The following is a 72089-nucleotide window of genomic DNA, read 5'->3' on the forward strand; positions in this document are numbered from 1 at the left end:
TCAATTTAAGAGTCCTGGACATACAATTAGCAAAAAATACAGCAGATGCCAACAGTGTCTTTGGGTTTTGAAAGAAGCAAACAAATCTTCTTTAGATCTGATAGTTTTCATGTATTTGTGGGTTTGACTCTGACTGTACCAGCCAGCCAACAGTCTGAGCATAGGCAGCAATACACAGGACCAGGTTTTGCTGGTCCAGCTTCAACTCATCCTCTGTAGTCTAGTGGTTAAAACACTGATTCTCCCATATGGGACACCCAGGTTCAAATCCCACAAGGTTTAAGTGGAAATCTCCATTGACCAGTAGCCACTTCTTTAGCTCTGATAGAGTTTGTGGGCATCTTATAGCCTGCAAATTCTATTTTCCCTTCCCAAAGCCAGTAGGCTGTTCATTTTATTACTGTTCCTAAGTCTCCTAAAGCAGTCTTCATAGTTGATGTGGGCTTAAGGTTTCTGCTGGACATTTGAGATCAAATTTAAGATAGAGTACTGGACATAACATTTAGTGTTTTCAAGCAAAATGTATTCATGTAAGTTTCAATTTAAGAGTCCTGGACATACAATTAGCAAAAAATACAGCAGATGCCAACAGTGTCTTTGGGTTTTGAAAGAAGCAAACAAATCTTCTTTAGATCTGATAGTTTTCATGTATTTGTGGGTTTGACTCTGACTGTACCAGCCAGCCAACAGTCTGAGCATAGGCAGCAATACACAGGACCAGGTTTTGCTGGTCCAGCTTCAACTCATCCTCTGTAGTCTAGTGGTTAGAGCACTGATTCTCCCATATGGGAGACCCAGGTTCAAATCCCACAAGGTTTAAGTGGAAATCTCCATTGACCAGTAGCCACTTCTTTAGCTCTGAAAGAGTTTGTGGGCATCTTATAGCCTGCAAATTCTATTTTCCCTTCCCAAAGCCAGTAGGCTGTTCATTTTATTACTGTTCCTAAGTCTCCTAAAGCAGTCTTCATAGTTGATGTGGGCTTAAGGTTTCTGCTGGACATTTGAGATCAAATTTAAGATAGAGTACTGGACATAACATTTAGTGTTTTCAAGCAAAATGTATTCATGTAAGTTTCAATTTAAGAGTCCTGGACATACAATTAGCAAAAAATACAGCAGATGCCAACAGTGTCTTTGGGTTTTGAAAGAAGCAAACAAATCTTCTTTAGATCTGATAGTTTTCATGTATTTGTGGGATTGACTCTGACTGTACCAGCCAGCCAACAATCTGAGCATAGGCAGCAATACAGAGGACCAGATTTTACTGCCCCAGCTTCAACTCATCCTCTGTAGTCTAGTGGTTAAAACACTGATTTTCCCATATGGGAGACCCAGGTTCAAATCCCACAAGGTTTAAGTGGAAATCTCCATTGACCAGTAGCCACTTCTTTAGCTCTGATAGAGTTTGTGGGCATCTTATAGCCTGCAAATTCTATTTTCCCTTCCCAAAGCCAGTAGGTTGTTCATTGTGTTACTGTTCCTAAGTCTCTTAAAGCAATCTTCATAGTTGATGTGGGCTTAAGGTTTCTGCTGGACATTTGAGATCAAATTTAAGATAGAGTACTGGACATAACATTTAGTGTTTTCTAGCAAAATGTATTCATGTAAGTTTCAATTTAAGAAAGAGTCTTGGACATACAATTAGCAAAAAATACAGCAGATGCCAACAGTGTCTTTGGGTTTTGAAAGAAGCAAACAAATCTTCTTTAGATCTGATAGTTTTCATGTATTTGTGGGATTGACTCTGACTGTACCAGCCAGCCAACAATCTGAGCATAGGCAGCAATACAGAGGACCAGATTTTACTGGCCCAGCTTCAACTCATCCTCTGTAGTCTAGTGGTTAAAACACTGATTTTCCCATATGGGAGACCCAGGTTCAAATCCCACAAGGTTTAAGTGGAAATCTCCATTGACCAGTAGCCACTTCTTTAGCTCTGATAGAGTGTTTGGGCATCTTATAGCCTGCAAATTCTATTTTCCCTTCCCAAAGCCAGTAGGTTGTTCATTTTGTTACTGTTCCTAAGTCTCCTAAAGCAATCTTCATAGTTGATGTGGGCTTAAGGTTTCTGCTGGACATTTGAGATCAAATTTAAGATAGAGTACTGGACATAACATTTAGTGTTTTCAAGCAAAATGTATTCATGTAAGTTTCAATTTAAGAGTCCTGGACATACAATTAGCAAAAAATACAGCAGATGCCAACAGTGTCTTTGGGTTTTGAAAGAAGCAAACAAATCTTCTTTAGATCTGATGGTTTTCATGTATTTGTGGGTTTGACTCTGACTGTACCAGCCAGCCAACAGTCTGAGCATAGGCAGCAATACACAGGACCAGGTTTTGCTGGTCCAGCTTCAACTCATCCTCTGTAGTCTAGTGGTTAAAACACTGATTCTCCCATATGGGAGACCCAGGTTCAAATCCCACAAGGTTTAAGTGGAAATCTCCATTGACCAGTAGCCACTTCTTTAGCTCTGATAGAGTTTGTGGGCATCTTATAGCCTGCAAATTCTATTTTCCCTTCCCAAAGCCAGTAGGCTGTTCATTTTATTACTGTTCCTAAGTCTCCTAAAGCAGTCTTCATAGTTGATGTGGGCTTAAGGTTTCTGCTGGACATTTGAGATCAAATTTAAGATAGAGTACTGGACATAACATTTAGTGTTTTCAAGCAAAATGTATTCATGTAAGTTTCAATTTAAGAGTCCTGGACATACAATTAGCAAAAAATACAGCAGATGCCAACAGTGTCTTTGGGTTTTGAAAGAAGCAAACAAATCTTCTTTAGATCTGATAGTTTTCATGTATTTGTGGGTTTGACTCTGACTGTACCAGCCAGCCAACAGTCTGAGCATAGGCAGCAATACACAGGACCAGGTTTTGCTGGTCCAGCTTCAACTCATCCTCTGTAGTCTAGTGGTTAAAACACTGATTCTCCCATATGGGACACCCAGGTTCAAATCCCACAAGGTTTAAGTGGAAATCTCCATTGACCAGTAGCCACTTCTTTAGCTCTGATAGAGTTTGTGGGCATCTTATAGCCTGCAAATTCTATTTTCCCTTCCCAAAGCCAGTAGGCTGTTCATTTTATTACTGTTCCTAAGTCTCCTAAAGCAGTCTTCATAGTTGATGTGGGCTTAAGGTTTCTGCTGGACATTTGAGATCAAATTTAAGATAGAGTACTGGACATAACATTTAGTGTTTTCTAGCAAAATGTATTCATGTAAGTTTCAATTTAAGAAAGAGTCCTGGACATACAATTAGCAAAAAATACAGCAGATGCCAACAGTGTCTTTGGGTTTTGAAAGAAGCAAACAAATCTTCTTTAGATCTGATGGTTTTCATGTATTTGTGGGTTTGACTCTGACTGTACCAGCCAGCCAACAGTCTGAGCATAGGCAGCAATACACAGGACCAGGTTTTGCTGGTCCAGCTTCAACTCATCCTCTGTAGTCTAGTGGTTAAAACACTGATTCACCCATATGGGAGACCCAGGTTCAAATCCCACAAGGTTTAAGTGGAAATCTCCATTGACCAGTAGCCACTTCTTTAGCTCTGATAGAGTTTGTGGGCATCTTATAGCCTGCAAATTCTATTTTCCCTTCCCAAAGCCAGTAGGCTGTTCATTTTATTACTGTTCCTAAGTCTCCTAAAGCAGTCTTCATAGTTGATGTGGGCTTAAGGTTTCTGCTGGACATTTGAGATCAAATTTAAGATAGAGTACTGGACATAACATTTAGTGTTTTCAAGCAAAATGTATTCATGTAAGTTTCAATTTAAGAGTCCTGGACATACAATTAGCAAAAAATACAGCAGATGCCAACAGTGTCTTTGGGTTTTGAAAGAAGCAAACAAATCTTCTTTAGATCTGATGGTTTTCATGTATTTGTGGGTTTGACTCTGACTGTACCAGCCAGCCAACAGTCTGAGCATAGGCAGCAATACACAGGACCAGGTTTTGCTGGTCCAGCTTCAACTCATCCTCTGTAGTCTAGTGGTTAAAACACTGATTTTCCCATATGGGAGACCCAGGTTCAAATCCCACAAGGTTTAAGTGGAAATCTCCATTGACCAGTAGCCACTTCTTTAGCTCTGATAGAGTTTGTGGGCATCTTATAGCCTGCAAATTCTATTTTCCCTTCCCAAAGCCAGTAGGCTGTTCATTTTATTACTGTTCCTAAGTCTCCTAAAGCAATCTTCATAGTTGATGTGGGCTTAAGGTTTCTGCTGGACATTTGAGATCAAATTTAAGATAGAGTACTGGACATAACATTTAGTGTTTTCAAGCAAAATGTATTCATGTAAGTTTCAATTTAAGAGTCCTGGACATACAATTAGCAAAAAATACAGCAGATGCCAACAGTGTCTTTGGGTTTTGAAAGAAGCAAACAAATCTTCTTTAGATCTGATGGTTTTCATGTATTTGTGGGATTGACTCTGACTGTACCAGCCAGCCAACAGTCTGAGCATAGGCAGCAATACAGAGGACCAGATTTTACTGCCCCAGCTTCAACTCATCCTCTGTAGTCTAGTGGTTAAAACACTGATTTTCCCATATGGGAGACCCAGGTTCAAATCCCACAAGGTTTAAGTGGAAATCTCCATTGACCAGTAGCCACTTCTTTAGCTCTGATAGAGTTTGTGGGCATCTTATAGCCTGCAAATTCTATTTTCCCTTCCCAAAGCCAGTAGGCTGTTCATTTTATTACTGTTCCTAAGTCTCCTAAAGCAGTCTTCATAGTTGATGTGGGCTTAAGGTTTCTGCTGGACATTTGAGATCAAATTTAAGATAGAGTACTGGACATAACATTTAGTGTTTTCAAGCAAAATGTATTCATGTAAGTTTCAATTTAAGAGTCCTGGACATACAATTAGCAAAAAATACAGCAGATGCCAACAGTGTCTTTGGGTTTTGAAAGAAGCAAACAAATCTTCTTTAGATCTGATAGTTTTCATGTATTTGTGGGATTGACTCTGACTGTACCAGCCAGCCAACAATCTGAGCATAGGCAGCAATACAGAGGACCAGATTTTACTGGCCCAGCTTCAACTCATCCTCTGTAGTCTAGTGGTTAAAACACTGATTTTCCCATATGGGAGACCCAGGTTCAAATCCCACAAGGTTTAAGTGGAAATCTCCATTGACCAGTAGCCACTTCTTTAGCTCTGATAGAGTTTGTGGGCATCTTATAGCCTGCAAATTCTATTTTCCCTTCCCAAAGCCAGTAGGTTGTTCATTGTGTTACTGTTCCTAAGTCTCCTAAAGCAATCTTCATAGTTGATGTGGGCTTAAGGTTTCTGCTGGACATTTGAGATCAAATTTAAGATAGAGTACTGGACATAACATTTAGTGTTTTCTAGCAAAATGTATTCATGTAAGTTTCAATTTAAGAAAGAGTCTTGGACATACAATTAGCAAAAAATACAGCAGATGCCAACAGTGTCTTTGGGTTTTGAAAGAAGCAAACAAATCTTCTTTAGATCTGATAGTTTTCATGTATTTGTGGGATTGACTCTGACTGTACCAGCCAGCCAACAATCTGAGCATAGGCAGCAATACAGAGGACCAGATTTTACTGGCCCAGCTTCAACTCATCCTCTGTAGTCTAGTGGTTAAAACACTGATTTTCCCATATGGGAGACCCAGGTTCAAATCCCACAAGGTTTAAGTGGAAATCTCCATTGACCAGTAGCCACTTCTTTAGCTCTGATAGAGTTTGTGGGCATCTTATAGCCTGCAAATTCTATTTTCCCTTCCCAAAGCCAGTAGGCTGTTCATTTTATTACTGTTCCTAAGTCTCCTAAAGCAATCTTCATAGTTGATGTGGGCTTAAGGTTTCTGCTGGACATTTGAGATCAAATTTAAGATAGAGTACTGGACATAACATTTAGTGTTTTCAAGCAAAATGTATTCATGTAAGTTTCAATTTAAGAGTCCTGGACATACAATTAGCAAAAAATACAGCAGATGCCAACAGTGTCTTTGGGTTTTGAAAGAAGCAAACAAATCTTCTTTAGATCTGATAGTTTTCATGTATTTGTGGGATTGACTCTGACTGTACCAGCCAGCCAACAGTCTGAGCATAGGCAGCAATACACAGGACCAGGTTTTGCTGGTCCAGCTTCAACTCATCCTCTGTAGTCTAGTGGTTAAAACACTGATTCTCCCATATGGGAGACCCAGGTTCAAATCCCACAAGGTTTAAGTGGAAATCTCCATTGACCAGTAGCCACTTCTTTAGCTCTGAAAGAGTTTGTGGGCATCTTATAGCCTGCAAATTCTATTTTCCCTTCCCAAAGCCAGTAGGCTGTTCATTTTATTACTGTTCCTAAGTCTCCTAAAGCAGTCTTCATAGTTGATGTGGGCTTAAGGTTTCTGCTGGACATTTGAGATCAAATTTAAGATAGAGTACTGGACATAACATTTAGTGTTTTCAAGCAAAATGTATTCATGTAAGTTTCAATTTAAGAGTCCTGGACATACAATTAGCAAAAAATACAGCAGATGCCAACAGTGTCTTTGGGTTTTGAAAGAAGCAAACAAATCTTCTTTAGATCTGATAGTTTTCATGTATTTGTGGGTTTGACTCTGACTGTACCAGCCAGCCAACAGTCTAAGCATAGGCAGCAATACACAGGACCAGGTTTTGCTGGTCCAGCTTCAACTCATCCTCTGTAGTCTAGTGGTTAAAGCACTGATTCTCCCATATGGGACACCCAGGTTCAAATCCCACAAGGTTTAAGTGGAAATCTCCATTGACCAGTAGCCACTTCTTTAGCTCTGATAGAGTTTGTGGGCATCTTATAGCCTGCAAATTCTATTTTCCCTTCCCAAAGCCAGTAGGTTGTTCATTTTGTTACTGTTCCTAAGTCTCCTAAAGCAATCTTCATAGTTGATGTGGGCTTAAGGTTTCTGCTGGACATTTGAGATCAAATTTAAGATAGAGTACTGGACATAACATTTAGTGTTTTCTAGCAAAATGTATTCATGTAAGTTTCAATTTAAGAAAGAGTCCTGGACATACAATTAGCAAAAAATACAGCAGATGCCAACAGTGTCTTTGGGTTTTGAAAGAAGCAAACAAATCTTCTTTAGATCTGATAGTTTTCATGTATTTGTGGGATTGACTCTGACTGTACCAGCCAGCCAACAGTCTGAGCATAGGCAGCAATACACAGGACCAGGTTTTGCTGGTCCAGCTTCAACTCATCCTCTGTAGTCTAGTGGTTAAAACACTGATTCTCCCATATGGGAGACCCAGGTTCAAATCCCACAAGGTTTAAGTGGAAATCTCCATTGACCAGTAGCCACTTCTTTAGCTCTGAAAGAGTTTGTGGGCATCTTATAGCCTGCAAATTCTATTTTCCCTTCCCAAAGCCAGTAGGCTGTTCATTTTATTACTGTTCCTAAGTCTCCTAAAGCAGTCTTCATAGTTGATGTGGGCTTAAGGTTTCTGCTGGACATTTGAGATCAAATTTAAGATAGAGTACTGGACATAACATTTAGTGTTTTCAAGCAAAATGTATTCATGTAAGTTTCAATTTAGTAAAGAGTCCTGGACATACAATTAGCAAAAAATACAGCAGATGCCAACAGTGTCTTTGGGTTTTGAAAGAAGCAAACAAATCTTCTTTAGATCTGATGGTTTTCATGTATTTGTGGGTTTGACTCTGACTGTACCAGCCAGCCAACAGTCTGAGCATAGGCAGCAATACACAGGACCAGGTTTTGCTGGTCCAGCTTCAACTCATCCTCTGTAGTCTAGTGGTTAAAACACTGATTCTCCCATATGGGAGACCCAGGTTCAAATCCCACAAGGTTTAAGTGGAAATCTCCATTGACCAGTAGCCACTTCTTTAGCTCTGATAGAGTTTGTGGGCATCTTATAGCCTGCAAATTCTATTTTCCCTTCCCAAAGCCAGTAGGCTGTTCATTTTATTACTGTTCCTAAGTCTCCTAAAGCAGTCTTCATAGTTGATGTGGGCTTAAGGTTTCTGCTGGACATTTGAGATCAAATTTAAGATAGAGTACTGGACATAACATTTAGTGTTTTCAAGCAAAATGTATTCATGTAAGTTTCAATTTAAGAGTCCTGGACATACAATTAGCAAAAAATACAGCAGATGCCAACAGTGTCTTTGGGTTTTGAAAGAAGCAAACAAATCTTCTTTAGATCTGATAGTTTTCATGTATTTGTGGGTTTGACTCTGACTGTACCAGCCAGCCAACAGTCTGAGCATAGGCAGCAATACACAGGACCAGGTTTTGCTGGTCCAGCTTCAACTCATCCTCTGTAGTCTAGTGGTTAGAGCACTGATTCACCCATATGGGAGACCCAGGTTCAAATCCCACAAGGTTTAAGTGGAAATCTCCATTGACCAGTAGCCACTTCTTTAGCTCTGATAGAGTTTGTGGGCATCTTATAGCCTGCAAATTCTATTTTCCCTTCCCAAAGCCAGTAGGCTGTTCATTTTATTACTGTTCCTAAGTCTCCTAAAGCAGTCTTCATAGTTGATGTGGGCTTAAGGTTTCTGCTGGACATTTGAGATCAAATTTAAGATAGAGTACTGGACATAACATTTAGTGTTTTCAAGCAAAATGTATTCATGTAAGTTTCAATTTAAGAAAGAGTCCTGGACATACAATTAGCAAAAAATACAGCAGATGCCAACAGTGTCTTTGGGTTTTGAAAGAAGCAAACAAATCTTCTTTAGATCTGATAGTTTTCATGTATTTGTGGGATTGACTCTGACTGTACCAGCCAGCCAACAATCTGAGCATAGGCAGCAATACAGAGGACCAGATTTTACTGCCCCAGCTTCAACTCATCCTCTGTAGTCTAGTGGTTAAAACACTGATTTTCCCATATGGGAGACCCAGGTTCAAATCCCACAAGGTTTAAGTGGAAATCTCCATTGACCAGTAGCCACTTCTTTAGCTCTGATAGAGTTTGTGGGCATCTTATAGCCTGCAAATTCTATTTTCCCTTCCCAAAGCCAGTAGGTTGTTCATTGTGTTACTGTTCCTAAGTCTCCTAAAGCAATCTTCATAGTTGATGTGGGCTTAAGGTTTCTGCTGGACATTTGAGATCAAATTTAAGATAGAGTACTGGACATAACATTTAGTGTTTTCTAGCAAAATGTATTCATGTAAGTTTCAATTTAAGAAAGAGTCCTGGACATACAATTAGCAAAAAATACAGCAGATGCCAACAGTGTCTTTGGGTTTTGAAAGAAGCAAACAAATCTTCTTTAGATCTGATAGTTTTCATGTATTTGTGGGATTGACTCTGACTGTACCAGCCAGCCAACAATCTGAGCATAGGCAGCAATACAGAGGACCAGATTTTACTGGCCCAGCTTCAACTCATCCTCTGTAGTCTAGTGGTTAAAACACTGATTTTCCCATATGGGAGACCCAGGTTCAAATCCCACAAGGTTTAAGTGGAAATCTCCATTGACCAGTAGCCACTTCTTTAGCTCTGAAAGAGTTTGTGGGCATCTTATAGCCTGCAAATTCTATTTTCCCTTCCCAAAGCCAGTAGGCTGTTCATTTTATTACTGTTCCTAAGTCTCCTAAAGCAATCTTCATAGTTGATGTGGGCTTAAGGTTTCTGCTGGACATTTGAGATCAAATTTAAGATAGAGTACTGGACATAACATTTAGTGTTTTCAAGCAAAATGTATTCATGTAAGTTTCAATTTAAGAGTCCTGGACATACAATTAGCAAAAAATACAGCAGATGCCAACAGTGTCTTTGGGTTTTGAAAGAAGCAAACAAATCTTCTTTAGATCTGATGGTTTTCATGTATTTGTGGGTTTGACTCTGACTGTACCAGCCAGCCAACAGTCTGAGCATAGGCAGCAATACACAGGACCAGGTTTTGCTGGTCCAGCTTCAACTCATCCTCTGTAGTCTAGTGGTTAAAACACTGATTCTCCCATATGGGACACCCAGGTTCAAATCCCACAAGGTTTAAGTGGAAATCTCCATTGACCAGTAGCCACTTCTTTAGCTCTGATAGAGTTTGTGGGCATCTTATAGCCTGCAAATTCTATTTTCCCTTCCCAAAGCCAGTAGGCTGTTCATTTTATTACTGTTCCTAAGTCTCCTAAAGCAGTCTTCATAGTTGATGTGGGCTTAAGGTTTCTGCTGGACATTTGAGATCAAATTTAAGATAGAGTACTGGACATAACATTTAGTGTTTTCAAGCAAAATGTATTCATGTAAGTTTCAATTTAAGAGTCCTGGACATACAATTAGCAAAAAATACAGCAGATGCCAACAGTGTCTTTGGGTTTTGAAAGAAGCAAACAAATCTTCTTTAGATCTGATGGTTTTCATGTATTTGTGGGTTTGACTCTGACTGTACCAGCCAGCCAACAGTCTGAGCATAGGCAGCAATACACAGGACCAGGTTTTGCTGGTCCAGCTTCAACTCATCCTCTGTAGTCTAGTGGTTAAAACACTGATTCTCCCATATGGGACACCCAGGTTCAAATCCCACAAGGTTTAAGTGGAAATCTCCATTGACCAGTAGCCACTTCTTTAGCTCTGATAGAGTTTGTGGGCATCTTATAGCCTGCAAATTCTATTTTCCCTTCCCAAAGCCAGTAGGCTGTTCATTTTATTACTGTTCCTAAGTCTCCTAAAGCAGTCTTCATAGTTGATGTGGGCTTAAGGTTTCTGCTGGACATTTGAGATCAAATTTAAGATAGAGTACTGGACATAACATTTAGTGTTTTCAAGCAAAATGTATTCATGTAAGTTTCAATTTAAGAGTCCTGGACATACAATTAGCAAAAAATACAGCAGATGCCAACAGTGTCTTTGGGTTTTGAAAGAAGCAAACAAATCTTCTTTAGATCTGATGGTTTTCATGTATTTGTGGGTTTGACTCTGACTGTACCAGCCAGCCAACAGTCTGAGCATAGGCAGCAATACACAGGACCAGGTTTTGCTGGTCCAGCTTCAACTCATCCTCTGTAGTCTAGTGGTTAGAGCACTGATTCACCCATATGGGAGACCCAGGTTCAAATCCCACAAGGTTTAAGTGGAAATCTCCATTGACCAGTAGCCACTTCTTTAGCTCTGATAGAGTTTGTGGGCATCTTATAGCCTGCAAATTCTATTTTCCCTTCCCAAAGCCAGTAGGCTGTTCATTTTATTACTGTTCCTAAGTCTCCTAAAGCAGTCTTCATAGTTGATGTGGGCTTAAGGTTTCTGCTGGACATTTGAGATCAAATTTAAGATAGAGTACTGGACATAACATTTAGTGTTTTCAAGCAAAATGTATTCATGTAAGTTTCAATTTAAGAGTCCTGGACATACAATTAGCAAAAAATACAGCAGATGCCAACAGTGTCTTTGGGTTTTGAAAGAAGCAAACAAATCTTCTTTAGATCTGATAGTTTTCATGTATTTGTGGGTTTGACTCTGACTGTACCAGCCAGCCAACAATCTGAGCATAGGCAGCAATACAGAGGACCAGGTTTTGCTGGTCCAGCTTCAACTCATCCTCTGTAGTCTAGTGGTTAAAACACTGATTTTCCCATATGGGAGACCCAGGTTCAAATCCCACAAGGTTTAAGTGGAAATCTCCATTGACCAGTAGCCACTTCTTTAGCTCTGATAGAGTTTGTGGGCATCTTATAGCCTGCAAATTCTATTTTCCCTTCCCAAAGCCAGTAGGCTGTTCATTTTGTTACTGTTCCTAAGTCTCCTAAAGCAATCTTCATAGTTGATGTGGGCTTAAGGTTTCTGCTGGACATTTGAGATCAAATTTAAGATAGAGTACTGGACATAACATTTAGTGTTTTCTAGCAAAATGTATTCATGTAAGTTTCAATTTAAGAGTCCTGGACATACAATTAGCAAAAAATACAGCAGATGCCAACAGTGTCTTTGGGTTTTGAAAGAAGCAAACAAATCTTCTTTAGATCTGATAGTTTTCATGTATTTGTGGGATTGACTCTGACTGTACCAGCCAGCCAACAGTCTGAGCATAGGCAGCAATACAGAGGACCAGGTTTTGCTGGTCCAGCTTCAACTCATCCTCTGTAGTCTAGTGGTTAAAACACTGATTTTCCCATATGGGAGACCCAGGTTCAAATCCCACAAGGTTTAAGTGGAAATCTCCATTGACCAGTAGCCACTTCTTTAGCTCTGATAGAGTGTTTGGGCATCTTATAGCCTGCAAATTCTATTTTCCCTTCCCAAAGCCAGTAGGCTGTTCATTTTGTTACTGTTCCTAAGTCTCCTAAAGCAATCTTCATAGTTGATGTGGGCTTAAGGTTTCTGCTGGACATTTGAGATCAAATTTAAGATAGAGTACTGGACATAACATTTAGTGTTTTCAAGCAAAATGTATTCATGTAAGTTTCAATTTAAGAGTCCTGGACATACAATTAGCAAAAAATACAGCAGATGCCAACAGTGTCTTTGGGTTTTGAAAGAAGCAAACAAATCTTCTTTAGATCTGATAGTTTTCATGTATTTGTGGGATTGACTCTGACTGTACCAGCCAGCCAACAGTCTGAGCATAGGCAGCAATACACAGGACCAGGTTTTGCTGGTCCAGCTTCAACTCATCCTCTGTAGTCTAGTGGTTAAAACACTGATTCACCCATATGGGAGACCCAGGTTCAAATCCCACAAGGTTTAAGTGGAAATCTCCATTGACCAGTAGCCACTTCTTTAGCTCTGATAGAGTTTGTGGGCATCTTATAGCCTGCAAATTCTATTTTCCCTTCCCAAAGCCAGTAGGCTGTTCATTTTATTACTGTTCCTAAGTCTCCTAAAGCAGTCTTCATAGTTGATGTGGGCTTAAGGTTTCTGCTGGACATTTGAGATCAAATTTAAGATAGAGTACTGGACATAACATTTAGTGTTTTCAAGCAAAATGTATTCATGTAAGTTTCAATTTAAGAGTCCTGGACATACAATTAGCAAAAAATACAGCAGATGCCAACAGTGTCTTTGGGTTTTGAAAGAAGCAAACAAATCTTCTTTAGATCTGATGGTTTTCATGTATTTGTGGGTTTGACTCTGACTGTACCAGCCAGCCAACAGTCTGAGCATAGGCAGCAATACAGAGGACCAGGTTTTGCTGGTCCAGCTTCAACTCATCCTCTGTAGTCTAGTGGTTAAAACACTGATTCACCCATATGGGAGACCCAGGTTCAAATCCCACAAGGTTTAAGTGGAAATCTCCATTGACCAGTAGCCACTTCTTTAGCTCTGATAGAGTTTGTGGGCATCTTATAGCCTGCAAATTCTATTTTCCCTTCCCAAAGCCAGTAGGCTGTTCATTTTATTACTGTTCCTAAGTCTCCTAAAGCAGTCTTCATAGTTGATGTGGGCTTAAGGTTTCTGCTGGACATTTGAGATCAAATTTAAGATAGAGTACTGGACATAACATTTAGTGTTTTCAAGCAAAATGTATTCATGTAAGTTTCAATTTAAGAGTCCTGGACATACAATTAGCAAAAAATACAGCAGATGCCAACAGTGTCTTTGGGTTTTGAAAGAAGCAAACAAATCTTCTTTAGATCTGATAGTTTTCATGTATTTGTGGGTTTGACTCTGACTGTACCAGCCAGCCAACAATCTGAGCATAGGCAGCAATACAGAGGACCAGATTTTACTGCCCCAGCTTCAACTCATCCTCTGTAGTCTAGTGGTTAAAACACTGATTTTCCCATATGGGAGACCCAGGTTCAAATCCCACAAGGTTTAAGTGGAAATCTCCATTGACCAGTAGCCACTTCTTTAGCTCTGATAGAGTTTGTGGGCATCTTATAGCCTGCAAATTCTATTTTCCCTTCCCAAAGCCAGTAGGTTGTTCATTGTGTTACTGTTCCTAAGTCTCCTAAAGCAATCTTCATAGTTGATGTGGGCTTAAGGTTTCTGCTGGACATTTGAGATCAAATTTAAGATAGAGTACTGGACATAACATTTAGTGTTTTCTAGCAAAATGTATTCATGTAAGTTTCAATTTAAGAAAGAGTCCTGGACATACAATTAGCAAAAAATACAGCAGATGCCAACAGTGTCTTTGGGTTTTGAAAGAAGCAAACAAATCTTCTTTAGATCTGATAGTTTTCATGTATTTGTGGGATTGACTCTGACTGTACCAGCCAGCCAACAATCTGAGCATAGGCAGCAATACAGAGGACCAGATTTTACTGGCCCAGCTTCAACTCATCCTCTGTAGTCTAGTGGTTAAAACACTGATTTTCCCATATGGGAGACCCAGGTTCAAATCCCACAAGGTTTAAGTGGAAATCTCCATTGACCAGTAGCCACTTCTTTAGCTCTGAAAGAGTTTGTGGGCATCTTATAGCCTGCAAATTCTATTTTCCCTTCCCAAAGCCAGTAGGCTGTTCATTTTATTACTGTTCCTAAGTCTCCTAAAGCAGTCTTCATAGTTGATGTGGGCTTAAGGTTTCTGCTGGACATTTGAGATCAAATTTAAGATAGAGTACTGGACATAACATTTAGTGTTTTCAAGCAAAATGTATTCATGTAAGTTTCAATTTAAGAGTCCTGGACATACAATTAGCAAAAAATACAGCAGATGCCAACAGTGTCTTTGGGTTTTGAAAGAAGCAAACAAATCTTCTTTAGATCTGATGGTTTTCATGTATTTGTGGGTTTGACTCTGACTGTACCAGCCAGCCAACAGTCTGAGCATAGGCAGCAATACACAGGACCAGGTTTTGCTGGTCCAGCTTCAACTCATCCTCTGTAGTCTAGTGGTTAAAACACTGATTCTCCCATATGGGAGACCCAGGTTCAAATCCCACAAGGTTTAAGTGGAAATCTCCATTGACCAGTAGCCACTTCTTTAGCTCTGATAGAGTTTGTGGGCATCTTATAGCCTGCAAATTCTATTTTCCCTTCCCAAAGCCAGTAGGCTGTTCATTTTATTACTGTTCCTAAGTCTCCTAAAGCAGTCTTCATAGTTGATGTGGGCTTAAGGTTTCTGCTGGACATTTGAGATCAAATTTAAGATAGAGTACTGGACATAACATTTAGTGTTTTCAAGCAAAATGTATTCATGTAAGTTTCAATTTAAGAGTCCTGGACATACAATTAGCAAAAAATACAGCAGATGCCAACAGTGTCTTTGGGTTTTGAAAGAAGCAAACAAATCTTCTTTAGATCTGATGGTTTTCATGTATTTGTGGGTTTGACTCTGACTGTACCAGCCAGCCAACAGTCTGAGCATAGGCAGCAATACACAGGACCAGGTTTTGCTGGTCCAGCTTCAACTCATCCTCTGTAGTCTAGTGGTTAAAACACTGATTCTCCCATATGGGAGACCCAGGTTCAAATCCCACAAGGTTTAAGTGGAAATCTCCATTGACCAGTAGCCACTTCTTTAGCTCTGATAGAGTTTGTGGGCATCTTATAGCCTGCAAATTCTATTTTCCCTTCCCAAAGCCAGTAGGCTGTTCATTTTATTACTGTTCCTAAGTCTCCTAAAGCAGTCTTCATAGTTGATGTGGGCTTAAGGTTTCTGCTGGACATTTGAGATCAAATTTAAGATAGAGTACTGGACATAACATTTAGTGTTTTCAAGCAAAATGTATTCATGTAAGTTTCAATTTAAGAGTCCTGGACATACAATTAGCAAAAAATACAGCAGATGCCAACAGTGTCTTTGGGTTTTGAAAGAAGCAAACAAATCTTCTTTAGATCTGATAGTTTTCATGTATTTGTGGGTTTGACTCTGACTGTACCAGCCAGCCAACAATCTGAGCATAGGCAGCAATACAGAGGACCAGATTTTACTGGCCCAGCTTCAACTCATCCTCTGTAGTCTAGTGGTTAAAACACTGATTTTCCCATATGGGAGACCCAGGTTCAAATCCCACAAGGTTTAAGTGGAAATCTCCATTGACCAGTAGCCACTTCTTTAGCTCTGATAGAGTTTGTGGGCATCTTATAGCCTGCAAATTCTATTTTCCCTTCCCAAAGCCAGTAGGTTGTTCATTTTGTTACTGTTCCTAAGTCTCCTAAAGCAATCTTCATAGTTGATGTGGGCTTAAGGTTTCTGCTGGACATTTGAGATCAAATTTAAGATAGAGTACTGGACATAACATTTAGTGTTTTCTAGCAAAATGTATTCATGTAAGTTTCAATTTAAGAAAGAGTCCTGGACATACAATTAGCAAAAAATACAGCAGATGCCAACAGTGTCTTTGGGTTTTGAAAGAAGCAAACAAATCTTCTTTAGATCTGATAGTTTTCATGTATTTGTGGGATTGACTCTGACTGTACCAGCCAGCCAACAGTCTGAGCATAGGCAGCAATACAGAGGACCAGATTTTACTGGCCCAGCTTCAACTCATCCTCTGTAGTCTAGTGGTTAAAACACTGATTTTCCCATATGGGAGACCCAGGTTCAAATCCCACAAGGTTTAAGTGGAAATCTCCATTGACCAGTAGCCACTTCTTTAGCTCTGATAGAGTTTGTGGGCATCTTATAGCCTGCAAATTCTATTTTCCCTTCCCAAAGCCAGTAGGCTGTTCATTTTATTACTGTTCCTAAGTCTCCTAAAGCAGTCTTCATAGTTGATGTGGGCTTAAGGTTTCTGCTGGACATTTGAGATCAAATTTAAGATAGAGTACTGGACATAACATTTAGTGTTTTCAAGCAAAATGTATTCATGTAAGTTTCAATTTAAGAGTCCTGGACATACAATTAGCAAAAAATACAGCAGATGCCAACAGTGTCTTTGGGTTTTGAAAGAAGCAAACAAATCTTCTTTAGATCTGATGGTTTTCATGTATTTGTGGGTTTGACTCTGACTGTACCAGCCAGCCAACAGTCTGAGCATAGGCAGCAATACACAGGACCAGGTTTTGCTGGTCCAGCTTCAACTCATCCTCTGTAGTCTAGTGGTTAAAACACTGATTCTCCCATATGGGAGACCCAGGTTCAAATCCCACAAGGTTTAAGTGGAAATCTCCATTGACCAGTAGCCACTTCTTTAGCTCTGATAGAGTTTGTGGGCATCTTATAGCCTGCAAATTCTATTTTCCCTTCCCAAAGCCAGTAGGCTGTTCATTTTATTACTGTTCCTAAGTCTCCTAAAGCAGTCTTCATAGTTGATGTGGGCTTAAGGTTTCTGCTGGACATTTGAGATCAAATTTAAGATAGAGTACTGGACATAACATTTAGTGTTTTCAAGCAAAATGTATTCATGTAAGTTTCAATTTAAGAGTCCTGGACATACAATTAGCAAAAAATACAGCAGATGCCAACAGTGTCTTTGGGTTTTGAAAGAAGCAAACAAATCTTCTTTAGATCTGATAGTTTTCATGTATTTGTGGGTTTGACTCTGACTGTACCAGCCAGCCAACAGTCTGAGCATAGGCAGCAATACACAGGACCAGGTTTTGCTGGTCCAGCTTCAACTCATCCTCTGTAGTCTAGTGGTTAAAACACTGATTCTCCCATATGGGAGACCCAGGTTCAAATCCCACAAGGTTTAAGTGGAAATCTCCATTGACCAGTAGCCACTTCTTTAGCTCTGATAGAGTTTGTGGGCATCTTATAGCCTGCAAATTCTATTTTCCCTTCCCAAAGCCAGTAGGCTGTTCATTTTATTACTGTTCCTAAGTCTCCTAAAGCAGTCTTCATAGTTGATGTGGGCTTAAGGTTTCTGCTGGACATTTGAGATCAAATTTAAGATAGAGTACTGGACATAACATTTAGTGTTTTCTAGCAAAATGTATTCATGTAAGTTTCAATTTAAGAAAGAGTCCTGGACATACAATTAGCAAAAAATACAGCAGATGCCAACAGTGTCTTTGGGTTTTGAAAGAAGCAAACAAATCTTCTTTAGATCTGATGGTTTTCATGTATTTGTGGGTTTGACTCTGACTGTACCAGCCAGCCAACAGTCTGAGCATAGGCAGCAATACACAGGACCAGGTTTTGCTGGTCCAGCTTCAACTCATCCTCTGTAGTCTAGTGGTTAGAGCACTGATACACCCATATGGGAGACCCAGGTTCAAATCCCACAAGGTTTAAGTGGAAATCTCCATTGACCAGTAGCCACTTCTTTAGCTCTGATAGAGTTTGTGGGCATCTTATAGCCTGCAAATTCTATTTTCCCTTCCCAAAGCCGGTAGGTTGTTCATGTTGTGTTACTGTTCCTAAGTCTCCTAAAGCAGTCTTCATAGTTGATGTGGGCTTAAGGTTTCTGCTGGACATTTGAGATCAAATTTAAGATAGAGTACTGGACATAACATTTAGTGTTTTCAAGCAAAATGTATTCATGTAAGTTTCAATTTAAGAGTCCTGGACATACAATTAGCAAAAAATACAGCAGATGCCAACAGTGTCTTTGGGTTTTGAAAGAAGCAAACAAATCTTCTTTAGATCTGATAGTTTTCATGTATTTGTGGGTTTGACTCTGACTGTACCAGCCAGCCAACAATCTGAGCATAGGCAGCAATACAGAGGACCAGATTTTACTGCCCCAGCTTCAACTCATCCTCTGTAGTCTAGTGGTTAAAACACTGATTTTCCCATATGGGAGACCCAGGTTCAAATCCCACAAGGTTTAAGTGGAAATCTCCATTGACCAGTAGCCACTTCTTTAGCTCTGATAGAGTTTGTGGGCATCTTATAGCCTGCAAATTCTATTTTCCCTTCCCAAAGCCAGTAGGTTGTTCATTGTGTTACTGTTCCTAAGTCTCCTAAAGCAATCTTCATAGTTGATGTGGGCTTAAGGTTTCTGCTGGACATTTGAGATCAAATTTAAGATAGAGTACTGGACATAACATTTAGTGTTTTCTAGCAAAATGTATTCATGTAAGTTTCAATTTAAGAAAGAGTCCTGGACATACAATTAGCAAAAAATACAGCAGATGCCAACAGTGTCTTTGGGTTTTGAAAGAAGCAAACAAATCTTCTTTAGATCTGATAGTTTTCATGTATTTGTGGGATTGACTCTGACTGTACCAGCCAGCCAACAGTCTGAGCATAGGCAGCAATACAGAGGACCAGATTTTACTGGCCCAGCTTCAACTCATCCTCTGTAGTCTAGTGGTTAAAACACTGATTTTCCCATATGGGAGACCCAGGTTCAAATCCCACAAGGTTTAAGTGGAAATCTCCATTGACCAGTAGCCACTTCTTTAGCTCTGAAAGAGTTTGTGGGCATCTTATAGCCTGCAAATTCTATTTTCCCTTCCCAAAGCCGGTAGGTTGTTTGTTGTGTTACTGTTCCTAAGTCTCCTAAAGCAAACTTCATAGTTGATGTGGGCTTAAGGTTTCTGCTGGACATTTGAGATCAAATTTAAGATAGAGTACTGGACAAAACATTTAGTGTTTTCAAGCAAAATGTATTCATGTAAGTTTCAATTTAGGCAAGAGTCCTGGACATACAAGTAGCAAAAAATACAGCAGATGCCAACAGTGTCTTTGGGTTTTGAAAGAAGCAAACAAATCTTCTTTAGATCTGATGGTTTTCATGTATTTGTGGGTTTGACTCTGACTGTACCAGCCAGCCAACAGTCTGAGCATAGGCAGCAATACACAGGACCAGGTTTTGCTGGTCCAGCTTCAACTCATCCTCTGTAGTCTAGTGGTTAGAGCACTGATTCACCCATATGGGAGACCCCGGTTCAAATCCCACAAGGTTTAATTGGAAATCTCCATTGACCAGTAGCCACTCCTTTAGCTCTGATAGAGTTTGTGGGCATCTTATATCCTGCAAATTCTATTTTCCCTTTCCAAAGCCAGTAGTCTGTTCATTTTATTACTGTTCCTAAGTCTCCTAAAGCAGTCTTCATAGTTGATGTGGGCTTAAGGTTTCTGCTGGACATTTGAGATCAAATTTAAAGGGGACATATTATGAAAATCATACTTTTTCCATGTTTAAGTGCTATAATTGTGTCCCCAGTGCTTCTATCAACCTAGAAAATGTTAAAAAGATCAACCCAATAACTTAGTTTTGGTAAACCATTTTCTGCAAGCATGTGAAAAATGGGTCATTGTAATTTGGCCCTTATTGTGATGTCAGAATAAGGTAATACCGCCCCCTTTATCTGCACTATCCAACCACAGCACAACCATTTAGTAGGGAGAGAAAGAGAGAGATAAAATATTTCACAGCACAATTGAGTTTCAATTGCAACAAACCACCACCATTGTGATCAGTGGTTGCACTTCATCCTCTCATTTGCATTTTAAATGACACACCCAAAACGGCACACTTTTGCTCAGACCTATTTTAGACTTAGTTTTCATCTTAAAAAAAATCTCATAATATGTCCCCTTTAAGATAGAGTACTGGACATAACATTTAGTGTTTTCAAGCAAAATGTATTCATGTAAGTTTCAATTTAAGAATGATTCCTGGACATAGAATTAGCAAAAAATACAGCAGATGCCAACAGTGTCTTTGGATTTTGAAAGAAGCAAACAAATCTTCTTTAGATCTGCTGGTTTTCATGTATTTGTGGGTTTGACTCTGACTGTACCAGCCAGCCAACAGTCTGAGCATAGGCAGCAATACACAGGACCAGGTTTTGCTGGTCCAGCTTCAACTCATCCTCTGTAGTCTAGTGGTTAGAGCACTGATACACCCATATGGGAGACCCAGGTTCAAATCCCACAAGGTTTAAATGGAAGTCTCCATTGACAAATAGCCACTTCTTTAGCTCTGATAGAGTTTGTGGGCATCTTATAGCCTGCAAATTCTATTTTCCCTTCCCAAAGCCGGTAGGTTGTTTGTTGTGTTACTGTTCCTAAGTCTCTTAAAGCAAACTTCATAGTTGATGTGGGCTTAAGGTTTCTGTTGGACATTTGAGATCAAATTTAAGATAGAGTACTGGACATAACATTTAGTGTTTTCTAGCTAAATGTATTCATGTAAGTTTCAATTTAAGAAAGAGTCCTGGACATACAATTAGCAAAAAATACAGCAGATGCCAACAGTGTCTTTGGGTTTTGAAAGAAGCAAACAAATCTTCTTTAGATCTGATAGTTTTCATGTATTTGTGGGATTGACTCTGACTGTACCAGCCAGCCAACAGTCTGAGCATAGGCAGCAATACACAGGACCAGGTTTTGCTGGTCCAGCTTCAACTCATCCTCTGTAGTCTAGTGGTTAGAGCACTGATTCACCCATATGGGAGACCCAGGTTCAAATCCCACAAGGTTTAAGTGGAAATCTCCATTGACCAGTAGCCACTTCTTTAGCTCTAATAGAGTTTGTGGGCATCTTATAGCCTGCAAATTCAATTTTCCCTTCCCAAAGCCAGTAGGCTGTTCATTTTATTACTGTTCCTAAGTCTCCTAAAGCAGTCTTCATAGTTGATGTGGGCTTAAGGTTTCTGCTGGACATTTGAGATCAAATTTAAGATAGAGTACTGGACATAACATTTAGTGTTTTCAAGCAAAATGTATTCATGTAAGTTTCAATTTAAGAGTCCTGGACATACAATTAGCAAAAAATACAGCAGATGCCAACAGTGTCTTTGGGTTTTGAAAGAAGCAAACAAATCTTCTTTAGATCTGATGGTTTTCATGTATTTGTGGGTTTGACTCTGACTGTACCAGCCAGCCAACAGTCTGAGCATAGGCAGCAATACAGACGACCAGATTTTTCTGGCTCAGCTTCAACTCATCCTCTGTAGTCTAGTGGTTAAAACAGTGATACTCCCATATGGGAGACCCAGGTTCAAATCCCACAAGGTTTAAGTGGAAATCTCTGTAAGGACCCACCCACTGGTCCAACGACGGATTCCAATGCCGTGGGAGAAAGGATTTCGTGCTCTGAATCTCCTCCTTTAAGAATTAAAACATTCATTTAAAATTTAGTCTTTTACTCTTATTTGACTCTGTGAGGTTCCCAATCTGACTCCAAATTATATAATAAAACATAATACATTATTAATATTGATTTAGATTATTGATTATTTATAAATTCCCATAGTCTTAGTTATTCGTTCATTAGGGACCCGATATCGCACAGAGTATTAGTCGGCCATTGCGTATATCTCACGGACACAAAATTGTCAGTCTGATCTTAGTCAGAGGTTGCCGGGTAAACTAATACTTTTATGTCTGGCCGCTCCATGCTTGCTCCGATCATAAAAACAGTTACTTTAGTCTAACACTCATGCAACTTGCTAAGGCAGGTGATAAACATAAATCTGGGAGTTTTAATGAATGTGCCCCATGCTCCATTCTACCATTAAAACCCCAGTATGATAATATCCTGACAGGATCTTGCGGTAATACCAGACTCCTTCTAATATACTGGTCATAATAATTTCTGAAAGAATTAAAATAAATCAATACGATTTCTGAAGAATTAAAATGAATCAATTACAATTTATTTTGCCAAGTAGGTTACACTTAAATCAATCATTTAGTTTCCAAATTCATCACACAAAAATGTCAACATTCACATCTAAAATAAAAGTAGTAAGATAAAAATAAAATCACAAAGTCAAATCATACCTGGCAAGTAAAAAACGACACACAGCAGTGCGGGAAGTCTGAATACAGAAGCTTCCTTGAGTCCTTTTCCAATGTTCCTTATATACACCAGTACAAATGAGAGTTATGGTCAATATGGTATTTTCATTTAGTTTCTTGTGTAGTTTCTCGTGGCCCTAAAGGTCACCAAATGGGATCGTCAGCCATTTGTACTTAAGATTACCTAGAAAAGACACGCCTCTTAGAGGAACAAAGAATATGTTTTAAAGTTAAATCTCCAATATACTCTTATCTTAGACTTAAAGAAATTAGACCTCTCTTTACCCATCGCACCATGACATTTAAAAAGATATCAAACATGATGTAACAGTATTTCCATCATCACAACATATGATATACTCAATGTTACATGTGTTTAGTATATTTCCAGCAACAAGATCTTTCAAAGGGGAGGAAATTACAAGTCATTTCCTGGGTATCAGTGACCCCTGTGGAAAGAGATAACACCCTTTCTCGGGAACAGGCATAGAATGTGGTTTTATTGTTTTATTGTCCAGCTTCAAAAACACACTCTTGTCCATCTGCCCTACATAACTCCACCCCTGACCACGCAGGGACAATTTTAAAATGATCCCTAAGGGGACATCCTTGGATGTTGTGAAGTCCTTATGCATTATTTGTTACTGTAAAAGTCTTTGAAACGCAGGCACCTGTAAAGGTCCAAGTGTTAGCACATTGTTGATGGATTCCTTCAACGATCGAATCATATACCTGAAATAATAACACTGGAGTATTGTAAACATGAGAATAAAACCACTGCCAATCACGCATCCACGGAACACCCAGTCCCACCAGGTGTATACATACTGTGCAGACCGTGTAGATGAACTTGACAGTAGCTTTGCTGTTCCTTTGGCCAGGTTTGTTTCCACCTGGGCCTGATTAAGATGATACTCAGTCTGTAGAATAGTCCGTTGGACTAACTCCATTGTTTCAGTCAAAGTCTGTGTGCTGTGTTCGTAGAAGGTGTCCTCCCACCAGGGAGAAACATCTATGTCAAGTGGAATCCTACCCAGGATATTTATCTGACCCATTGAAAAGTCCTCAGTTACCTCAAGACAAAAGGTTTGGTTTGACGGACAGGTCAGACCTCCATAGGTGAAAGAAATCATCTCACTGATGACACACCACTGTGATTGCGAAACCTGTACAGCATCTGCATGACCATGTAATGACTGAACATTAATAAGCTTAGTATCATTAGGAGAGAATGGTTGTAAAGTGTTACAAGTACAAATGACATAACTTGAAGTTTCATGACAACAGGTGCGAGTGGTAAATAAGGTCTCATTTCTTTTCAAAGTCATATAACCTGTTAAATGATCCCATTTAATGATCTGATTTTTTACTACCATGCCTATAGAACGTATAGTTGTGGAATTTTGAAAAATTTGATCTGGGTGTATTAAAGGAAAACTGACAAAAAACCCAATACATCCGGCACATTCATTTCCATTATACAACATCAAAGTTGATAATAATTCTGAATATTTAATGTCCTTCATTTTTTCAGATGCAAACCACCTATGTAAATCCAAAATCTCAATAAGATCATTTAAAGCATGTCTAGGTGTTTTAAGAAGACGCAAGTCTAGAATCTCTTGTCTAGCAACAGTAAATAAATCTTGAGCATATGATCTGCAGGCTAAGTCACGTTCGATGGTACGGGTCTGATTAAATAATGAGTGGCTGATCAATAGAAGCGCCTGCGCTTCAGATCTAACCGATTTGATAATGTTTTCATTACTATTGCTGAGGTGCTGAAAACCAGTGGCCACCTGGTTTGCCAACCATGTTGAAAATTGTGATTGTCCAGTTATTTTGTAAGTGTTGGCAATTGAATTAACTGAGCCGAAGAGACCTGCTAAATTTCCAAGTAGATCTCGTTTAGAGCGTACAGGTGGAATTCGGACAGCTAATCTGCCTTTATAATCAGAGATTAAATCATCGATTCGTGACTGTAGCCATGCATATGTTTTATCATCAGTACTACAATGATTCACATAAGCAGATAAAATATTTGAAATATTATATGTTACATGAGTCATGACTAGATTAACATCATGCAACAAAGTCTTATTGATATTTCCCTTAATAAAACCACCAGGAGGGATTGGATATAATTTTGGACATTGTTTGGGTTTACTATACCCACAAGTGGTTAGATTAAAACAATGCTGTAAGGTCCATGTACAATTTTGTGGGCTAGTATAACTATTTACATCAGACTCACATTTGCCCACACAATAGGTTCCTTCTTTTCGGCTAGTCCAAATAAAAGTTTTTGGATCAGTATCATCCGATACATATGAAGTAAGGTTGAACTTGCAATCTGCAAAACTCATATGTGTGCTGTTGAGTGTTTCAGTATGTGTACATCTGTATACTGCAGGTTCTAAATCCTTTATAGAATAACAAATTTTTGGATCTGTACCATTGTTAGATTTTTCATACAGGGTGCGCATACTCCCAATTGTTGCTCCTGGTTCAATTTTAAGTTGATACCAGGCTGTTATATTGTGTGAATATAGCCGTGCGGGGGTGTCACCTGAAATGTTCACTATAGGAGGATAGCTGGAACCTACTTTACAGCAAATTTTTGTTGCGCAATTTGGTTCCGGCTTTATACCGGGAGGCCATGTAACTATCTCTCTAAGCGAAATTGTTATGTATGATGTGGATGGCCCCTTTGCCTATTTCCAGACCCATCTCCCACATTTCAGGGTGTGTGCAAGTAATACCCTTTGGCCCAAGCTGATACATGTAGCCCCCGACACCTTCCTTGCGTCCGGTTTCCATGGAATTGCGGTAACCATCCTGAAACAGAGACAATGAGATATAGTCAATCATTTGGACATGACACATTTAATTATTCGTCAATCCTTTGAACAATTTGCATTGAGACATGTGATACCATCTTAATTTTCCTTTGATGGACACGGCCACAGCGCTATTACAAGTCGCTTTAATTTCATAAGGCCTGTGCCACCTAGGAGAAAATGCATTTTGTTTTACAAAGACTCGTATCATCACCATGTCTCCTTTTGCAAATTTTGTTTTGAATGTTGGATTGAACTGTGCATCATTATTTAGGTCAGACTGTTGTTGTCTCAGCACCGCCTGAGCTTGCAATACTTTCAGTCTTTCCTGCAGTTGTTTTAGCACAGTCTGCTGTGTTGCGACCATAAGATGGCCCAAATCTGCTGGAGAAATTTCTGGATCAATAGGCAATTTCATCACCCTTCCAGTCATAAGTTCATATGGACTAATGCCTGTAGCTTTAGATGGTGTTGCTCGCAAAACAGTTAAAACTGTGGCAGAGCATCAATCCATTTGTTTTGGTGTTGAACTATCTGTTTAGTGATAGCCTCTTTGATTGAGCGGTTTGCACGCTCGACCATACCAGAACTTTGTGGCCTGTATGGAATGTGAAACTTCTGTTTGATGTTCAGCATCTTATTCATGTCTTTCATGATCTGTCCAGTAAAATGAGTACCTTGATCGGATTCTATTTGAATTGGTGCTCCCCAGAGAGGGATGATTTGGTTCGCTAACAACCGTGCCACGGTAGTTGCAGTGTTATTTCTTGTAGGTATAGCGTCTACCCATTTTGAAAATTTATCAATGATAACTAGACAATATCGATATCCACCCCTGGCACTTGGCAGCGGACCAATGAAATCCAACTGCAAAGATTCCCAGGGACCTTTTGGTGGTTCTGGCCTGCGCAAATTGGTACGACCCGGCTTGCCCTGGTTTACTGTGGCACACACAATACATGTACTACACCATCTGTCAATGTCAGCTGTCATCCCTTGCCACCAAAATTGCCTTCTTATCAACTGCAATGTTTTTTCAGAAGATACATGTGAATAATCATGATACAATTTGATTATTGGTTTTTGTAAAGCTTCAGGAACCACATATTTGCCATCTCTCAACACCATGCCTTCATTGACCGTGATCAGCTGATCTTGCTTTAGATGTGACATTAGTTCTCCCTCAGAAACCCACAAGCTTTGCTGATATTGTTTAAGGTCAATTGGTGTAGTTTGAATTGCACTTATTTCTACATATGGTTTTTCATCCCAAATGTCACCCTTGATAGCTGCTAATTTAGCCAGCTGATCTACAATGTTGTTATTTTGTTCATGCACGTTCGGGTTTTTGTTTATGTGTGCACGTACTTTAACGACCGAAATGGGAGATTCATGTTTCGTTACAGCGTTCCATATTGCACTTATCGTATTGAAATGTTTAACAGGGGTTCCTGCAGACGTGAGAAATTTTCGCATTTGCCACTGTGTCATAAAGTCATGGACGACGCCGAAGGCATATCGGCTATCGGTTTGAATACACACAGGCTCAGAATGCGCTTTAATGGCTTCAAGCAATGCGACGAGCTCGGCCTCTTGAGCAGACATGTTTGATGGTAATTTTAGTAACACCTGTCGTTGCGCATTTGACTCGGGGAAACTAGGTGTCCATATCGCACATCCAGTATAGAAATGATCATTTTGTTTAAACCTGGATCCATCAATGTATACTTGTGTTTGACCTGGGATCTCATGATCATAAACAGGACTGGGTACCTCTTTCTCAGGCAAACATGTGTGCGGATGGCCATCTATGTCCCTGAGTATGTGTGGCAGAATGCGTGTGTTGTCTGTTGTGATGTCACGTGATTGAATATCAGCTAACCATCTGGCTAATCTTTGAGATGACACCCCTTTTATTCTGCCTTGCAACAACATTTGTACTGGCGTATGCACTGTATGTATTATTATGGATTGAAAACCAACGATGGGCTCAGTTGTGTTTATCATCCAATGAACAGCCAGTACATGTTGTGTGCATGGATCAAACCCCTGTTCGACGGGTGATTTTTTCCTACTGTATTATGCAATTGGACGCAATTTTCCCCCATGTTCTTGTGCTACCACTCCACTTAAAGTGTCTTCGTACGCATCGACTTGAAGATGGAACGGTTTTACAGGGTTGGGTAAGCCCAGGGCAGGTGCGGAACACAGACGCTGTTTTAAATTGGTGAATGCTTGTTCATGCTCATCTGTCCATTCAAGGACATCCGACGGTTTGGTTTTACCTTTCAAGAGAGCATACAATGGTGCGGCAGTTTTGGCGAAATCTGGTATGAAATCTCTGAGATAGTTTGCAGTTCCTAACACTTTTTGAAGCGCATTTAAAGTGTGTGGACAAGGCAGTTCAGCGATGCATTTTCTTCTATCCTCTGTCAATGCCCTGTGATTTTGCGTAAGTGTGTACCCTAAGTAGTGCACTTCCTTTTGAGCAATTTGGGCCTTCTCCTTGTTTAGTTTAAAGCCTGCCTTGCCTAGCATTTGCAGAACTTTATCTACCACATTTAAGTGATTTTCAAGTGACCCTTCTGTAGCGATGAGAATGTCATCAACATAGTGCACTACTTGGCCATTCCCTAGTAAGGGTTCAAGCACGTCTGCAACTGCTCTATGAAATATGGCAGGGCTGTTATGCATTCCTTGCGGCATCCTAAGCCAGGAATATTGTATTTGGTTTACTGTAAAGGCCAATTTCCATTGGTCTTCTCGCTTGACTTTGATAGACCAAAACCCATTTTTGATATCAAGTACAGTAAACCATGTGGCATTAGTGGAAATTTGTGTCAATATAGTGGATGAGTTTGCCACTATTGCTGTAGCTTTGGGTATTACTCGATTAAGGCGTTGATAATCAATGCATAACCGCCATTTACCATTAGGTTTAGGCACGGGTAAACACGGAGAGTTTGTAGTTGAACTGCATCGTCGAACTATTTGCCTCATTTCAAGTTGTTTTACTATCTCATGAACAGCTGCTTCTGCTTCTGGCTTTATGCGATATTGTTTTTGCGGTGGAGGTGGTTCACCTTCAATGCCAATTTCAAAATCAATTAAGCCACAATCATGTTCATGAGTAGCCCACACGTCTTTGTGTTTGTCAATCAACAACTGAATAGGATCTGTATTAGAGATGGACATTATTTTTGCCTTGTTTACTGGCAAACATTGTTTTGTTGCTTTGTTCGTTTGCAACTCAATCTGTTTTTCAAAGCAATGAATTACAAATCCATGTTTTTTCATAATGTCCATCCCCATCACAGTACCTTCACTATTGTTTGGCAAATACCAAAACGACTCCTTCAAAACGGTCACGCCTAAGTCGATTAAAACTGGCTGCGTTTTTGTTGCTGTCATTAAAGTATCGCCTATGCCTTTAATTTGAATGGTTTCAGTAGTCAGTGGAAAAAGAATATTTGTGCAGGAGCATGCTGCACCGGTATCAATAAGAATATTTGCTAGCCGGCCTCCTAGACTAGCTCTTATTTTAATCCGGTTTCCGCTTGTAATAATGCTACCTACAGCTGCGGAGGCCACGCACCCCTATTGTTCGTTCCTATATTTTTCTAGCAGACTTTGTATTTCTGCACGTAGGCTCTTTTGTGTATCATTTGCTGTTGAGGTTTTCTTTTCAACTTGCTTGCCGTTATTTGCCAGAGACTTTTGTTCTTCAATTAGTTGTTTCAATTGTTCAAGCGTCCGTTTGTCAGATTGAGACATTGTTGTCTGACTACTATTGGCTGACTTCAGTCTGAAACAATTTTGAACTGTGTGATTGTTTCTTTTGCAATACAGACAATATGACTGAGGCTGAGATTTATACTCGGATTTCATATTTCCATTGCCTTCTGCTGTCCATTGTGTCGTTGCAACAGGATGAGTTTTGTTTTGTTTTAGCCTGCTTTCAATTTTAGATGCCCAATCTACCAGTGCTCTAAATGTATTTTCGGGTGGTTCTGCCCCGTGCAATAATGCTCGTTGAATGTGAGATTCTGCATTGTTCTTTATGATCTGTAGTAAAACTTCCTGGTCCCTTTCTGCATTTTCCACTCCTGAGTGCTCTTTAAAAGCCACCCATAAACGTTCTGCATACACTTCAAATGGCTCTCTCCCTACTTGCTTTAATTCCAATATTTTGTTCCACTCTGCATGCGTTGGTCCTCTTAACTCCATCAACGCTGCCTTCAATCTGTCATACACATCCGTATCTGCTTCATTTTCCCTTTTAATCACAATCTCTCCAGATCTGAGGTTTTCAGGCATTTTTGCTTTAAGTTCATTTGGGATGGTGAGCAGTGCTATCTGCCACACATCCCTCAGCTCTAAATTGTACACTGACGCCTGTAGCAGTAAATTATCCCAATAAGGTTGAAATGGCCCTCTTCTTGGCATTACCCCTACAACCTCTTTATGTCTTGAACATTCCTCACAAGTTAATGGGCGACTAATTGTAGTTACCTCATCCTCTGCATTGGTCAATGTTTTCAGCACGGCAACATTTACTGATTTCTTAACAATCGTGCCTGTTTTATTTCTCGTTCGTATTGGACTGCGGCCTCGTTGTTCATTAGCTCGGTTTGATACCGGTTCCGGAGAGCGTTCTCGTCTTATCGGAGCTGGCTCTTGCGCTGCTAAGTTATCCTGTATACTTTCTATAAGCGCGTTATCTTCATCGTCGCTATCATCTTCTGTATTGCTAACAGAGTTAATAACGGCTTTTTTAACAGCCGCAACATGAAAGCCTGCACCATCGCAACAATCTTCGAGTGCTTTGGTGTATTCTTTGTCCAATTTTAGTTTATTTTCAAGTTTTTTAATCTGCGCCTCTAGTGCACTGCCCTGTCTTACCCAAGTTTGTTTTTCAAACACAGACGCATCGATTTGAGTACGAAGCTTTTTTAATTCCTCCGACCGGGCTTTCTCTAATTCTCGGATACCCGCAATCATTTGATGCGTTTCGGTTATTGTTGCGAGATCGTTCCGACGAAGTAGATAAACAATTGCTACGGAAATCTTTCTGAATTTCCGCTTATTCTCTAATTTACGTCCTTTGGAGGAATACCATGACAAAATCTGCTCATTTGTCCATGTTATTTCCAGTCCTTCAGAGTGTAAACGCAAGAGAAGAGGTTTAATTCGTAGCGCAAGGGAATCCATTATTTCCTTATCTACACTTTCGCTATCATCTCCCTGAAAAGCCATGTTGTTGTTGTTCTAAAACTTATGCCCCACCGGATTTTTACGGTCTCCGGTCTATCACTGGGTATTCACGACCCGTTCTACAAATGTGTCTGAATGGTGCACTTATGCTTTCCCTCAACACTTCTAAAAGGCAAAGAAAATTCAACTTACCAACACAGCTGAAGACAGAGAAGTAGCTCAAACCTCATACTCAGCGATGAATGGAATAGTTTGTTTTGGATGAGATGTCGCGCTGGTATGACTTCACTCACTCGCGCCGGGACACTCGTTCTTTTGTACTCGTCACGCGTTCTGGTGTACACGTCACTCTTTCCAGCGTATGACGTATCACGTCGGGATCAAGCTGTAAGGACCCACCCACTGGTCCAACGACGGATTCCAATGCCGTGGGAGAAAGGATTTCGTGCTCTGAATCTCCTCCTTTAAGAATTAAAACATTCATTTAAAATTTAGTCTTTTACTCTTATTTGACTCTGTGAGGTTCCCAATCTGACTCCAAATTATATAATAAAACTTAATACATTATTAATATTGATTTAGATTATTGATTATTTATAAATTCCCATAGTCTTAATTATTCGTTCATTAGGGACCCGGTATCGCACAGAGTATACGCCGGCCGTTGCGTATATCTCACGGACACAAAATTGTCAGTCTGATCTTAGTCAGAGGTTGCCGGGTAAACTAATATTTTTATGTCTGGCCGCTCCATGCTTGCTCCGATCATAAAAACAGTTACTTTAGTCTAACACTCATGCAACTTGCTAAGGCAGGTGATAAACATAAATCTGGGAGTTTTAATGAATGTGCCCCATGCTCCATTCGACCATTAAAACCCCAGTATGATAATATCCTGACAGGATAATCTTGCGGTAATATTAGACTCCTTCTAATATACTGGTCATAATAATTTCTGAAAGAATTGAAATAAATCAATACGATTTCTGAAGAATTAAAATGAATCAATTACAATTTATTTTGCCAAGTAGGTTACACTTAAATCAATCATTTAGTTTCCAAATTCATCACACAAAAATGTCAACATTCACATCTAAAATAAAAGTAGTAAGATAAAAATAAAATCACAAAGTCAAATCATACCTGGCAAGTAAAAAACGACACACAGCAGTGCGGGAAGTCTGAATACAGAAGCTTCCTTGAGTCCTTTTCCAATGTTCCTTATATACACCAGTACAAATGGGAGTTATTGTCAATATGGTATTTTCATTTAGTTTCTCGTGTAGTTTCTCGTGGCCCTAAAAGTCACCAAATGGGATCGTCAGCCATTTGTATTTAAGATTACCTAGAAAAGACACGCCTCTTAGAGGAACAAAGAATATGTTTTAAAGTTAAATCTCCAATATACTCTTATCTTAGACTTAAAGAAATTAGACCTCTCTTTACCCATCGCACCATGACATTTAAAAAGACATCAAACATGATGTAACAGTATTTCCATCATCACAACATATGATATACTCAATGTTAAATGTGTTTAGTATATTTCCAGCAACAAGATCTTTCAAAGGGGAGGAAATTACAAGTCATTTCCTGGGTATCAGTGACCCCTGTGGAAAGAGATAACACCCTTTCTCGGGAACAGGCATAGAATGTGGTTTTATTGTTTTATTGTCCAGCTTCAAAAACACACTCTTGTCCATCTGCCCTACATCTCCATTGACCAGTAGTCACTTCTTTAGCTCTGATAGAGTTTGTGGGCATCTTATAGCCTGCAAATTCTATTTTCCCTTCCCAAAGCCAGTAGGCTGTTCATTTTATTACTGTTCCTAAGTCTCCTAAAGCAAACTTCATAGTTGATGTGGGCTTAAGGTTTCTGCTGGATATTTGAGATCAAATTTAAGATAGAGTACTGGACATAACATTTAGTGTTTTCTAGCAAAATGTATTCATGTAAGTTTCAATTTAAGAAAGAGTCCTGGACATAGAATTAGCAAAAAATACAGCAGATGCCAACAGTGTCTTTGGGTTTTGAAAGAAGCAAACAAATCTTCTTTAGATCTGATGGTTTTCATGTATTTGTGGGTTTGACTCTGACTGTACCAGCCAGCCAACAGTCTGAGCATAGGCAGCAATACACAGGACCAGGTTTTGCTAGTCCAGCTTCAACTCATCCTCTGTAGTCTAGTGGTTAGAGCACTGATTCACCCATAGGGGAGACCCCGGTTCAAATCCCACAAGGTTTAATTGGAAATCTCCATTGACCAGTAGTCACTTCTTTAGCTCTGATAGAGTTCGTGGGCATCTTATAGCCTGCAAATTCTATTTTCCCTTCCCAAAGCCAGTAGGCTGTTCATTTTATTACTGTTCCTAAGTCTCCTAAAGCAGTCTTCATAGTTGATGTGGGCTTAAGGTTTCTGCTGGACATTTGAGATCAAATTTAAGATAGAGTACTGGACATAACATTTAGTGTTTTCTAGCAAAATGTATTCATGTAAGTTTCAATTTAAGAAAGTGTCCTGGACATAGAATTAGCAAAAAATACAGCAGATGCCAACAATGTCTTTGGGTTTTGAAAGAAGCAAACAAATCTTCTTTAGATCTGATGGTTTTCATGTATTTGTGGGTTTGACTCTGACTGTACCAGCCAGCCAACAGTCTGAGCATAGGCAGCAATACACAGGACCAGATTTTGCTGGTCCAGCTTCAACTCATCCTCTGTAGTCTAGTGGTTAAAACACTGATTCTCCCATATGGTAGACCCAGGTTCAAATCCCACAAGGTTTAAGTGGAAATCTCCATTGACCAGTAGTCACTTCTTTAGCTCTGATAGAGTTTGTGGGCATCTTATAGCCTGCAAATTCTATTTTCCCTTCCCAAAGCCAGTAGGCTGTTCATTTTATTACTGTTCCTAAGTCTCCTAAAGCAGTCTTCATAGTTGATGTGGGCTTAAGGTTTCTGCTGGACATTTGAGACCAAATTTAAGATAGAGTACTGGACATAACATTTAGTGTTTTCTAGCAAAATGTATTCATGTAAGTTTCAATTTAAGAAAGAGTCCTGGACATACAATTAGCAAAAAATACAGCAGATGCCAACAATGTCTTTGGGTTTTGAAAGAAGCAAACAAATCTTCTTTAGATCTGATGGTTTTCATGTATTTGTGGGTTTGACTCTGACTGTACCAGCCAGCCAACAGTCTGAGCATAGGCAGCAATACACAGGACCAGGTTTTGCTGGTCCAGCTTCAACTCATCCTCTGTAGTCTAGTGGTTAGAGCACTGATACACCCATATGGGAGACCCAGGTTCAAATCCCACAAGGTTTAAATGGAAATCTCCATTGACAAATAGCCACTTCTTTAGCTCTGATAGAGTTTGTGGGCATCTTATAGCCTGCAAATTCTATTTTCCCTTCCCAAACCCGGTAGGTTGTTTGTTGTGTTACTGTTCCTAAGTCTCTTAAAGCAAACTTCATAGTTGATGTGGGCTTAAGGTTTCTGCTGGACATTTGAGATCAAATTTAAGATAGAGTACTGGACATAACATTTAGTGTTTTCTAGCAAAATGTATTCATGTAAGTTTCAATTTAAGAAAGAGTCCTGGACATACAATTAGCAAAAAATACAGCAGATGCCAACAATGTCTTTGGGTTTTGAAAGAAGCAAACAAATCTTCTTTAGATCTGATGGTTTTCATGTATTTGTGGGTTTGACTCTGACTGTACCAGCCAGCCAACAGTCTGAGCATAGGCAGCAATACACAGGACCAGGTTTTGCTGGTCCAGCTTCAACTCATCCTCTGTAGTCTAGTGGTTAGAGCACTGATTCACCCATATGGGAGACCCAGGTTCAAATCCCACAAGGTTTAAGTGGAAATCTCCATTGACCAGTAGCCACTTCTTTAGCTCTGATAGAGTTTGTGGGCATCTTATAGCCTGCAAATTCTATTTTCCCTTCCCAAAGCCAGTAGGCTGTTCATTTTATTACTGTTCCTAAGTCTCCTAAAGCAGTCTTCATAGTTGATGTGGGCTTAAGGTTTCTGCTGGACATTTGAGATCAAATTTAAGATAGAGTACTGGACATAACATTTAGTGTTTTCAAGCAAAATGTATTCATGTAAGTTTCAATTTAAGAGTCCTGGACATACAATTAGCAAAAAATACAGCAGATGCCAACAGTGTCTTTGGGTTTTGAAAGAAGCAAACAAATCTTCTTTAGATCTGATGGTTTTCATGTATTTGTGGGTTTGACTCTGACTGTACCAGCCAGCCAACAGTCTGAGCATAGGCAGCAATACACAGGACCAGGTTTTGCTGGTCCAGCTTCAACTCATCCTCTGTAGTCTAGTGGTTAAAACAGTGATACTCCCATATGGGAGACCCAGGTTCAAATCCCACAAGGTTTAAGTGGAAATCTCCATTGACCAGTAGTCACTTCTTTAGCTCTGATAGAGTTTGTGGGCATCTTATAGCCTGCAAATTCTATTTTCCCTTCCCAAAGCCAGTAGGCTGTTCATTTTATTACTGTTCCTAAGTCTCCTAAAGCAGTCTTCATAGTTGATGTGGGCTTAAGGTTTCTGCTGGACATTTGAGATCAAATTTAAGATAGAGTACTGGACATAACATTTAGTGTTTTCTAGCAAAATGTATTCATGTAAGTTTCAATTTAAGAAAGAGTCCTGGACATACAATTAGCAAAAAATACAGCAGATGCCAACAGTGTCTTTGGGTTTTGAAAGAAGCAAACAAATCTTCTTTAGATCTGATGGTTTTCATGTATTTGTGGGTTTGACTCTGACTGTACCAGCCAGCCAACAGTCTGAGCATAGGCAGCAATACACAGGACCAGGTTTTGCTGGTCCAGCTTCAACTCATCCTCTGTAGTCTAGTGGTTAGAGCACTGATTCACCCATATGGGAGACCCAGGTTCAAATCCCACAAGGTTTAAGTGGAAATCTCCATTGACCAGTAGTCACTTCTTTAGCTCTGATAGAGTTTGTGGGCATCTTATAGCCTGCAAATTCTATTTTCCCTTTCCAAAGCCAGTAGGCTGTTCATTTTATTACTGTTCCTAAGTCTCCTAAAGCAGTCTTCATAGTTGATGTGGGCTTAAGGTTTCTGCTGGACATTTGAGATCAAATTTAAGATAGAGTACTGGACATAACATTTAGTGTTTTCTAGCAAAATGTATTCATGTAAGTTTCAATTTAAGAAAGAGTCCTGGACATACAATTAGCAAAAAATACAGCAGATGCCAACAATGTCTTTGGGTTTTGAAAGAAGCAAACAAATCTTCTTTAGATCTGATGGTTTTCATGTATTTGTGGGTTTGACTCTGACTGTACCAGCCAGCCAACAGTCTGAGCATAGGCAGCAATACACAGGACCAGGTTTTGCTGGTCCAGCTTCAACTCATCCTCTGTAGTCTAGTGGTTAGAGCACTGATACACCCATATGGGAGACCCAGGTTCAAATCCCACAAGGTTTAAGTGGAAATCTCCATTGACCAGTAGCCACTTCTTTAGCTCTGATAGAGTTTGTGGGCATCTTATAGCCTGCAAATTCTATTTTCCCTTCCCAAAGCCAGTAGGCTGTTCATTTTATTACTGTTCCTAAGTCTCCTAAAGCAGTCTTCATAGTTGATGTGGGCTTAAGGTTTCTGCTGGACATTTGAGATCAAATTTAAGATAGAGTACTGGACATAACATTTAGTGTTTTCTAGCAAAATGTATTCATGTAAGTTTCAATTTAAGAAAGAGTCCTGGACATACAATTAGCAAAAAATACAGCAGATGCCAACAGTGTCTTTGGGTTTTGAAAGAAGCAAACAAATCTTCTTTAGATCTGATGGTTTTCATGTATTTGTGGGTTTGACTCTGACTGTACCAGCCAGCCAACAGTCTGAGCATAGGCAGCAATACACAGGACCAGGTTTTGCTGGTCCAGCTTCAACTCATCCTCTGTAGTCTAGTGGTTAGAGCACTGATTCACCCATATGGGAGACCCAGGTTCAAATCCCACAAGGTTTAAGTGGAAATCTCCATTGACCAGTAGTCACTTCTTTAGCTCTGATAGAGTTTGTGGGCATCTTATATCCTGCAAATTCTATTTTCCCTTTCCAAAGCCAGTAGGCTGTTCATTTTATTACTGTTCCTAAGTCTCCTAAAGCAGTCTTCATAGTTGATGTGGGCTTAAGGTTTCTGCTGGACATTTGAGATCAAATTTAAGATAGAGTACTGGACATAACATTTAGTGTTTTCAAGCAAAATGTATTCATGTAAGTTTCAATTTAAGAAAGAGTCCTGGACATAGAATTAGCAAAAAATACAGCAGATGCCAACAGTGTCTTTGGGTTTTGAAAGAAGCAAACAAATCTTCTTTAGATCTGATGGTTTTCATGTATTTGTGGGTTTGACTCTGACTGTACCAGCCAGCCAACAGTCTGAGCATAGGCAGCAATACACAGGACCAGGTTTTGCTGGTCCAGCTTCAACTCATCCTCTGTAGTCTAGTGGTTAGAGCACTGATACACCCATATGGGAGACCCAGGTTCAAATCCCACAAGGTTTAAGTGGAAATCTCCATTGACCAGTAGTCACTTCTTTAGCTCTGATAGAGTTTGTGGGCATCTTATAGCCTGCAAATTCTATTTTCCCTTCCCAAAGCCAGTAGGCTGTTCATTTTATTACTGTTCCTAAGTCTCCTAAAGCAGTCTTCATAGTTGATGTGGGCTTAAGGTTTCTGCTGGACATTTGAGATCAAATTTAAGATAGAGTACTGGACATAACATTTAGTGTTTTCTAGCAAAATGTATTCATGTAAGTTTCAATTTAAGAAAGAGTCCTGGACATACAATTAGCAAAAAATACAGCAGATGCCAACAATGTCTTTGGGTTTTGAAAGAAGCAAACAAATCTTCTTTAGATCTGATGGTTTTCATGTATTTGTGGGTTTGACTCTGACTGTACCAGCCAGCCAACAGTCTGAGCATAGGCAGCAATACACAGGACCAGGTTTTGCTGGTCCAGCTTCAACTCATCCTCTGTAGTCTAGTGGTTAGAGCACTGATACACCCATATGGGAGACCCAGGTTCAAATCCCACAAGGTTTAAGTGGAAATCTCCATTGACCAGTAGTCACTTCTTTAGCTCTGATAGAGTTTGTGGGCATCTTATAGCCTGCAAATTCTATTTTCCCTTCCCAAAGCCAGTAGGCTGTTCATTTTATTACTGTTCCTAAGTCTCCTAAAGCAGTCTTCATAGTTGATGTGGGCTTAAGGTTTCTGCTGGACATTTGAGATCAAATTTAAGATAGAGTACTGGACATAACATTTAGTGTTTTCTAGCAAAATGTATTCATGTAAGTTTCAATTTAGGAAAGAGTCCTGGACATACAATTAGCAAAAAATACAGCAGAAGCCAACAATGTCTTTGGGTTTTGAAAGAAGCAAACAAATCTTCTTTAGATCTGATGGTTTTCATGTATTTGTGGGTTTGACTCTGACTGTACCAGCCAGCCAACAGTCTGAGCATAGGCAGCAATACACAGGACCAGGTTTTGCTGGTCCAGCTTCAACTCATCCTCTGTAGTCTAGTGGTTAAAACACTGATTCACCCATATGGTAGACCCAGGTTCAAATCCCACAAGGTTTAATTGGAAATCTCCATTGACCAGTAGCCACTCCTTTAGCTCTGATAGAGTTTGTGGGCATCTTATATCCTGCAAATTCTATTTTCCCTTTCCAAAGCCAGTAGGCTGTTCATTTTATTACTGTTCCTAAGTCTCCTAAAGCAGTCTTCATAGTTGATGTGGGCTTAAGGTTTCTGCTGGACATTTGAGATCAAATTTAAGATAGAGTACTGGACATAACATTTAGTGTTTTCAAGCAAAATGTATTCATGTAAGTTTCAATTTAAGAAAGAGTCCTGGACATAGAATTAGCAAAAAATACAGCAGATGCCAACAGTGTCTTTGGGTTTTGAAAGAAGCAAACAAATCTTCTTTAGATCTGATGGTTTTCATGTATTTGTGGGTTTGACTCTGACTGTACCAGCCAGCCAACAGTCTGAGCATAGGCAGCAATACACAGGACCAGGTTTTGCTGGTCCAGCTTCAACTCATCCTCTGTAGTCTAGTGGTTAGAGCACTGATTCACCCATATGGGAGACCCAGGTTCAAATCCCACAAGGTTTAAGTGGAAATCTCCATTGACCAGTAGCCACTTCTTTAGCTCTGATAGAGTTTGTGGGCATCTTATAGCCTGCAAATTCTATTTTCCCTTCCCAAAGCCAGTAGGCTGTTCATTTTATTACTGTTCCTAAGTCTCCTAAAGCAGTCTTCATAGTTGATGTGGGCTTAAGGTTTCTGCTGGACATTTGAGATCAAATTTAAGATAGAGTACTGGACATAACATTTAGTGTTTTCTAGCAAAATGTATTCATGTAAGTTTCAATTTAAGAAAGAGTCCTGGACATAGAATTAGCAAAAAATACAGCAGATGCCAACAGTGTCTTTGGGTTTTGAAAGAAGCAAACAAATCTTCTTTAGATCTGATGGTTTTCATGTATTTGTGGGTTTGACTCTGACTGTACCAGCCAGCCAACAGTCTGAGCATAGGCAGCAATACACAGGACCAGGTTTTGCTAGTCCAGCTTCAACTCATCCTCTGTAGTCTAGTGGTTAGAGCACTGATTCACCCATATGGGAGACCCCGGTTCAAATCCCACAAGGTTTAATTGGAAATCTCCATTGACCAGTAGCCACTCCTTTAGCTCTGATAGAGTTTGTGGGCATCTTATATCCTGCAAATTCTATTTTCCCTTTCCAAAGCCAGTAGGCTGTTCATTTTATTACTGTTCCTAAGTCTCCTAAAGCAGTCTTCATAGTTGATGTGGGCTTAAGGTTTCTGCTGGACATTTGAGATCAAATTTAAGATAGAGTACTGGACATAACATTTAGTGTTTTCAAGCAAAATGTATTCATGTAAGTTTCAATTTAAGAATGATTCCTGGACATAGAATTAGCAAAAAATACAGCAGATGCCAACAGTGTCTTTGGATTTTGAAAGAAGCAAACAAATCTTCTTTAGATCTGATGGTTTTCATGTATTTGTGGGTTTGACTCTGACTGTACCAGCCAGCCAACAGTCTGAGCATAGGCAGCAATACACAGGACCAGGTTTTGCTGGTCCAGCTTCAACTCATCCTCTGTAGTCTAGTGGTTAAAACACTGATTCTCCCATATGGTAGACCCAGGTTCAAATCCCACAAGGTTTAAGTGGAAATCTCCATTGACCAGTAGTCACTTCTTTAGCTCTGATAGAGTTTGTGGGCATCTTATAGCCTGCAAATTCTATTTTCCCTTCCCAAAGCCAGTAGGCTGTTCATTTTATTACTGTTCCTAAGTCTCCTAAAGCAGTCTTCATAGTTGATGTGGGCTTAAGGTTTCTGCTGGACATTTGAGATCAAATTTAAGATAGAGTACTGGACAAAACATTTAGTGTTTTCAAGCAAAATGTATTCATGTAAGTTTCAATTTAGGAAAGAGTCCTGGACATACAATTAGCAAAAAATACAGCAGAAGCCAACAATGTCTTTGGGTTTTGAAAGAAGCAAACAAATCTTCTTTAGATCTGATGGTTTTCATGTATTTGTGGGTTTGACTCTGACTGTACCAGCCAGCCAACAGTCTGAGCATAGGCAGCAATACACAGGACCAGGTTTTGCTGGTCCAGCTTCAACTCATCCTCTGTAGTCTAGTGGTTAGAGCACTGATACACCCATATGGGAGACCCAGGTTCAAATCCCACAAGGTTTAAATGGAAATCTCCATTGACAAATAGCCACTTCTTTAGCTCTGATAGAGTTTGTGGGCATCTTATAGCCTGCAAATTCTATTTTCCCTTCCCAAAGCCAGTAGGTTGTTTGTTGTGTTACTGTTCCTAAGTCTCTTAAAGCAAACTTCATAGTTGATGTGGGCTTAAGGTTTCTGCTGGACATTTGAGATCAAATTTAAGATAGAGTACTGGACATAACATTTAGTGTTTTCTAGCAAAATGTATTCATGTAAGTTTCAATTTAAGAAAGAGTCCTGGACATAGAATTAGCAAAAAATACAGCAGATGCCAACAGTGTCTTTGGGTTTTGAAAGAAGCAAACAAATCTTCTTTAGATCTGATGGTTTTCATGTATTTGTGGGTTTGACTCTGACTGTACCAGCCAGCCAACAGTCTGAGCATAGGCAGCAATACACAGGACCAGGTTTTGCTGGTCCAGCTTCAACTCATCCTCTGTAGTCTAGTGGTTAAAACACTGATTCTCCCATATGGTAGACCCAGGTTCAAATCCCACAAGGTTTAAGTGGAAATCTCCATTGACCAGTAGTCACTTCTTTAGCTCTGATAGAGTTTGTGGGCATCTTATAGCCTGCAAATTCTATTTTCCCTTCCCAAAGCCAGTAGGCTGTTCATTTTATTACTGTTCCTAAGTCTCCTAAAGCAGTCTTCATAGTTGATGTGGGCTTAAGGTTTCTGCTGGACATTTGAGATCAAATTTAAGATAGAGTACTGGACAAAACATTTAGTGTTTTCAAGCAAAATGTATTCATGTAAGTTTCAATTTAGGAAAGAGTCCTGGACATACAATTAGCAAAAAATACAGCAGAAGCCAACAATGTCTTTGGGTTTTGAAAGAAGCAAACAAATCTTCTTTAGATCTGATGGTTTTCATGTATTTGTGGGTTTGACTCTGACTGTACCAGCCAGCCAACAGTCTGAGCATAGGCAGCAATACACAGGACCAGGTTTTGCTGGTCCAGCTTCAACTCATCCTCTGTAGTCTAGTGGTTAGAGCACTGATTCACCCATATGGGAGACCCAGGTTCAAATCCCACAAGGTTTAATTGGAAATCTCCATTGACCAGTAGCCACTCCTTTAGCTCTGATAGAGTTTGTGGGCATCTTATATCCTGCAAATTCTATTTTCCCTTTCCAAAGCCAGTAGGCTGTTCATTTTATTACTGTTCCTAAGTCTCCTAAAGCAGTCTTCATAGTTGATGTGGGCTTAAGGTTTCTGCTGGACATTTGAGATCAAATTTAAGATAGAGTACTGGACATAACATTTAGTGTTTTCAAGCAAAATGTATTCATGTAAGTTTCAATTTAAGAATGATTCCTGGACATAGAATTAGCAAAAAATACAGCAGATGCCAACAGTGTCTTTGGGTTTTGAAAGAAGCAAACAAATCTTCTTTAGATCTGATGGTTTTCATGTATTTGTGGGTTTGACTCTGACTGTACCAGCCAGCCAACAGTCTGAGCATAGGCAGCAATACACAGGACCAGGTTTTGCTGGTCCAGCTTCAACTCATCCTCTGTAGTCTAGTGGTTAAAACACTGATTCTCCCATATGGTAGACCCAGGTTCAAATCCCACAAGGTTTAAGTGGAAATCTCCATTGACCAGTAGTCACTTCTTTAGCTCTGATAGAGTTTGTGGGCATCTTATAGCCTGCAAATTCTATTTTCCCTTCCCAAAGCCAGTAGGCTGTTCATTTTATTACTGTTCCTAAGTCTCCTAAAGCAGTCTTCATAGTTGATGTGGGCTTAAGGTTTCTGCTGGACATTTGAGATCAAATTTAAGATAGAGTACTGGACAAAACATTTAGTGTTTTCAAGCAAAATGTATTCATGTAAGTTTCAATTTAGGAAAGAGTCCTGGACATACAATTAGCAAAAAATACAGCAGAAGCCAACAATGTCTTTGGGTTTTGAAAGAAGCAAACAAATCTTCTTTAGATCTGATGGTTTTCATGTATTTGTGGGTTTGACTCTGACTGTACCAGCCAGCCAACAGTCTGAGCATAGGCAGCAATACACAGGACCAGGTTTTGCTGGTCCAGCTTCAACTCATCCTCTGTAGTCTAGTGGTTAGAGCACTGATACACCCATATGGGAGACCCAGGTTCAAATCCCACAAGGTTTAAATGGAAATCTCCATTGACAAATAGCCACTTCTTTAGCTCTGATAGAGTTTGTGGGCATCTTATAGCCTGCAAATTCTATTTTCCCTTCCCAAAGCCAGTAGGTTGTTTGTTGTGTTACTGTTCCTAAGTCTCTTAAAGCAAACTTCATAGTTGATGTGGGCTTAAGGTTTCTGCTGGACATTTGAGATCAAATTTAAGATAGAGTACTGGACATAACATTTAGTGTTTTCTAGCAAAATGTATTCATGTAAGTTTCAATTTAAGAAAGAGTCCTGGACATAGAATTAGCAAAAAATACAGCAGATGCCAACAGTGTCTTTGGGTTTTGAAAGAAGCAAACAAATCTTCTTTAGATCTGATGGTTTTCATGTATTTGTGGGTTTGACTCTGACTGTACCAGCCAGCCAACAGTCTGAGCATAGGCAGCAATACAGAGGACCAGATTTTACTGGCCCAGCTTCAACTCATCCTCTGTAGTCTAGTGGTTAGAGCACTGATTCACCCATATGGGAGACCCAGGTTCAAATCCCACAAGGTTTAAGTGGAAATCTCCATTGACCAGTAGTCACTTCTTTAGCTCTGATAGAGTTTGTGGGCATCTTATAGCCTGCAAATTCTATTTTCCCTTCCCAAAGCCAGTAGGCTGTTCATTTTATTACTGTTCCTAAGTCTCCTAAAGCAGTCTTCATAGTTGATGTGGGCTTAAGGTTTCTGCTGGACATTTGAGATCAAATTTAAGATAGAGTACTGGACATAACATTTAGTGTTTTCAAGCAAAATGTATTCATGTAAGTTTCAATTTAAGAAAGAGTCCTGGACATAGAATTAGCAAAAAATACAGCAGATGCCAACAGTGTCTTTGGGTTTTGAAAGAAGCAAACAAATCTTCTTTAGATCTGATGGTTTTCATGTATTTGTGGGTTTGACTCTGACTGTACCAGCCAGCCAACAGTCTGAGCATAGGCAGCAATACACAGGACCAGGTTTTGCTGGTCCAGCTTCAACTCATCCTCTGTAGTCTAGTGGTTAGAGCACTGATTCACCCATATGGGAGACCCCGGTTCAAATCCCACAAGGTTTAATTGGAAATCTCCATTGACCAGTAGCCACTCCTTTAGCTCTGATAGAGTTTGTGGGCATCTTATATCCTGCAAATTCTATTTTCCCTTTCCAAAGCCAGTAGGCTGTTCATTTTATTACTGTTCCTAAGTCTCCTAAAGCAGTCTTCATAGTTGATGTGGGCTTAAGGTTTCTGCTGGACATTTGAGATCAAATTTAAGATAGAGTACTGGACATAACATTTAGTGTTTTCAAGCAAAATGTATTCATGTAAGTTTCAATTTAAGAAAGATTCCTGGACATAGAATTAGCAAAAAATACAGCAGATGCCAACAGTGTCTTTGGATTTTGAAAGAAGCAAACAAATCTTCTTTAGATCTGATGGTTTTCATGTATTTGTGGGTTTGACTCTGACTGTACCAGCCAGCCAACAGTCTGAGCATAGGCAGCAATACACAGGACCAGGTTTTGCTGGTCCAGCTTCAACTCATCCTCTGTAGTCTAGTGGTTAAAACACTGATTCTCCCATATGGTAGACCCAGGTTCAAATCCCACAAGGTTTAAGTGGAAATCTCCATTGACCAGTAGTCACTTCTTTAGCTCTGATAGAGTTTGTGGGCATCTTATAGCCTGCAAATTCTATTTTCCCTTCCCAAAGCCAGTAGGCTGTTCATTTTATTACTGTTCCTAAGTCTCCTAAAGCAGTCTTCATAGTTGATGTGGGCTTAAGGTTTCTGCTGGACATTTGAGATCAAATTTAAGATAGAGTACTGGACAAAACATTTAGTGTTTTCAAGCAAAATGTATTCATGTAAGTTTCAATTTAGGAAAGAGTCCTGGACATACAATTAGCAAAAAATACAGCAGAAGCCAACAATGTCTTTGGGTTTTGAAAGAAGCAAACAAATCTTCTTTAGATCTGATGGTTTTCATGTATTTGTGGGTTTGACTCTGACTGTACCAGCCAGCCAACAGTCTGAGCATAGGCAGCAATACACAGGACCAGGTTTTGCTGGTCCAGCTTCAACTCATCCTCTGTAGTCTAGTGGTTAGAGCACTGATACACCCATATGGGAGACCCAGGTTCAAATCCCACAAGGTTTAAGTGGAAATCTCCATTGACCAGTAGCCACTTCTTTAGCTCTGATAGAGTTTGTGGGCATCTTATAGCCTGCAAATTCTATTTTCCCTTCCCAAAGCCAGTAGGCTGTTCATTTTATTACTGTTCCTAAGTCTCCTAAAGCAGTCTTCATAGTTGATGTGGGCTTAAGGTTTCTGCTGGACATTTGAGATCAAATTTAAGATAGAGTACTGGACATAACATTTAGTGTTTTCTAGCAAAATGTATTCATGTAAGTTTCAATTTAAGAAAGAGTCCTGGACATACAATTAGCAAAAAATACAGCAGATGCCAACAGTGTCTTTGGGTTTTGAAAGAAGCAAACAAATCTTCTTTAGATCTGATGGTTTTCATGTATTTGTGGGTTTGACTCTGACTGTACCAGCCAGCCAACAGTCTGAGCATAGGCAGCAATACACAGGACCAGGTTTTGCTGGTCCAGCTTCAACTCATCCTCTGTAGTCTAGTGGTTAAAACACTGATTCTCCCATATGGTAGACCCAGGTTCAAATCCCACAAGGTTTAAGTGGAAATCTCCATTGACCAGTAGTCACTTCTTTAGCTCTGATAGAGTTTGTGGGCATCTTATAGCCTGCAAATTCTATTTTCCCTTCCCAAAGCCAGTAGGCTGTTCATTTTATTACTGTTCCTAAGTCTCCTAAAGCAGTCTTCATAGTTGATGTGGGCTTAAGGTTTCTGCTGGACATTTGAGATCAAATTTAAGATAGAGTACTGGACATAACATTTAGTGTTTTCTAGCAAAATGTATTCATGTAAGTTTCAATTTAAGAAAGAGTCCTGGACATAGAATTAGCAAAAAATACAGCAGATGCCAACAGTGTCTTTGGGTTTTGAAAGAAGCAAACAAATCTTCTTTAGATCTGATGGTTTTCATGTATTTGTGGGTTTGACTCTGACTGTACCAGCCAGCCAACAGTCTGAGCATAGGCAGCAATACACAGGACCAGGTTTTGCTGGTCCAGCTTCAACTCATCCTCTGTAGTCTAGTGGTTAGAGCACTGATTCACCCATATGGGAGACCCAGGTTCAAATCCCACAAGGTTTAATTGGAAATCTCCATTGACCAGTAGCCACTCCTTTAGCTCTGATAGAGTTTGTGGGCATCTTATAGCCTGCAAATTCTATTTTCCCTTTCCAAAGCCAGTAGGCTGTTCATTTTATTACTGTTCCTAAGTCTCCTAAAGCAGTCTTCATAGTTGATGTGGGCTTAAGGTTTCTGCTGGACATTTGAGATCAAATTTAAGATAGAGTACTGGACATAACATTTAGTGTTTTCAAGCAAAATGTATTCATGTAAGTTTCAATTTAAGAAAGATTCCTGGACATAGAATTAGCAAAAAATACAGCAGATGCCAACAGTGTCTTTGGGTTTTGAAAGAAGCAAACAAATCTTCTTTAGATCTGATGGTTTTCATGTATTTGTGGGTTTGACTCTGACTGTACCAGCCAGCCAACAGTCTGAGCATAGGCAGCAATACACAGGACCAGGTTTTGCTGGTCCAGCTTCAACTCATCCTCTGTAGTCTAGTGGTTAAAACACTGATTCTCCCATATGGTAGACCCAGGTTCAAATCCCACAAGGTTTAAGTGGAAATCTCCATTGACCAGTAGTCACTTCTTTAGCTCTGATAGAGTTTGTGGGCATCTTATAGCCTGCAAATTCTATTTTCCCTTCCCAAAGCCAGTAGGCTGTTCATTTTATTACTGTTCCTAAGTCTCCTAAAGCAGTCTTCATAGTTGATGTGGGCTTAAGGTTTCTGCTGGACATTTGAGATCAAATTTAAGATAGAGTACTGGACAAAACATTTAGTGTTTTCAAGCAAAATGTATTCATGTAAGTTTCAATTTAGGAAAGAGTCCTGGACATACAATTAGCAAAAAATACAGCAGAAGCCAACAATGTCTTTGGGTTTTGAAAGAAGCAAACAAATCTTCTTTAGATCTGATGGTTTTCATGTATTTGTGGGTTTGACTCTGACTGTACCAGCCAGCCAACAGTCTGAGCATAGGCAGCAATACACAGGACCAGGTTTTGCTGGTCCAGCTTCAACTCATCCTCTGTAGTCTAGTGGTTAGAGCACTGATTCACCCATATGGGAGACCCAGGTTCAAATCCCACAAGGTTTAATTGGAAATCTCCATTGACCAGTAGCCACTCCTTTAGCTCTGATAGAGTTTGTGGGCATCTTATATCCTGCAAATTCTATTTTCCCTTTCCAAAGCCAGTAGGCTGTTCATTTTATTACTGTTCCTAAGTCTCCTAAAGCAGTCTTCATAGTTGATGTGGGCTTAAGGTTTCTGCTGGACATTTGAGATCAAATTTAAGATAGAGTACTGGACATAACATTTAGTGTTTTCAAGCAAAATGTATTCATGTAAGTTTCAATTTAAGAAAGATTCCTGGACATAGAATTAGCAAAAAATACAGCAGATGCCAACAGTGTCTTTGGGTTTTGAAAGAAGCAAACAAATCTTCTTTAGATCTGATGGTTTTCATGTATTTGTGGGTTTGACTCTGACTGTACCAGCCAGCCAACAGTCTGAGCATAGGCAGCAATACACAGGACCAGGTTTTGCTGGTCCAGCTTCAACTCATCCTCTGTAGTCTAGTGGTTAGAGCACTGATTCACCCATATGGGAGACCCAGGTTCAAATCCCACAAGGTTTAAGTGGAAATCTCCATTGACCAGTAGCCACTTCTTTAGCTCTGATAGAGTTTGTGGGCATCTTATAGCCTGCAAATTCTATTTTCCCTTCCCAAAGCCAGTAGGTTGTTCATTGTGTTACTGTTCCTAAGTCTCTTAAAGCAAACTTCATAGTTGATGTGGGCTTAAGGTTTCTGCTGGACATTTGAGATCAAATTTAAGATAGAGTACTGGACATAACATTTAGTGTTTTCTAGCAAAATGTATTCATGTAAGTTTCAATTTAAGAAAGAGTCCTGGACATACAATTAGCAAAAAATACAGCAGATGCCAACAGTGTCTTTGGGTTTTGAAAGAAGCAAACAAATCTTCTTTAGATCTGATGGTTTTCATGTATTTGTGGGTTTGACTCTGACTGTACCAGCCAGCCAACAGTCTGAGCATAGGCAGCAATACACAGGACCAGGTTTTGCTGGTCCAGCTTCAACTCATCCTCTGTAGTCTAGTGGTTAAAACACTGATTCTCCCATATGGTAGACCCAGGTTCAAATCCCACAAGGTTTAAGTGGAAATCTCCATTGACCAGTAGTCACTTCTTTAGCTCTGATAGAGTTTGTGGGCATCTTATAGCCTGCAAATTCTATTTTCCCTTCCCAAAGCCAGTAGGCTGTTCATTTTATTACTGTTCCTAAGTCTCCTAAAGCAGTCTTCATAGTTGATGTGGGCTTAAGGTTTCTGCTGGACATTTGAGATCAAATTTAAGATAGAGTACTGGACAAAACATTTAGTGTTTTCAAGCAAAATGTATTCATGTAAGTTTCAATTTAGGAAAGAGTCCTGGACATACAATTAGCAAAAAATACAGCAGAAGCCAACAATGTCTTTGGGTTTTGAAAGAAGCAAACAAATCTTCTTTAGATCTGATGGTTTTCATGTATTTGTGGGTTTGACTCTGACTGTACCAGCCAGCCAACAGTCTGAGCATAGGCAGCAATACACAGGACCAGGTTTTGCTGGTCCAGCTTCAACTCATCCTCTGTAGTCTAGTGGTTAGAGCACTGATTCACCCATATGGGAGACCCAGGTTCAAATCCCACAAGGTTTAAGTGGAAATCTCCATTGACCAGTAGCCACTTCTTTAGCTCTGATAGAGTTTGTGGGCATCTTATAGCCTGCAAATTCTATTTTCCCTTCCCAAAGCCAGTAGGCTGTTCATTTTATTACTGTTCCTAAGTCTCCTAAAGCAGTCTTCATAGTTGATGTGGGCTTAAGGTTTCTGCTGGACATTTGAGATCAAATTTAAGATAGAGTACTGGACATAACATTTAGTGTTTTCTAGCAAAATGTATTCATGTAAGTTTCAATTTAAGAAAGAGTCCTGGACATACAATTAGCAAAAAATACAGCAGATGCCAACAGTGTCTTTGGGTTTTGAAAGAAGCAAACAAATCTTCTTTAGATCTGATGGTTTTCATGTATTTGTGGGTTTGACTCTGACTGTACCAGCCAGCCAACAGTCTGAGCATAGGCAGCAATACACAGGACCAGGTTTTGCTGGTCCAGCTTCAACTCATCCTCTGTAGTCTAGTGGTTAGAGCACTGATTCACCCATATGGGAGACCCAGGTTCAAATCCCACAAGGTTTAAGTGGAAATCTCCATTGACCAGTAGTCACTTCTTTAGCTCTGATAGAGTTTGTGGGCATCTTATAGCCTGCAAATTCTATTTTCCCTTCCCAAAGCCAGTAGGCTGTTCATTTTATTACTGTTCCTAAGTCTCCTAAAGCAGTCTTCATAGTTGATGTGGGCTTAAGGTTTCTGCTGGATATTTGAGATCAAATTTAAGATAGAGTACTGGACATAACATTTAGTGTTTTCTAGCAAAATGTATTCATGTAAGTTTCAATTTAAGAAAGAGTCCTGGACATAGAATTAGCAAAAAATACAGCAGATGCCAACAGTGTCTTTGGGTTTTGAAAGAAGCAAACAAATCTTCTTTAGATCTGATGGTTTTCATGTATTTGTGGGTTTGACTCTGACTGTACCAGCCAGCCAACAGTCTGAGCATAGGCAGCAATACACAGGACCAGGTTTTGCTAGTCCAGCTTCAACTCATCCTCTGTAGTCTAGTGGTTAGAGCACTGATTCACCCATATGGGAGACCCCGGTTCAAATCCCACAAGGTTTAATTGGAAATCTCCATTGACCAGTAGCCACTCCTTTAGCTCTGAAAGAGTTTGTGGGCATCTTATATCCTGCAAATTCTATTTTCCCTTTCCAAAGCCAGTAGGCTGTTCATTTTATTACTGTTCCTAAGTCTCCTAAAGCAGTCTTCATAGTTGATGTGGGCTTAAGGTTTCTGCTGGACATTTGAGATCAAATTTAAGATAGAGTACTGGACATAACATTTAGTGTTTTCAAGCAAAATGTATTCATGTAAGTTTCAATTTAAGAAAGATTCCTGGACATAGAATTAGCAAAAAATACAGCAGATGCCAACAGTGTCTTTGGATTTTGAAAGAAGCAAACAAATCTTCTTTAGATCTGATGGTTTTCATGTATTTGTGGGTTTGACTCTGACTGTACCAGCCAGCCAACAGTCTGAGCATAGGCAGCAATACACAGGACCAGGTTTTGCTGGTCCAGCTTCAACTCATCCTCTGTAGTCTAGTGGTTAGAGCACTGATACACCCATATGGGAGACCCAGGTTCAAATCCCACAAGGTTTAAGTGGAAATCTCCATTGACCAGTAGCCACTTCTTTAGCTCTGATAGAGTTTGTGGGCATCTTATAGCCTGCAAATTCTATTTTCCCTTCCCAAAGCCAGTAGGCTGTTCATTTTATTACTGTTCCTAAGTCTCCTAAAGCAAAGTCTTCATAGTTGATGTGGGCTTAAGGTTTCTGCTGGACATTTGAGATCAAATTTAAGATAGAGTACTGGACATAACATTTAGTGTTTTCTAGCAAAATGTATTCATGTAAGTTTCAATTTAAGAAAGAGTCCTGGACATAGAATTAGCAAAAAATACAGCAGATGCCAACAGTGTCTTTGGGTTTTGAAAGAAGCAAACAAATCTTCTTTAGATCTGATGGTTTTCATGTATTTGTGGGTTTGACTCTGACTGTACCAGCCAGCCAACAGTCTGAGCATAGGTAGCAATACAGAGGACCAGATTTTACTGGCCCAGCTTCAACTCATCCTCTGTAGTCTAGTGGTTAGAGCACTGATTCACCCATATGGGAGACCCAGGTTCAAATCCCACAAGGTTTAAGTGGAAATCTCCATTGACCAGTAGCCACTTCTTTAGCTCTGATAGAGTTTGTGGGCATCTTATATCCTGCAAATTCTATTTTCCCTTCCCAAAGCCAGTAGGCTGTTCATTTTATTACTGTTCCTAAGTCTCCTAAAGCAGTCTTCATAGTTGATGTGGGCTTAAGGTTTCTGCTGGACATTTGAGATCAAATTTAAGATAGAGTACTGGACATAACATTTAGTGTTTTCAAGCAAAATGTATTCATGTAAGTTTCAATTTAAGAAAGATTCCTGGACATAGAATTAGCAAAAAATACAGCAGATGCCAACAGTGTCTTTGGATTTTGAAAGAAGCAAACAAATCTTCTTTAGATCTGATGGTTTTCATGTATTTGTGGGTTTGACTCTGACTGTACCAGCCAGCCAACAGTCTGAGCATAGGCAGCAATACACAGGACCAGGTTTTGCTGGTCCAGCTTCAACTCATCCTCTGTAGTCTAGTGGTTAAAACACTGATTCTCCCATATGGTAGACCCAGGTTCAAATCCCACAAGGTTTAAGTGGAAATCTCCATTGACCAGTAGTCACTTCTTTAGCTCTGATAGAGTTTGTGGGCATCTTATAGCCTGCAAATTCTATTTTCCCTTCCCAAAGCCAGTAGGCTGTTCATTTTATTACTGTTCCTAAGTCTCCTAAAGCAGTCTTCATAGTTGATGTGGGCTTAAGGTTTCTGCTGGACATTTGAGATCAAATTTAAGATAGAGTACTGGACATAACATTTAGTGTTTTCAAGCAAAATGTATTCATGTAAGTTTCAATTTAAGAAAGAGTCCTGGACATACAATTAGCAAAAAATACAGCAGATGCCAACAGTGTCTTTGGGTTTTGAAAGAAGCAAACAAATCTTCTTTAGATCTGATGGTTTTCATGTATTTGTGGGTTTGACTCTGACTGTACCAGCCAGCCAACAGTCTGAGCATAGGCAGCAATACACAGGACCAGGTTTTGCTGGTCCAGCTTCAACTCATCCTCTGTAGTCTAGTGGTTAGAGCACTGATTCACCCATATGGGAGACCCCAGGTTCAAATCCCACAAGGTTTAAGTGGAAATCTCCATTGACCAGTAGCCACTCCTTTAGCTCTGATAGAGTTTGTGGGCATCTTATATCCTGCAAATTCTATTTTCCCTTTCCAAAGCCAGTAGGCTGTTCATTTTATTACTGTTCCTAAGTCTCCTAAAGCAGTCTTCATAGTTGATGTGGGCTTAAGGTTTCTGCTGGACATTTGAGATCAAATTTAAGATAGAGTACTGGACATAACATTTAGTGTTTTCAAGCAAAATGTATTCATGTAAGTTTCAATTTAAGAATGATTCCTGGACATAGAATTAGCAAAAAATACAGCAGATGCCAACAGTGTCTTTGGATTTTGAAAGAAGCAAACAAATCTTCTTTAGATCTGATGGTTTTCATGTATTTGTGGGTTTGACTCTGACTGTACCAGCCAGCCAACAGTCTGAGCATAGGCAGCAATACACAGGACCAGGTTTTGCTGGACCAGCTTCAACTCATCCTCTGTAGTCTAGTGGTTAAAACACTGATTCTCCCATATGGTAGACCCAGGTTCAAATCCCACAAGGTTTAAGTGGAAATCTCCATTGACCAGTAGTCACTTCTTTAGCTCTGATAGAGTTTGTGGGCATCTTATAGCCTGCAAATTCTATTTTCCCTTCCCAAAGCCAGTAGGCTGTTCATTTTATTACTGTTCCTAAGTCTCCTAAAGCAGTCTTCATAGTTGATGTGGGCTTAAGGTTTCTGCTGGACATTTGAGATCAAATTTAAGATAGAGTACTGGACAAAACATTTAGTGTTTTCAAGCAAAATGTATTCATGTAAGTTTCAATTTAGGAAAGAGTCCTGGACATACAATTAGCAAAAAATACAGCAGAAGCCAACAATGTCTTTGGGTTTTGAAAGAAGCAAACAAATCTTCTTTAGATCTGATGGTTTTCATGTATTTGTGGGTTTGACTCTGACTGTACCAGCCAGCCAACAGTCTGAGCATAGGCAGCAATACACAGGACCAGGTTTTGCTGGTCCAGCTTCAACTCATCCTCTGTAGTCTAGTGGTTAGAGCACTGATACACCCATATGGGAGACCCAGGTTCAAATCCCACAAGGTTTAAATGGAAATCTCCATTGACAAATAGCCACTTCTTTAGCTCTGATAGAGTTTGTGGGCATCTTATAGCCTGCAAATTCTATTTTCCCTTCCCAAAGCCAGTAGGTTGTTTGTTGTGTTACTGTTCCTAAGTCTCTTAAAGCAAACTTCATAGTTGATGTGGGCTTAAGGTTTCTGCTGGACATTTGAGATCAAATTTAAGATAGAGTACTGGACATAACATTTAGTGTTTTCTAGCAAAATGTATTCATGTAAGTTTCAATTTAAGAAAGATTCCTGGACATAGAATTAGCAAAAAATACAGCAGATGCCAACAGTGTCTTTGGGTTTTGAAAGAAGCAAACAAATCTTCTTTAGATCTGATGGTTTTCATGTATTTGTGGGTTTGACTCTGACTGTACCAGCCAGCCAACAGTCTGAGCATAGGCAGCAATACACAGGACCAGGTTTTGCTGGTCCAGCTTCAACTCATCCTCTGTAGTCTAGTGGTTAGAGCACTGATTCACCCATATGGGAGACCCAGGTTCAAATCCCACAAGGTTTAAGTGGAAATCTCCATTGACCAGTAGCCACTTCTTTAGCTCTGATAGAGTTTGTGGGCATCTTATAGCCTGCAAATTCTATTTTCCCTTCCCAAAGCCAGTAGGCTGTTCATTTTATTACTGTTCCTAAGTCTCCTAAAGCAGTCTTCATAGTTGATGTGGGCTTAAGGTTTCTGCTGGACATTTGAGATCAAATTTAAGATAGAGTACTGGACATAACATTTAGTGTTTTCTAGCAAAATGTATTCATGTAAGTTTCAATTTAAGAAAGAGTCCTGGACATACAATTAGCAAAAAATACAGCAGATGCCAACAGTGTCTTTGGGTTTTGAAAGAAGCAAACAAATCTTCTTTAGATCTGATGGTTTTCATGTATTTGTGGGTTTGACTCTGACTGTACCAGCCAGCCAACAGTCTGAGCATAGGCAGCAATACACAGGACCAGGTTTTGCTGGTCCAGCTTCAACTCATCCTCTGTAGTCTAGTGGTTAGAGCACTGATTCACCCATATGGGAGACCCCGGTTCAAATCCCACAAGGTTTAATTGGAAATCTCCATTGACCAGTAGCCACTCCTTTAGCTCTGATAGAGTTTGTGGGCATCTTATATCCTGCAAATTCTATTTTCCCTTTCCAAAGCCAGTAGGCTGTTCATTTTATTACTGTTCCTAAGTCTCCTAAAGCAGTCTTCATAGTTGATGTGGGCTTAAGGTTTCTGCTGGACATTTGAGATCAAATTTAAGATAGAGTACTGGACATAACATTTAGTGTTTTCAAGCAAAATGTATTCATGTAAGTTTCAATTTAAGAAAGAGTCCTGGACATAGAATTAGCAAAAAATACAGCAGATGCCAACAGTGTCTTTGGATTTTGAAAGAAGCAAACAAATCTTCTTTAGATCTGATGGTTTTCATGTATTTGTGGGTTTGACTCTGACTGTACCAGCCAGCCAACAGTCTGAGCATAGGCAGCAATACACAGGACCAGGTTTTGCTGGTCCAGCTTCAACTCATCCTCTGTAGTCTAGTGGTTAAAACACTGATTCTCCCATATGGTAGACCCAGGTTCAAATCCCACAAGGTTTAAGTGGAAATCTCCATTGACCAGTAGTCACTTCTTTAGCTCTGATAGAGTTTGTGGGCATCTTATAGCCTGCAAATTCTATTTTCCCTTCCCAAAGCCAGTAGGCTGTTCATTTTATTACTGTTCCTAAGTCTCCTAAAGCAGTCTTCATAGTTGATGTGGGCTTAAGGTTTCTGCTGGACATTTGAGATCAAATTTAAGATAGAGTACTGGACATAACATTTAGTGTTTTCAAGCAAAATGTATTCATGTAAGTTTCAATTTAGGAAAGAGTCCTGGACATACAATTAGCAAAAAATACAGCAGATGCCAACAATGTCTTTGGGTTTTGAAAGAAGCAAACAAATCTTCTTTAGATCTGATGGTTTTCATGTATTTGTGGGTTTGACTCTGACTGTACCAGCCAGCCAACAGTCTGAGCATAGGCAGCAATACACAGGACCAGGTTTTGCTGGTCCAGCTTCAACTCATCCTCTGTAGTCTAGTGGTTAGAGCACTGATTCACCCATATGGGAGACCCAGGTTCAAATCCCACAAGGTTTAAGTGGAAATCTCCATTGACCAGTAGCCACTCCTTTAGCTCTGATAGAGTTTGTGGGCATCTTATATCCTGCAAATTCTATTTTCCCTTTCCAAAGCCAGTAGGCTGTTCATTTTATTACTGTTCCTAAGTCTCCTAAAGCAGTCTTCATAGTTGATGTGGGCTTAAGGTTTCTGCTGGACATTTGAGATCAAATTTAAGATAGAGTACTGGACATAACATTTAGTGTTTTCAAGCAAAATGTATTCATGTAAGTTTCAATTTAAGAAAGAGTCCTGGACATAGAATTAGCAAAAAATACAGCAGATGCCAACAGTGTCTTTGGATTTTGAAAGAAGCAAACAAATCTTCTTTAGATCTGATGGTTTTCATGTATTTGTGGGTTTGACTCTGACTGTACCAGCCAGCCAACAGTCTGAGCATAGGCAGCAATACACAGGACCAGGTTTTGCTGGTCCAGCTTCAACTCATCCTCTGTAGTCTAGTGGTTAGAGCACTGATTCACCCATATGGGAGACCCAGGTTCAAATCCCACAAGGTTTAAGTGGAAATCTCCATTGACCAGTAGCCACTTCTTTAGCTCTGATAGAGTTTGTGGGCATCTTATATCCTGCAAATTCTATTTTCCCTTTCCAAAGCCAGTAGGCTGTTCATTTTATTACTGTTCCTAAGTCTCCTAAAGCAGTCTTCATAGTTGATGTGGGCTTAAGGTTTCTGCTGGACATTTGAGATCAAATTTAAGATAGAGTACTGGACATAACATTTAGTGTTTTCAAGCAAAATGTATTCATGTAAGTTTCAATTTAAGAAAGATTCCTGGACATAGAATTAGCAAAAAATACAGCAGATGCCAACAGTGTCTTTGGATTTTGAAAGAAGCAAACAAATCTTCTTTAGATCTGATGGTTTTCATGTATTTGTGGGTTTGACTCTGACTGTACCAGCCAGCCAACAGTCTGAGCATAGGCAGCAATACACAGGACCAGGTTTTGCTGGTCCAGCTTCAACTCATCCTCTGTAGTCTAGTGGTTAAAACACTGATTCTCCCATATGGTAGACCCAGGTTCAAATCCCACAAGGTTTAAGTGGAAATCTCCATTGACCAGTAGTCACTTCTTTAGCTCTGATAGAGTTTGTGGGCATCTTATAGCCTGCAAATTCTATTTTCCCTTCCCAAAGCCAGTAGGCTGTTCATTTTATTACTGTTCCTAAGTCTCCTAAAGCAGTCTTCATAGTTGATGTGGGCTTAAGGTTTCTGCTGGACATTTGAGATCAAATTTAAGATAGAGTACTGGACATAACATTTAGTGTTTTCAAGCAAAATGTATTCATGTAAGTTTCAATTTAGGAAAGAGTCCTGGACATACAATTAGCAAAAAATACAGCAGATGCCAACAGTGTCTTTGGGTTTTGAAAGAAGCAAACAAATCTTCTTTAGATCTGATGGTTTTCATGTATTTGTGGGTTTGACTCTGACTGTACCAGCCAGCCAACAGTCTGAGCATAGGCAGCAATACACAGGACCAGGTTTTGCTGGTCCAGCTTCAACTCATCCTCTGTAGTCTAGTGGTTAGAGCACTGATTCACCCATATGGGAGACCCAGGTTCAAATCCCACAAGGTTTAAGTGGAAATCTCCATTGACCAGTAGCCACTTCTTTAGCTCTGATAGAGTTTGTGGGCATCTTATAGCCTGCAAATTCTATTTTCCCTTCCCAAAGCCAGTAGGCTGTTCATTTTATTACTGTTCCTAAGTCTCCTAAAGCAGTCTTCATAGTTGATGTGGGCTTAAGGTTTCTGCTGGACATTTGAGATCAAATTTAAGATAGAGTACTGGACATAACATTTAGTGTTTTCAAGCAAAATGTATTCATGTAAGTTTCAATTTAAGAAAGAGTCCTGGACATAGAATTAGCAAAAAATACAGCAGATGCCAACAGTGTCTTTGGGTTTTGAAAGAAGCAAACAAATCTTCTTTAGATCTGATGGTTTTCATGTATTTGTGGGTTTGACTCTGACTGTACCAGCCAGCCAACAGTCTGAGCATAGGCAGCAATACACAGGACCAGGTTTTGCTGGTCCAGCTTCAACTCATCCTCTGTAGTCTAGTGGTTAGAGCACTGATTCACCCATATGGGAGACCCCGGTTCAAATCCCACAAGGTTTAATTGGAAATCTCCATTGACCAGTAGCCACTCCTTTAGCTCTGATAGAGTTTGTGGGCATCTTATATCCTGCAAATTCTATTTTCCCTTTCCAAAGCCAGTAGGCTGTTCATTTTATTACTGTTCCTAAGTCTCCTAAAGCAGTCTTCATAGTTGATGTGGGCTTAAGGTTTCTGCTGGACATTTGAGATCAAATTTAAGATAGAGTACTGGACATAACATTTAGTGTTTTCAAGCAAAATGTATTCATGTAAGTTTCAATTTAAGAAAGAGTCCTGGACATAGAATTAGCAAAAAATACAGCAGATGCCAACAGTGTCTTTGGGTTTTGAAAGAAGCAAACAAATCTTCTTTAGATCTGATGGTTTTCATGTATTTGTGGGTTTGACTCTGACTGTACCAGCCAGCCAACAGTCTGAGCATAGGCAGCAATACACAGGACCAGGTTTTGCTGGTCCAGCTTCAACTCATCCTCTGTAGTCTAGTGGTTAAAACACTGATTCTCCCATATGGTAGACCCAGGTTCAAATCCCACAAGGTTTAAGTGGAAATCTCCATTGACCAGTAGTCACTTCTTTAGCTCTGATAGAGTTTGTGGGCATCTTATAGCCTGCAAATTCTATTTTCCCTTCCCAAAGCCAGTAGGCTGTTCATTTTATTACTGTTCCTAAGTCTCCTAAAGCAGTCTTCATAGTTGATGTGGGCTTAAGGTTTCTGCTGGACATTTGAGATCAAATTTAAGATAGAGTACTGGACAAAACATTTAGTGTTTTCAAGCAAAATGTATTCATGTAAGTTTCAATTTAGGAAAGAGTCCTGGACATACAATTAGCAAAAAATACAGCAGAAGCCAACAATGTCTTTGGGTTTTGAAAGAAGCAAACAAATCTTCTTTAGATCTGATGGTTTTCATGTATTTGTGGGTTTGACTCTGACTGTACCAGCCAGCCAACAGTCTGAGCATAGGCAGCAATACACAGGACCAGGTTTTGCTGGTCCAGCTTCAACTCATCCTCTGTAGTCTAGTGGTTAGAGCACTGATACACCCATATGGGAGACCCAGGTTCAAATCCCACAAGGTTTAAGTGGAAATCTCCATTGACAAATAGCCACTTCTTTAGCTCTGATAGAGTTTGTGGGCATCTTATAGCCTGCAAATTCTATTTTCCCTTCCCAAAGCCAGTAGGTTGTTTGTTGTGTTACTGTTCCTAAGTCTCTTAAAGCAAACTTCATAGTTGATGTGGGCTTAAGGTTTCTGCTGGACATTTGAGATCAAATTTAAGATAGAGTACTGGACATAACATTTAGTGTTTTCTAGCAAAATGTATTCATGTAAGTTTCAATTTAAGAAAGAGTCCTGGACATACAATTAGCAAAAAATACAGCAGATGCCAACAGTGTCTTTGGGTTTTGAAAGAAGCAAACAAATCTTCTTTAGATCTGATGGTTTTCATGTATTTGTGGGTTTGACTCTGACTGTACCAGCCAGCCAACAGTCTGAGCATAGGCAGCAATACACAGGACCAGGTTTTGCTGGTCCAGCTTCAACTCATCCTCTGTAGTCTAGTGGTTAGAGCACTGATTCACCCATATGGGAGACCCAGGTTCAAATCCCACAAGGTTTAAGTGGAAATCTCCATTGACCAGTAGCCACTTCTTTAGCTCTGATAGAGTTTGTGGGCATCTTATAGCCTGCAAATTCTATTTTCCCTTCCCAAAGCCAGTAGGCTGTTCATTTTATTACTGTTCCTAAGTCTCCTAAAGCAGTCTTCATAGTTGATGTGGGCTTAAGGTTTCTGCTGGACATTTGAGATCAAATTTAAGATAGAGTACTGGACATAACATTTAGTGTTTTCTAGCAAAATGTATTCATGTAAGTTTCAATTTAAGAAAGAGTCCTGGACATAGAATTAGCAAAAAATACAGCAGATGCCAACAGTGTCTTTGGGTTTTGAAAGAAGCAAACAAATCTTCTTTAGATCTGATGGTTTTCATGTATTTGTGGGTTTGACTCTGACTGTACCAGCCAGCCAACAGTCTGAGCATAGGCAGCAATACACAGGACCAGGTTTTGCTAGTCCAGCTTCAACTCATCCTCTGTAGTCTAGTGGTTAGAGCACTGATTCACCCATATGGGAGACCCCGGTTCAAATCCCACAAGGTTTAATTGGAAATCTCCATTGACCAGTAGCCACTCCTTTAGCTCTGAAAGAGTTTGTGGGCATCTTATATCCTGCAAATTCTATTTTCCCTTTCCAAAGCCAGTAGGCTGTTCATTTTATTACTGTTCCTAAGTCTCCTAAAGCAGTCTTCATAGTTGATGTGGGCTTAAGGTTTCTGCTGGACATTTGAGATCAAATTTAAGATAGAGTACTGGACATAACATTTAGTGTTTTCAAGCAAAATGTATTCATGTAAGTTTCAATTTAAGAAAGATTCCTGGACATAGAATTAGCAAAAAATACAGCAGATGCCAACAGTGTCTTTGGATTTTGAAAGAAGCAAACAAATCTTCTTTAGATCTGATGGTTTTCATGTATTTGTGGGTTTGACTCTGACTGTACCAGCCAGCCAACAGTCTGAGCATAGGCAGCAATACACAGGACCAGGTTTTGCTGGTCCAGCTTCAACTCATCCTCTGTAGTCTAGTGGTTAGAGCACTGATACACCCATATGGGAGACCCAGGTTCAAATCCCACAAGGTTTAAGTGGAAATCTCCATTGACCAGTAGTCACTTCTTTAGCTCTGATAGAGTTTGTGGGCATCTTATAGCCTGCAAATTCTATTTTCCCTTCCCAAAGCCAGTAGGCTGTTCATTTTATTACTGTTCCTAAGTCTCCTAAAGCAGTCTTCATAGTTGATGTGGGCTTAAGGTTTCTGCTGGACATTTGAGATCAAATTTAAGATAGAGTACTGGACATAACATTTAGTGTTTTCAAGCAAAATGTATTCATGTAAGTTTCAATTTAGGAAAGAGTCCTGGACATACAATTAGCAAAAAATACAGCAGATGCCAACAGTGTCTTTGGGTTTTGAAAGAAGCAAACAAATCTTCTTTAGATCTGATGGTTTTCATGTATTTGTGGGTTTGACTCTGACTGTACCAGCCAGCCAACAGTCTGAGCATAGGCAGCAATACACAGGACCAGGTTTTGCTGGTCCAGCTTCAACTCATCCTCTGTAGTCTAGTGGTTAGAGCACTGATTCACCCATATGGGAGACCCAGGTTCAAATCCCACAAGGTTTAAGTGGAAATCTCCATTGACCAGTAGTCCACTTCTTTAGCTCTGATAGAGTTTGTGGGCATCTTATAGCCTGCAAATTCTATTTTCCCTTCCCAAAGCCAGTAGGCTGTTCATTTTATTACTGTTCCTAAGTCTCCTAAAGCAGTCTTCATAGTTGATGTGGGCTTAAGGTTTCTGCTGGACATTTGAGATCAAATTTAAGATAGAGTACTGGACATAACATTTAGTGTTTTCAAGCAAAATGTATTCATGTAAGTTTCAATTTAGGAAAGAGTCCTGGACATAGAATTAGCAAAAAATACAGCAGATGCCAACAGTGTCTTTGGGTTTTGAAAGAAGCAAACAAATCTTCTTTAGATCTGATGGTTTTCATGTATTTGTGGGTTTGACTCTGACTGTACCAGCCAGCCAACAGTCTGAGCATAGGCAGCAATACACAGGACCAGGTTTTGCTGGTCCAGCTTCAACTCATCCTCTGTAGTCTAGTGGTTAAAACACTGATTCTCCCATATGGTAGACCCAGGTTCAAATCCCACAAGGTTTAAGTGGAAATCTCCATTGACCAGTAGTCACTTCTTTAGCTCTGATAGAGTTTGTGGGCATCTTATAGCCTGCAAATTCTATTTTCCCTTCCCAAAGCCAGTAGGCTGTTCATTTTATTACTGTTCCTAAGTCTCCTAAAGCAGTCTTCATAGTTGATGTGGGCTTAAGGTTTCTGCTGGACATTTGAGATCAAATTTAAGATAGAGTACTGGACAAAACATTTAGTGTTTTCAAGCAAAATGTATTCATGTAAGTTTCAATTTAGGAAAGAGTCCTGGACATACAATTAGCAAAAAATACAGCAGAAGCCAACAATGTCTTTGGGTTTTGAAAGAAGCAAACAAATCTTCTTTAGATCTGATGGTTTTCATGTATTTGTGGGTTTGACTCTGACTGTACCAGCCAGCCAACAGTCTGAGCATAGGCAGCAATACACAGGACCAGGTTTTGCTGGTCCAGCTTCAACTCATCCTCTGTAGTCTAGTGGTTAGAGCACTGATTCACCCATATGGGAGACCCAGGTTCAAATCCCACAAGGTTTAAGTGGAAATCTCCATTGACCAGTAGCCACTCCTTTAGCTCTGATAGAGTTTGTGGGCATCTTATAGCCTGCAAATTCTATTTTCCCTTCCCAAAGCCAGTAGGCTGTTCATTTTATTACTGTTCCTAAGTCTCCTAAAGCAGTCTTCATAGTTGATGTGGGCTTAAGGTTTCTGCTGGACATTTGAGATCAAATTTAAGATAGAGTACTGGACATAACATTTAGTGTTTTCAAGCAAAATGTATTCATGTAAGTTTCAATTTAAGAAAGATTCCTGGACATAGAATTAGCAAAAAATACAGCAGATGCCAACAGTGTCTTTGGGTTTTGAAAGAAGCAAACAAATCTTCTTTAGATCTGATGGTTTTCATGTATTTGTGGGTTTGACTCTGACTGTACCAGCCAGCCAACAGTCTGAGCATAGGCAGCAATACACAGGACCAGGTTTTGCTGGTCCAGCTTCAACTCATCCTCTGTAGTCTAGTGGTTAAAACACTGATTCTCCCATATGGTAGACCCAGGTTCAAATCCCACAAGGTTTAAGTGGAAATCTCCATTGACCAGTAGTCACTTCTTTAGCTCTGATAGAGTTTGTGGGCATCTTATAGCCTGCAAATTCTATTTTCCCTTCCCAAAGCCAGTAGGCTGTTCATTTTATTACTGTTCCTAAGTCTCCTAAAGCAGTCTTCATAGTTGATGTGGGCTTAAGGTTTCTGCTGGACATTTGAGATCAAATTTAAGATAGAGTACTGGACATAACATTTAGTGTTTTCAAGCAAAATGTATTCATGTAAGTTTCAATTTAGGAAAGAGTCCTGGACATACAATTAGCAAAAAATACAGCAGATGCCAACAGTGTCTTTGGGTTTTGAAAGAAGCAAACAAATCTTCTTTAGATCTGATGGTTTTCATGTATTTGTGGGTTTGACTCTGACTGTACCAGCCAGCCAACAGTCTGAGCATAGGCAGCAATACACAGGACCAGGTTTTGCTGGTCCAGCTTCAACTCATCCTCTGTAGTCTAGTGGTTAGAGCACTGATTCACCCATATGGGAGACCCAGGTTCAAATCCCACAAGGTTTAAGTGGAAATCTCCATTGACCAGTAGTCACTTCTTTAGCTCTGATAGAGTTTGTGGGCATCTTATAGCCTGCAAATTCTATTTTCCCTTCCCAAAGCCAGTAGGCTGTTCATTTTATTACTGTTCCTAAGTCTCCTAAAGCAGTCTTCATAGTTGATGTGGGCTTAAGGTTTCTGCTGGACATTTGAGATCAAATTTAAGATAGAGTACTGGACATAACATTTAGTGTTTTCTAGCAAAATGTATTCATGTAAGTTTCAATTTAAGAAAGAGTCCTGGACATAGAATTAGCAAAAAATACAGCAGATGCCAACAGTGTCTTTGGGTTTTGAAAGAAGCAAACAAATCTTCTTTAGATCTGATGGTTTTCATGTATTTGTGGGTTTGACTCTGACTGTACCAGCCAGCCAACAGTCTGAGCATAGGCAGCAATACACAGGACCAGGTTTTGCTGGTCCAGCTTCAACTCATCCTCTGTAGTCTAGTGGTTAGAGCACTGATTCACCCATATGGGAGACCCCGGTTCAAATCCCACAAGGTTTAATTGGAAATCTCCATTGACCAGTAGCCACTCCTTTAGCTCTGATAGAGTTTGTGGGCATCTTATATCCTGCAAATTCTATTTTCCCTTTCCAAAGCCAGTAGGCTGTTCATTTTATTACTGTTCCTAAGTCTCCTAAAGCAGTCTTCATAGTTGATGTGGGCTTAAGGTTTCTGCTGGACATTTGAGATCAAATTTAAGATAGAGTACTGGACATAACATTTAGTGTTTTCAAGCAAAATGTATTCATGTAAGTTTCAATTTAAGAAAGATTCCTGGACATAGAATTAGCAAAAAATACAGCAGATGCCAACAGTGTCTTTGGATTTTGAAAGAAGCAAACAAATCTTCTTTAGATCTGATGGTTTTCATGTATTTGTGGGTTTGACTCTGACTGTACCAGCCAGCCAACAGTCTGAGCATAGGCAGCAATACACAGGACCAGGTTTTGCTGGTCCAGCTTCAACTCATCCTCTGTAGTCTAGTGGTTAAAACACTGATTCTCCCATATGGTAGACCCAGGTTCAAATCCCACAAGGTTTAAGTGGAAATCTCCATTGACCAGTAGTCACTTCTTTAGCTCTGATAGAGTTTGTGGGCATCTTATAGCCTGCAAATTCTATTTTCCCTTCCCAAAGCCAGTAGGCTGTTCATTTTATTACTGTTCCTAAGTCTCCTAAAGCAGTCTTCATAGTTGATGTGGGCTTAAGGTTTCTGCTGGACATTTGAGATCAAATTTAAGATAGAGTACTGGACAAAACATTTAGTGTTTTCAAGCAAAATGTATTCATGTAAGTTTCAATTTAGGAAAGAGTCCTGGACATACAATTAGCAAAAAATACAGCAGAAGCCAACAATGTCTTTGGGTTTTGAAAGAAGCAAACAAATCTTCTTTAGATCTGATGGTTTTCATGTATTTGTGGGTTTGACTCTGACTGTACCAGCCAGCCAACAGTCTGAGCATAGGCAGCAATACACAGGACCAGGTTTTGCTGGTCCAGCTTCAACTCATCCTCTGTAGTCTAGTGGTTAGAGCACTGATACACCCATATGGGAGACCCAGGTTCAAATCCCACAAGGTTTAAGTGGAAATCTCCATTGACCAGTAGTCACTTCTTTAGCTCTGATAGAGTTTGTGGGCATCTTATAGCCTGCAAATTCTATTTTCCCTTCCCAAAGCCAGTAGGTTGTTTGTTGTGTTACTGTTCCTAAGTCTCTTAAAGCAAACTTCATAGTTGATGTGGGCTTAAGGTTTCTGCTGGACATTTGAGATCAAATTTAAGATAGAGTACTGGACATAACATTTAGTGTTTTCTAGCAAAATGTATTCATGTAAGTTTCAATTTAAGAAAGATTCCTGGACATAGAATTAGCAAAAAATACAGCAGATGCCAACAGTGTCTTTGGGTTTTGAAAGAAGCAAACAAATCTTCTTTAGATCTGATGGTTTTCATGTATTTGTGGGTTTGACTCTGACTGTACCAGCCAGCCAACAGTCTGAGCATAGGCAGCAATACACAGGACCAGGTTTTGCTGGTCCAGCTTCAACTCATCCTCTGTAGTCTAGTGGTTAGAGCACTGATTCACCCATATGGGAGACCCAGGTTCAAATCCCACAAGGTTTAAGTGGAAATCTCCATTGACCAGTAGCCACTTCTTTAGCTCTGATAGAGTTTGTGGGCATCTTATAGCCTGCAAATTCTATTTTCCCTTCCCAAAGCCAGTAGGCTGTTCATTTTATTACTGTTCCTAAGTCTCCTAAAGCAGTCTTCATAGTTGATGTGGGCTTAAGGTTTCTGCTGGACATTTGAGATCAAATTTAAGATAGAGTACTGGACATAACATTTAGTGTTTTCAAGCAAAATGTATTCATGTAAGTTTCAATTTAAGAAAGAGTCCTGGACATAGAATTAGCAAAAAATACAGCAGATGCCAACAGTGTCTTTGGGTTTTGAAAGAAGCAAACAAATCTTCTTTAGATCTGATGGTTTTCATGTATTTGTGGGTTTGACTCTGACTGTACCAGCCAGCCAACAGTCTGAGCATAGGCAGCAATACACAGGACCAGGTTTTGCTAGTCCAGCTTCAACTCATCCTCTGTAGTCTAGTGGTTAGAGCACTGATTCACCCATATGGGAGACCCCGGTTCAAATCCCACAAGGTTTAATTGGAAATCTCCATTGACCAGTAGCCACTCCTTTAGCTCTGATAGAGTTTGTGGGCATCTTATATCCTGCAAATTCTATTTTCCCTTTCCAAAGCCAGTAGGCTGTTCATTTTATTACTGTTCCTAAGTCTCCTAAAGCAGTCTTCATAGTTGATGTGGGCTTAAGGTTTCTGCTGGACATTTGAGATCAAATTTAAGATAGAGTACTGGACATAACATTTAGTGTTTTCAAGCAAAATGTATTCATGTAAGTTTCAATTTAAGAAAGATTCCTGGACATAGAATTAGCAAAAAATACAGCAGATGCCAACAGTGTCTTTGGATTTTGAAAGAAGCAAACAAATCTTCTTTAGATCTGATGGTTTTCATGTATTTGTGGGTTTGACTCTGACTGTACCAGCCAGCCAACAGTCTGAGCATAGGCAGCAATACACAGGACCAGGTTTTGCTGGTCCAGCTTCAACTCATCCTCTGTAGTCTAGTGGTTAAAACACTGATTCTCCCATATGGGAGACCCAGGTTCAAATCCCACAAGGTTTAAGTGGAAATCTCCATTGACCAGTAGCCACTTCTTTAGCTCTGATAGAGTTTGTGGGCATCTTATAGCCTGCAAATTCTATTTTCCCTTCCCAAAGCCAGTAGGCTGTTCATTTTATTACTGTTCCTAAGTCTCCTAAAGCAGTCTTCATAGTTGATGTGGGCTTAAGGTTTCTGCTGGACATTTGAGATCAAATTTAAGATAGAGTACTGGACATAACATTTAGTGTTTTCAAGCAAAATGTATTCATGTAAGTTTCAATTTAGGAAAGAGTCCTGGACATACAATTAGCAAAAAATACAGCAGATGCCAACAGTGTCTTTGGGTTTTGAAAGAAGCAAACAAATCTTCTTTAGATCTGATGGTTTTCATGTATTTGTGGGTTTGACTCTGACTGTACCAGCCAGCCAACAGTCTGAGCATAGGCAGCAATACACAGGACCAGGTTTTGCTGGTCCAGCTTCAACTCATCCTCTGTAGTCTAGTGGTTAGAGCACTGATTCACCCATATGGGAGACCCAGGTTCAAATCCCACAAGGTTTAAGTGGAAATCTCCATTGACCAGTAGCCACTTCTTTAGCTCTGATAGAGTTTGTGGGCATCTTATAGCCTGCAAATTCTATTTTCCCTTCCCAAAGCCAGTAGGCTGTTCATTTTATTACTGTTCCTAAGTCTCCTAAAGCAGTCTTCATAGTTGATGTGGGCTTAAGGTTTCTGCTGGACATTTGAGATCAAATTTAAGATAGAGTACTGGACATAACATTTAGTGTTTTCAAGCAAAATGTATTCATGTAAGTTTCAATTTAGGAAAGAGTCCTGGACATACAATTAGCAAAAAATACAGCAGATGCCAACAGTGTCTTTGGGTTTTGAAAGAAGCAAACAAATCTTCTTTAGATCTGATGGTTTTCATGTATTTGTGGGTTTGACTCTGACTGTACCAGCCAGCCAACAGTCTGAGCATAGGCAGCAATACACAGGACCAGGTTTTGCTGGTCCAGCTTCAACTCATCCTCTGTAGTCTAGTGGTTAAAACACTGATTCTCCCATATGGTAGACCCAGGTTCAAATCCCACAAGGTTTAAGTGGAAATCTCCATTGACCAGTAGTCACTTCTTTAGCTCTGATAGAGTTTGTGGGCATCTTATAGCCTGCAAATTCTATTTTCCCTTCCCAAAGCCAGTAGGCTGTTCATTTTATTACTGTTCCTAAGTCTCCTAAAGCAGTCTTCATAGTTGATGTGGGCTTAAGGTTTCTGCTGGACATTTGAGATCAAATTTAAGATAGAGTACTGGACAAAACATTTAGTGTTTTCAAGCAAAATGTATTCATGTAAGTTTCAATTTAGGAAAGAGTCCTGGACATACAATTAGCAAAAAATACAGCAGAAGCCAACAATGTCTTTGGGTTTTGAAAGAAGCAAACAAATCTTCTTTAGATCTGATGGTTTTCATGTATTTGTGGGTTTGACTCTGACTGTACCAGCCAGCCAACAGTCTGAGCATAGGCAGCAATACACAGGACCAGGTTTTGCTGGTCCAGCTTCAAACTCATCCTCTGTAGTCTAGTGGTTAGAGCACTGATTCACCCATATGGGAGACCCCGGTTCAAATCCCACAAGGTTTAATTGGAAATCTCCATTGACCAGTAGCCACTCCTTTAGCTCTGATAGAGTTTGTGGGCATCTTATATCCTGCAAATTCTATTTTCCCTTTCCAAAGCCAGTAGGCTGTTCATTTTATTACTGTTCCTAAGTCTCCTAAAGCAGTCTTCATAGTTGATGTGGGCTTAAGGTTTCTGCTGGACATTTGAGATCAAATTTAAGATAGAGTACTGGACATAACATTTAGTGTTTTCAAGCAAAATGTATTCATGTAAGTTTCAATTTAAGAATGATTCCTGGACATAGAATTAGCAAAAAATACAGCAGATGCCAACAGTGTCTTTGGATTTTGAAAGAAGCAAACAAATCTTCTTTAGATCTGATGGTTTTCATGTATTTGTGGGTTTGACTCTGACTGTACCAGCCAGCCAACAGTCTGAGCATAGGCAGCAATACACAGGACCAGGTTTTGCTGGACCAGCTTCAACTCATCCTCTGTAGTCTAGTGGTTAAAACACTGATTCTCCCATATGGTAGACCCAGGTTCAAATCCCACAAGGTTTAAGTGGAAATCTCCATTGACCAGTAGTCACTTCTTTAGCTCTGATAGAGTTTGTGGGCATCTTATAGCCTGCAAATTCTATTTTCCCTTCCCAAAGCCAGTAGGCTGTTCATTTTATTACTGTTCCTAAGTCTCCTAAAGCAGTCTTCATAGTTGATGTGGGCTTAAGGTTTCTGCTGGACATTTGAGATCAAATTTAAGATAGAGTACTGGACAAAACATTTAGTGTTTTCAAGCAAAATGTATTCATGTAAGTTTCAATTTAGGAAAGAGTCCTGGACATACAATTAGCAAAAAATACAGCAGAAGCCAACAATGTCTTTGGGTTTTGAAAGAAGCAAACAAATCTTCTTTAGATCTGATGGTTTTCATGTATTTGTGGGTTTGACTCTGACTGTACCAGCCAGCCAACAGTCTGAGCATAGGCAGCAATACACAGGACCAGGTTTTGCTGGTCCAGCTTCAACTCATCCTCTGTAGTCTAGTGGTTAGAGCACTGATACACCCATATGGGAGACCCAGGTTCAAATCCCACAAGGTTTAAGTGGAAATCTCCATTGACCAGTAGTCACTTCTTTAGCTCTGATAGAGTTTGTGGGCATCTTATAGCCTGCAAATTCTATTTTCCCTTCACAAAGCCAGTAGGTTGTTTGTTGTGTTACTGTTCCTAAGTCTCTTAAAGCAAACTTCATAGTTGATGTGGGCTTAAGGTTTCTGCTGGACATTTGAGATCAAATTTAAGATAGAGTACTGGACATAACATTTAGTGTTTTCTAGCAAAATGTATTCATGTAAGTTTCAATTTAAGAAAGAGTCCTGGACATACAATTAGCAAAAAATACAGCAGATGCCAACAGTGTCTTTGGGTTTTGAAAGAAGCAAACAAATCTTCTTTAGATCTGATGGTTTTCATGTATTTGTGGGTTTGACTCTGACTGTACCAGCCAGCCAACAGTCTGAGCATAGGCAGCAATACACAGGACCAGGTTTTGCTGGTCCAGCTTCAACTCATCCTCTGTAGTCTAGTGGTTAGAGCACTGATTCACCCATATGGGAGACCCAGGTTCAAATCCCACAAGGTTTAAGTGGAAATCTCCATTGACCAGTAGCCACTTCTTTAGCTCTGATAGAGTTTGTGGGCATCTTATAGCCTGCAAATTCTATTTTCCCTTCCCAAAGCCAGTAGGCTGTTCATTTTATTACTGTTCCTAAGTCTCCTAAAGCAGTCTTCATAGTTGATGTGGGCTTAAGGTTTCTGCTGGACATTTGAGATCAAATTTAAGATAGAGTACTGGACATAACATTTAGTGTTTTCTAGCAAAATGTATTCATGTAAGTTTCAATTTAAGAAAGAGTCCTGGACATACAATTAGCAAAAAATACAGCAGATGCCAACAGTGTCTTTGGGTTTTGAAAGAAGCAAACAAATCTTCTTTAGATCTGATGGTTTTCATGTATTTGTGGGTTTGACTCTGACTGTACCAGCCAGCCAACAGTCTGAGCATAGGCAGCAATACACAGGACCAGGTTTTGCTGGTCCAGCTTCAACTCATCCTCTGTAGTCTAGTGGTTAGAGCACTGATTCACCCATATGGGAGACCCAGGTTCAAATCCCACAAGGTTTAAGTGGAAATCTCCATTGACCAGTAGCCACTTCTTTAGCTCTGATAGAGTTTGTGGGCATCTTATATCCTGCAAATTCTATTTTCCCTTCCCAAAGCCAGTAGGCTGTTCATTTTATTACTGTTCCTAAGTCTCCTAAAGCAGTCTTCATAGTTGATGTGGGCTTAAGGTTTCTGCTGGACATTTGAGATCAAATTTAAGATAGAGTACTGGACATAACATTTAGTGTTTTCAAGCAAAATGTATTCATGTAAGTTTCAATTTAAGAAAGAGTCCTGGACATAGAATTAGCAAAAAATACAGCAGATGCCAACAGTGTCTTTGGGTTTTGAAAGAAGCAAACAAATCTTCTTTAGATCTGATGGTTTTCATGTATTTGTGGGTTTGACTCTGACTGTACCAGCCAGCCAACAGTCTGAGCATAGGCAGCAATACACAGGACCAGGTTTTGCTGGTCCAGCTTCAACTCATCCTCTGTAGTCTAGTGGTTAGAGCACTGATTCACCCATATGGGAGACCCAGGTTCAAATCCCACAAGGTTTAAGTGGAAATCTCCATTGACCAGTAGCCACTCCTTTAGCTCTGATAGAGTTTGTGGGCATCTTATATCCTGCAAATTCTATTTTCCCTTTCCAAAGCCAGTAGGCTGTTCATTTTATTACTGTTCCTAAGTCTCCTAAAGCAGTCTTCATAGTTGATGTGGGCTTAAGGTTTCTGCTGGACATTTGAGATCAAATTTAAGATAGAGTACTGGACATAACATTTAGTGTTTTCAAGCAAAATGTATTCATGTAAGTTTCAATTTAAGAATGATTCCTGGACATAGAATTAGCAAAAAATACAGCAGATGCCAACAGTGTCTTTGGATTTTGAAAGAAGCAAACAAATCTTCTTTAGATCTGATGGTTTTCATGTATTTGTGGGTTTGACTCTGACTGTACCAGCCAGCCAACAGTCTGAGCATAGGCAGCAATACACAGGACCAGGTTTTGCTGGTCCAGCTTCAACTCATCCTCTGTAGTCTAGTGGTTAAAACACTGATTCTCCCATATGGTAGACCCAGGTTCAAATCCCACAAGGTTTAAGTGGAAATCTCCATTGACCAGTAGTCACTTCTTTAGCTCTGATAGAGTTTGTGGGCATCTTATAGCCTGCAAATTCTATTTTCCCTTCCCAAAGCCAGTAGGCTGTTCATTTTATTACTGTTCCTAAGTCTCCTAAAGCAGTCTTCATAGTTGATGTGGGCTTAAGGTTTCTGCTGGACATTTGAGATCAAATTTAAGATAGAGTACTGGACATAACATTTAGTGTTTTCAAGCAAAATGTATTCATGTAAGTTTCAATTTAGGAAAGAGTCCTGGACATACAATTAGCAAAAAATACAGCAGATGCCAACAGTGTCTTTGGGTTTTGAAAGAAGCAAACAAATCTTCTTTAGATCTGATGGTTTTCATGTATTTGTGGGTTTGACTCTGACTGTACCAGCCAGCCAACAGTCTGAGCATAGGCAGCAATACACAGGACCAGGTTTTGCTGGTCCAGCTTCAACTCATCCTCTGTAGTCTAGTGGTTAAAACACTGATTCTCCCATATGGGAGACCCAGGTTCAAATCCCACAAGGTTTAAGTGGAAATCTCCATTGACCAGTAGTCACTTCTTTAGCTCTGATAGAGTTTGTGGGCATCTTATAGCCTGCAAATTCTATTTTCCCTTCCCAAAGCCAGTAGGCTGTTCATTTTATTACTGTTCCTAAGTCTCCTAAAGCAGTCTTCATAGTTGATGTGGGCTTAAGGTTTCTGCTGGATATTTGAGATCAAATTTAAGATAGAGTACTGGACATAACATTTAGTGTTTTCTAGCAAAATGTATTCATGTAAGTTTCAATTTAAGAAAGAGTCCTGGACATAGAATTAGCAAAAAATACAGCAGATGCCAACAGTGTCTTTGGGTTTTGAAAGAAGCAAACAAATCTTCTTTAGATCTGATGGTTTTCATGTATTTGTGGGTTTGACTCTGACTGTACCAGCCAGCCAACAGTCTGAGCATAGGCAGCAATACACAGGACCAGGTTTTGCTAGTCCAGCTTCAACTCATCCTCTGTAGTCTAGTGGTTAGAGCACTGATTCACCCATATGGGAGACCCCGGTTCAAATCCCACAAGGTTTAATTGGAAATCTCCATTGACCAGTAGCCACTCCTTTAGCTCTGATAGAGTTTGTGGGCATCTTATATCCTGCAAATTCTATTTTCCCTTTCCAAAGCCAGTAGGCTGTTCATTTTATTACTGTTCCTAAGTCTCCTAAAGCAGTCTTCATAGTTGATGTGGGCTTAAGGTTTCTGCTGGACATTTGAGATCAAATTTAAGATAGAGTACTGGACATAACATTTAGTGTTTTCAAGCAAAATGTATTCATGTAAGTTTCAATTTAAGAAAGATTCCTGGACATAGAATTAGCAAAAAATACAGCAGATGCCAACAGTGTCTTTGGATTTT

The 72089-nt window shown here is 39.7% G+C and overlaps 1 protein-coding gene across 1 annotated transcript; it reads right to left on the minus strand.

The window, feature by feature from the left end:
* Window positions 1-22273: 22273 nt before the first annotated feature.
* LOC129438243 (uncharacterized) lies at window positions 22274-32272 on the minus strand. Its single transcript, XM_073862998.1, has 2 exons — window positions 30755-32272; window positions 22274-25346 (listed from the first exon to the last, which is right to left on the minus strand). The coding sequence occupies exon 2, from the start codon at window positions 24992-24994 to the stop codon at window positions 23150-23152; it is 1845 nt and encodes a 614-aa protein (XP_073719099.1). The 5' UTR covers window positions 24995-25346; window positions 30755-32272; the 3' UTR covers window positions 22274-23149.
* Between the last annotated feature and the right edge of the window lie 39817 nt (window positions 32273-72089).

This window comes from Misgurnus anguillicaudatus, chromosome 24 (genome assembly GCF_027580225.2).
Source record: "Misgurnus anguillicaudatus chromosome 24, ASM2758022v2, whole genome shotgun sequence".
Taxonomy (NCBI): Eukaryota; Metazoa; Chordata; class Actinopteri; order Cypriniformes; family Cobitidae; genus Misgurnus; species Misgurnus anguillicaudatus.

Coding starts and splice junctions, on each gene's coding strand:
- LOC129438243 (XM_073862998.1), bottom strand. CDS start 24,994: ATGCGCACCCTGTATGAAAAATCTAACAATGGTACAGATCCAAAAATT.